Source organism: Protopterus annectens, chromosome 3.part0 (assembly GCF_019279795.1).
Source record: "Protopterus annectens isolate FY-2018-M chromosome 3.part0, PAN1.0, whole genome shotgun sequence".
Lineage (NCBI taxonomy): Eukaryota > Metazoa > Chordata > Ceratodontiformes > Protopteridae > Protopterus > Protopterus annectens.
Genome location: NC_056731.1, coordinates 652,602,111 through 652,674,199, shown reverse-complemented (window position 1 = coordinate 652,674,199; position 72,089 = coordinate 652,602,111).

Here is a 72,089-nt window from a genome sequence, read left to right as displayed (position 1 = left end):
TTGCATAACAGACTGTCTATTCTGATGCTCACACAGTGTTTCAAGCAAAGCCTATGCTCCCCTGTTTGTTGATACATGATACTACAATAACACTTTATAAATGAAGAAAAAATATATCACTTTTGGAAAAAGAGGTACAAAATGTTGAAATGTCAACAGAGCTTATCTCTAAATGATTATGGGGAAAGAGGTTTCCAGTTATGACCCGAGTTTCTGCACTGAATGGTATGAATAATGGTCACCCAAACCCAGCTGAAAGGTGTTTGTACTGACTTTCACTGCTAGTGGTGGTGTAAGGAAATGGCCATACAAAAGATTCACAGCATCCAGCAACCACTAACTGGCTTTGGGGAAGCCTTATGAAATTTGATAACTGTGGCCAGATTGTCTGGACACACTGTATTCGTGAGTCTACTGGTGTATACTCATCATGTACAGACATACCAATAGTACCATAGGAAGAACTCCAAACAGTTTTATAAGGAAACTTGCATGCAATGAATTCTACCTAAAAGTTTGTCTGGGAAGTTTGTAGAATGTCTTTGAATCTCACAAGGAGACTGAAAGCCTTTATGGAAAAGTATCTACTTGACATCTCAGGAATAGGATGGACAGGACTAGTGTTGGCTGTGACTTGATATAACTCAGCATAATTATTTGTCACTAGAACAGCTGAAGCATAACATCCCTGGCCGTGATCAAACTGTAGCTGACATTCAGGAACTAAACATGGAGATGAGGAAAGATTAGCATATTCCAGGTCTGCAGCTGTCCCATCACAACTACCATACATTATGTCAAACCCTGTGGAATGTGGGTGACAAGCTGAGCAGTAAATTCCTGAGCTGATAGCAAATGATTCCTAATCTGAAATTTAGGAATCTCCAGTCCCACCTCCTGATTGTGACATGCAGGTCCATTCTTTTAAATCTTTCTTTCTTGTTAGGCATTAGATGTCCTGAAGATCACATCAAGTCTCCTGAGCAGATGAGAGACCTGACTGACAAAGGCGTGATCATGTGGACTTTTGCCTCAACAATAATTTCATTGAGGCTGTAGGTATCCAGTAGAGGCCTCAAGTCTCTTGCTTTCTTTGTGAACCAGAAAGAAGTCAGAGTTCTGGTTCCTCCTGAATAGTCATGGCATGCAAGTATGCACTTTTATGAGAATGTTGGTAGCCTCCTACCAGGCTACTGTCATTTTAATGAGAGGGGTTGTAAGCAGTGAGGTCAGACTTCAGGGAAGACAGGTATGAAGGTGCAACCCTGGGTCACAACTTCCCCATCTTACATATTTGCAGACTTGCATTTTAATTTCATTGGGTGGAGGAAGATTTTCTCTCTCTCTAACCTCCTCCCTGATAAGGAGTCAAGTAAGGAGTCAAGTTTGCTGGAAAGTGTCTTGAAACAGAGCTTCCCTACTTTTCTGATTTCACCAGGGGTATTAATGATGAAGCCCATGGCATAAGCCATGTTGAGAATGAGACTGTTGCTCCATTAAATTCTGCTTTAGCTGCTTCTGCTGTAGCAGTCTACAGGCTCAAGGTCTCTGCAGTGCTGGCTGTGCTGGGATCTGGTAAAGATATTTTGAAGTATACATGAGAACATGCTTACATGAAGCATAGAGTCACCCTTTTCCTTTACTGCCCTGAAATATTTATCTCACGCCCAAAAAGCTGCACCTCCTTGAATGTGGTATCCATGAAAGTTGCCATGATGCTCTTAGCAAAGGGAAACAAACACAACCAGGAATTCTAGAATGTGGCAATGTATGGTCACACTGCATGGCACTCTGTATTTATGGCAACAGTTGCATCTGAATTTAAAGGATATGAAAATTAAATTTCCTTTTCCCAGCCTACAATAAGGCATGCACAAGCTGCTCAAAAAACTTATGCAAATAATAGTTTTGAAAACAGTATCTTAGAATTGTATGCAAATATCTTATTTTCAAAAAATTAGTTAAATAGCAAATATGTTAGGCTACCTGTTGTAAAAAAAAAAGATATTCTAGAAATGTAGTTTCTCCCATGATTGTAATATCCATTTATCATACATTAAGAAATTAATACATTTATATTATGTATATTTATACATTAATTTGCAATACAGGCAGACTAGCTAACTTAATAAATTAAACTGCTGGAGATTTGGGGCACCATCTATTGTTTCTCTTCAAACTGTACTACTTAAGGTTACTAGTAATCTATTCAAATTGATAGCTAAATACTGCTGATAGGTATATGTTCTGACAGCAACTATTTCAGTGGCATTGACTGAGATGTCTTATGGACTGGTTCTCCTTACAAGGTAGATACCCTAATGTATGTCCCTTCCTCTTTACTCAGGCTCCTTCTACTGAAACTGTAACCCCTATTGCTAAATGAAAAGGACACCAAAAAGGTCATATCTCAGGTGTCTCTACTGAACATAAGGAGGGAGAAGCAGGACACCCAAAAGAATACTGAGGTAGATCCCTTGAAGGATACTGGATGGAAATTTCATATGAAGCAAAAGAGTGGCCCTATATGTAAAGAGTGCACACACTTCTTTATAAAGCGACTCTTTTACTGTAGAGACAGGTATCTTCCATGTGTACTACCCTACTAGATCCCAGTAGGGAAGCGACTGTAAAAACAAACAGTGGAATAGCACAGTCTCAGAGAAGTTCCATGAATGACCTAAGACTTAGAACATTCTGTAAGAACAATCTCTCAGTTGTTTTACTTAAATGGTTGGAGCAGTCCTTTTTACCACTGTGTGGGAGGGCCTGGATGGTGGATCCCTCCTGCCAGCTAACCTCATTCCATAAGCAGGTGGCTTGTATATTTGGGCATAATGAACTGGTCTATATCACGTTGTCGAACTCTTAAAAGTTCAAATGTCATATGGTCGACACCATATGATTGAACTTTAAGTTTGAACATTTCAACGGAGACTTTGTACAGTGCGGAATGCGAAGATTTCCCTTTTTGCATTGTAGTGTGATCACAGACTTGGTATATTTAAAGACCAGGGAGTCTGGGGGGTGCAGAGGGGCTTGCCCCCCTGCTTAAACCTTCCAAGTAGGTTTTTTTCCTTTGGTTTATTTTTTTATTACAGTTTTGAACTTTTAAAAGTTCGATCATATGGTGTCAAGCATATGACTTTCAAACTTTTAGAAGTTTGATTATGTAATATAGATGCTAATGAACTGCTACTATAGCATTATCCAGGAATGTACTAATTAACTACAGTGACTAATTGGATGAATCCTCAGGCAATGAGTACAGCAATTTTTAACTCCTCTCCTTTGCTCCTGTTCTACTTAACACTAACTTTCTACAGAAATTATAACATTGAATTTTTTAAGGTTTACTACCTCAAGCAGGAACATCAGCTATGTGAGCAGATCTGTAGCTTGATTTGTGCACTTTCTTTGTGTTTTAACTGGATGAGAATGAGTCTCCTTATTTGATTATTAGTAGCTGATTGGTTGTTTCTGATTTTAAAAGCAAGTGTGTCACACTTTTGTAATTTTACTGGTCTGAAGAAGCGGTGTGCTGTGCCACAAAAGAGCTCCCCATATACATTTTATTATTTTTATTAAAGTTGTTATTTTATTATTTCAGCCTTGGTGTGTCAAGTAAGTTTTGGCATTCTTCAAGAGCATCACTTTTCTGCATCCTCTTTTTCCTATTACTGTCTTACATGTATGAAGTGCAAAAACACAAAGAATTATGGGAAATACACATTATTTAGCACTGGAAGAAAGTCAAGCATGACATAAAATTCAAATAAAAATGTGTAATTTTCTCTTTGGTTCACCTTCAAAAAAATACAACTGCAAGAATAAACTTACTATGAAATTCATTCTACTGAGCAATGATGTCTGACCCAGTACAGGTCCTTCAGTACAGACCCAGTACAGATTCAGTACAGACCCAGTACAGGCCCTTCAGTACAGATCATGACGATGATCCTCAAGACCAAATCTGGGTATCAAACTATAGTTTTAAGTTAATATATGGAAGTGCTCATAGCATGTGCAACAATTTCAACCTCATACACATTTGGATTTATATATATATATATATATATATATATGTGTGTGTGTGTGTGTGTGTGTGTGTATGTGTGTGCGTGCTCGCGTGTGTGTGTATGTGTGTGTGTGTGTGTGTGTGTGTGTGTGTGTGTGTGTGTGTGTGTGTGTGTGTGTATAGGCCCAATGTCTTTACTGTTACAGAAACCCAGCTGGAGCCCAGTATCCAGGACTCAGAAGAGTTACATATTGCATATATTCTATGCATATCATGCATGCTCACCATACACAGGGAGGACGTGAAGTGCAGTCTTTATATCAGATTGCCTGCTGCAACTGCAGGCACCTCAAAGAGAAATGTTATTTTTATTACTGTAAAGCTTATCTCTAATATGCAACACATTATTGGTTGTATGCATGCACCTCCCGGCTCTCCTAAGGAAGTGATCTTGGATTACCATAAAATGTGAAAAGGAAAAAGTCATTTTGGGGGACTTTTACATTTACTGTAAGCCTGCCACAAACGAATACCCACATTATGCTATAGGTCCCTGTGTAGCTCATGTCACTCAACAGCAAAAAATCTGAAGGGAAAGACTCTTGACCAAATATTTTTATTATTCTCTAATGACATCTTCAAAGATGGAATTATTCCAGGCAACATTCATGACCATCTGTCGATCTTCATCTGCTAGTGATAAAACAAGGCCAAAGAAACTACCACTCCAGTTTCCCTAAAACACAAACTATTTTAAGTCATATTTTATCAGTTCACTTAAGTGAAATAGTTACAATTATTCACGTTATAACTCGAAGAAGCAGTCTCTTTGAGAGCACTTTTCTACCCATGCTAAACGATCCAGTGAAGAAGTCTGAAAGCAAAGTCACTTCTCTGTATAACTCATAAAATCATATATCTAATAAAGAAGCATGATCATGTATGGAAGCAGTAGCACAGAGATCAAGCATCACAACCATATCTCTCAACCTCTTAGAGCAAAAAATCTGGACAAAGCCTAAAATGATGGGGGGACAAATGGACAGATTTTAAACACTGTTCTTACAAATTTAGAAAGTTGATAGAATAATAGGTTTTGCATTAGCATAAATTTTCTGAATGATGTGGAGTCTTAAACTCAAATGTTTGTCATTATTTAATGACTCCAATCCTCATCTATTTGCCAGAAAAGTGCAGATTTTAGGAGGAACACATCAAAAATATGAGGCAAAAATCTGGACATTCTGCGAAAATCTGTGCAGTTGAGAGGTATGATCACAACATCATAAACTCTACAAAAAAGGTGTGTAACAAGATTAAAAATGGAATCTCAACAAGCAACAAAGCCTGCTTCCTGTAACGGCAATACAAACCAAAGCAGTTTCAGCAGCTTTTCCCTACAAAATTTTATCAGCCATATCCTAACACCCCACCACCCATTTCTGGTTCATGGTGACATAAGTAGCCATACAGTCTGACTATTTCATAAATTGACCATATATACAGTTAATATCCACGTGATTAAGTCTAGTCCCTATGGCCAGATAACTATGTGGCTTCTTTCAGTCTCAAACCTGCATCTACTGACTTTGTACAGAAACTACTGAAGTTTAGGTCATGATTTGCAGCAAAAGGTCCTCTATGACATCCATACCTCTCAACCTCTTATCTCAAGAAATCTAGACAAAGCCCAACAAAATAGGGGGACAAAGCCCCAAAATAGGGAAACATTTTAAATATTCCTCATAAAGACTTAAAAAGTTGCTAGAATAACAGGATTTGTGTTGGCATGCATTTTCTGGAGGATATGACACATGTCATTATTTAATTACTTAAATCTTAGATCATCCCAATGATTTGTCAAAAAAACACAATTTTTATGAGGAACAATCCAAAAATATGAGGCAAAAATCTGGACATTCTGCGAAAATCTGTACAGTTGAGAGGTATGATGACATCCCTAATTAAAGTTTCTCATAGATGTATTGACACTCCAGCCTCCACACCAATCAGCTGATTAATCAGGGAGGCATATGTCCTCATACAAAGACTCAAGAATTGCATTACTTTTTAACAAATCCTTAATCCTAATTACTAGTAATTGCTGCTTCAGGTTGCATGCAGTTAAATGGAAGGGTAACATTTTAAGGCTCACATCACCTTCATGAATGTTATGAAGGTTCCCCGTGGACCTTCTGACAACACTGTGTGAAGTATCCTGGAAAAAGAAATCTGGCCTTCAACTCAGTGCTTTTAAGGCTGTTAATTTCAATCTAGCCACGACAATTTAGCTAACTCCTCATAGTTCCAAATCCTAAGAGAGAAAACAAAACTTTGAAATGGCGCTCTCATTTAAACTGGTTTACACTGTGATCAAAAACATAAGTTTAACTAATACACACACAAACATATATATGCAAAACAGTCACACTCAGAAGAAACCAAAAGCTCAGGCCTACTCTGCAGAGTCATCCCCCATGCTCTCATCTCCACTGCTTGGTCTTTCTTCTACCAAGTCTCAGGTATGTCTCAATTATTTTTCCTAACCTTGCTCCTTACCCAATCACTAAACAAGAGTAAGCTTTCAATATACTAACTAAATTTACATCTGATAGCTCAGCAAAATCCATCATTGCATCTGAACAGTCAATTAAAAATCTCTCACCTAAATGCTACCCTTTTCATTTTCAACTGCACACAAGAATGTCTTCCCTCAAAGGCACACTGATATGGTATATACTACCCCTCCAATCCACAACTGCATGGCTACTTTAATCCAAAAGTTTAAGAAACCACCACAGTACATCCACTTTTTCCAGCCGCTTCTGTTAAACTTTTGAAATAGCCTTTCATTTTCTCTAAGTCAGCGCTATTAAATAAATTTATTGAAAAGCTCCAAAATCCACATCTTCAGAAAAGAGGAACTGTAACTGCTCCATAACTATTTTTTTATTTCTCAATTCCTACTCATCTTATACATTGCTAACCAGTTATTTGAACATCATCTTCACCTTGTATCATGCAGTACAATTATATGTTACAGCTATATGAGTTTTCGTGCTAGTCCAATGCCTGCACTTCTTCAGACAAAATACATTCCCAAAACCCACTTCCTTAAATACAACCATAATGCCATTAATTAAGCAATTAATCACAATAGTTTAAAGACATACTCTACCAAAAAATCAAAATCATATTTAAAAATGCATTTAAATGCTGCATTTAAAATATACAGTTTTATGTCACATTGAATCTATATTATACATGTCTAAGAACATCATAAACTATCATTCTTATTTTTTAAAAAATATATTTTTCATAAACATTTCATGTTTTCATCAATAAATAAGATTAAATACATAAAAACTATAGCATTTCAACCTCACAGCAAGGATCAACTATTGATAGATTATAAACAATGTATGCGTTTATATTCACATATATATATATATGTACATATATATATATATATATATATATATATATATATATATACTTTTTTTTTAACACACATATACATGTGCAAATATATAACCATATAGTCCACTCAATATTACCTCACCTATGCAAGGCTTTAAGTTTTAAGATACATTTTATGGAGCTGACATCTTCCACAATTATTCACAACCCAGCCATTATTCATAGCTCTAGTCCTATACTTACATTCAAGTATTGATTTTAAATTAAGGCCTCTTCTGTATACCACATATGGGCTATTACCTACCTTTTTCCTAATATTTGAATCTTCTTGTAGCAAAGCCCAATTTTTGTGCAAAATCAGTTTAACTGCATTTGCTTCTATAGAAAAAGTGGTTATACAGCTAATTCTATCTTCTTGCCGGGTGGGCCTATCTACCACGTTTATCTCCAGTAAATTTCCTTGATCTAAAAATCCTTTACTTAAAATGGGTTTTAAATATCCATTATCTCTTTTTATGAATAAATGTGGAAGTTGTCAGCAGTGTCAATATATGCACGTAGGGAGTAGATTTACCATAAAAGAAAAGGAATACCATATTCATGGTAAATTTAACTGCGACACAGCATGCGTGGTGTACATTGCAATATGTCAGCTGTGTCCTAGTTACTATGTTGGAAAGACAGAGTCAGCTTTTAAGCAAAGAATATATGAACATCAATACCACATTAGTAAGGGTACTACCACAAATGCCCTAGCTAAACATATTTTAGAGTACCCATCACATAAATTTAAATATGTCATTGTTGAATGTGTAGGTAAGGACATTAGGGGTGGTCCTTGGCAGCTAATTCTTGAAGAAAGAGAGCTTATATGGCAAATCAGCACGAATGCCTATATGCACCCAGGCCTTAATGAATATAGTTCCATAAAATGTATCTTAAAACTTAAAGCCTTTGATAGGTGAGGTAATATTGAGTGGAGTTGACTATATGGTTATATATTTGCACATGTATATGTGTGTTAAACTATATATATATATATATATATATATATATATATATATATATATATATATATATATATATATATATATATATATATATATATATATATATATATATATATATATATATATATATATATATATATATATATATAATTATATATGTGTGTGTGTATATAAATGCATATATTGTTTATAATCTGTCAAAAGTTGATCCTTGCTGGGAGGTTGAAATGGTGCAGTTTTCATGTATTTAATCTTACTTATTGATGAAAAACATGAAATGTTTATGAAAAATATATTTTTTAAAAAATAAGAATTATAGTTTATGGTGTTCTTAGAAATGTATAATATAGATTCAATGTGACATAAAATTGTGTATATTTTAAATGCAGCATTTAAATGCATTTTTAAATATGATTTTGATTTTTTGGTAGAGTATGTCCTTAAGTAATTGTCTTTAAATTATTGTGATTAATTGCTTAATTATTTAAGAAAATGGGTTTTGGGAATGTATTTTGTCTGAAGAAGTGCAGGCATTGGACTTGCATGAAAGCGCTTACAATAGAGGTGTAGTGGGACTTTTTCACAAAAAGCTGTCTTTTTGCTATTACAATACATTCAGTATATATTATATAGCTACCATTTTTGATTTTACGCTTCCTATAATTCATTGTAAAATAAACTTGGCTGTTTTTGCCTCGTTCAAATGTGCATTTTAAACAAAAATATTTTGAGAAACATTTTGAAGTATTTAAACGTTTTATTTATAATGTATTTATTGTGTGGACAAGACTTGGGAAATATTTGCAAGAATTTAAGTGGCAGATCACCTCTTCTAGTGGTGCTGTGTGTGTGTGTGTGTGTGTGTGTGTGTGTGTGTGTGTGTGTGTGTGTGTGTGTGTGTGTGTGTGTGTGTGTGTGTGTAGGTACATGCACTCTGTGTGTTGATAGAGACCAGAAAATCAACAGTACATAAATGCTGGAGGAGTGGGGTGTCAGGTATGTCTATGGGCTTATATCACCTGTGGAAGCAACTGGCAACCATGCAGTATGAACATTTCATGCCCAACCCTAGAACTACTACTGGTCATGCATAAAGAAAGTAGTGCTTGGCATATAAAATCCCTTGATCTGCTGATGGCTGCCTAAATGATATCTACATTGTGATCATCTCTTGCTTGGATTCGGAATTATTTGCAAGAGTAACAACAACTGGCCAGAAGGTCACCAGGTGGGATGTCCAAAAAAAAAAAAAAATAGAACAGCTAAACATGTCTTTTTTTTTTTTTTTTTGCAATTTTTGCCTATGCTGCTTGCTGACCATCAGACCCTGTCTCAGTCTGTCAACTTATTTGTTCTCTTCACCAGGCAAGACCCAGCTAAGAAGGGCACCACTGAGGTAGCCATTGGGAGAAGTTTGAAGTTTTTCTATTTTTCTCCCAAGCCTTAACTGTATGTTCACACCTGGTGAGATGCTGAGGAAGAGCATGCAAGGGAGGTCTGCAGTCTGTGCCCCCCCACTTCTGCAAGGGTGGTTCCTCCAAGCAGCACTACACCCCCCCCAGCATGAACAGTGGTCTCTCTAGTCTTTCTTGTCTCCATCAGGGAGACCACACTGCTCTGTGTGCCTGAGTACAAGCAAACCCTGTCCTCTGGGAGAGGTAAGCAGGCCATGCCCGTTCACTATTCCCCCTTCCTGCCTGGTTCCTTATTGCCACTAATGAAGCTTTGTTTACCTGTGCTATGGTTAGGACTCCACCCCACAACAGAACCAAGCTACTGCTAAATATAGAACACTAAACTGGAGATTCAGTAAACTATGTATAGGCTTAGAGTGAAGCCTACATGGAGTTTACCTCTTTACAATGTGAGCAGCAGTGCTAATTGCATATGCATGTCACGCACCACGTTTAAATGTACACGACAGTGTTGCCAGCCAGGATATTGTGTAAAGCATCACAGACAGCAGCACACATGTAAGCCTGCTTACCTACAGGCAAACTAGGTCTGTGTGTTTGCGCAGAATGCCATAGTGATTAACAAGGTTATTAATAAACCAACGTATATAGTTCCAGCACATTATATGAAAGTGTATACAGTGCAGAGTACTGTGGAAACCTATTTCAAGCATGCTAAACAAAAGTTGAGTAAATTATCCATAAGGGAACATAGGCTGCATTATAAATAAGTATTAAGGGTAAGTGTGTGTATTGAATAGGGCACAAAGGTGAATTGTAAGAATGAATACTGGGGAGTAGGACAGGTGAAACATAGTAATGTACAGCAGATGAGAACATATCAATGAAGACAGTTGTAGCATGGAGACTAATCACATATTGACATGATACAGTATGAACTGTATAGTGAGTGTATATTATATGACTGTCATACAAGGAAACATAAAAAAGGAGATTCTTTGTGGTATATAAGCATCCTGACATGAACAATGGAGAGGACATCTATCAAGGATGGTAAATGCAATAGGGGTTAAGTGCACATTGTGAAGATGTGCAAAATGAGTTGACTGAATATAACTGTAATGTCAGCAGAGGTCTCAACCAAGTGGGGCATATAGTAACAGGCTCATGGACAACAGTAAACAGCAGCATGCACATTCATGGACAATATCAGAATAATACCACCAGAAATTTTATGTTGCTGACATAACATATGTGATTGTGAGTGATCATAGATGGTTCTGCAAAAACACACTTGAACAACTAATATGATTTATCAGCAATCTATGAGGGAAATCAAGCACACTGTCCCGAAATTTTAGCATCTACTGGAGGTGTTAGGAGGGACACTGCTATACCTGTATGTCAGATTATGATCAATCTGGGCTAGTTGACAGGTGTGTATGGCATATATATGGCACAATCTACACTGTCACAAATGTAACCCATGCCATCAATGTTGTCCGTCAGCCATGTATGTACTGTGTGCATCACAGGAACACGTATCACACATGCATGCATCATGGACAATATGCAATGGTATAACACCTTGATGGGGATTCTGCACCATCAGACACTAATGGTTTTGCAACAAAAAGAATACTTAGGTATGGCCAATAAGATGTGTGGAAGCTCACTGTGGCTAAAGTGATACACTTGAGTAACTCATCCCCGGAAGATGTGTAGGAAGGTACATGGAAAAGGGTGCATTGTACTCACTTATTGGTGTGATGAAGGCTGTGAACTATGGAACTATAATGGCCTTTGATGTGGATGTCCTGCACATGCTCAGGAGTTGTGTAATGTACAAGGAAGTAGTCACCACTGTGGGCACATGCTGGTGGATGTTCCACATACCTTATACAAGAGTACACAGGTCTCATACCCTTGGTCTGCTCATAGGGGTGTGCTAGAACCCCATGAAGACACGAGATAAAAAAAAAATCATGGGGGGATTTGTTACATTATAAAAGCATACCATTGAAAAGGGAGACACATTCTCATTAGGTTGTGCATTTGCTTTTATGATGGAACAAATCCCTCCCCATGATTATTTTTTCATCTTATGTGTCTTTATGGCTGTGGCAGCAATCTTTTGTGTGTGTTGATACTGTCTGTATTATATTAATACCACACTTGGATTCAATGATTACCTACAATCTGCAGTCCTCCAGAAAGTTGTTTGGACAAAGGCTGTTTATGTCATTCTTGATGTCTGTGACTTAAATAATGAACAGACAAGGACCTAGCACACAGGTCTGAGGTATGGGCCAGATCACTGGTCTCTAGATGTAGGTCACATCACACCCTTCAACATATTTATATGTCATGTATGTGATCCATTGGTCTAACCACTAGGTGATATAGGTGTTTATGGTCACTTGTGACAGTGTCACAGTAATATCTCACTGTAGATTTATGTCAAATTCCTTGGCCTAGTCAAGTTCTGCAGGATGACAGTGTTGTCATCATAGATGCCCTTGTTGACCTTCTTGAGGACATCTAACATATATAACAGGCATGGATGTAGTCTGAATAAATCACATATGTCTTTAGCACACAGCCACGATATTACCAGTGTCCATTTAGAAAAGGTCCACTGCTGACATGTTGGTCTACCTCACAGATGAGGAGAGTCAGGATGTGTCTATACATGCACGCATCAGTTGATGTCCTCCCCCAGTCATATGGATGCATGTTGATGTACACCCTTCTATAGGAACATATTCTGTCTGCAGGGTGCGTTGAAGTATGGATCCACTAGTGTCTGGTATATCCATGTTTGGAGTCATGCTATAGGCAATCTCTGATGTTGTTATGGCCCATTGATTCTGCATTATTAGTTCTACAGAATGCACAGATGTCCTACCTTCCTTACATAGAAACTGAGTAATGTTTTCATGCATACTTTAACTTATGGACAGTGGTGACGCGGGGGGGGGGTGACATGAGACAAACTGTCAGCTAGCAGATTGCCTAGTTCCTCCAGCTGGGTATGTCTGGTGGCATCCACATACACATCTGTGTTTAGTTGTGTATTTCACTTAATATTTCAAATGTATTGTAATAACTGATTTGGGAAAAGGCAAATACAACCATTGTCATCCATCACATTCCACATTCTGGTACTATGCACACAGTCGTATAACTGTAAAAAGTCATGTACTTACATTAATTGCACAACATATGTCTATTTGTGTTTCATGGGCAAGCTGTATTTGAGCAACCTGATGCCATATCAGAACACATTACAGATCAGTTGTTTGGGACTCATGCAGAACATTTCCTGACAAGAATGCTAAAAGTTACACAATGGTGCTGCTGATCCCCTCAATAATCCTTGATTATAGCAAAACAACTGCGCATACAGTGAATTCCACAAGGTTACAATTGCACCAAAACATGTACTACATTGTTGTGGATATCACATCATAACAACATGTGTATGAGACAAGACATATGTGACCATGTAATCAATATGAATTTATACTGTTGTGTGTCGCAGAGCATGTAATGATGGTATGTTGGCACTTGTACACCTTTGCCATACTGCAGTTGTCACTGTGATAGTGAAATGTGAACTGTGTCGACAGTTGGTTTGTTCCACTACAACAACACATGCCCTAATATGACAACAGTATACATACAAGTGTATCATACTATGTCAGTTATGTCACTCAACAGCAAGTACCATTATGACTCTGTCATAGTTCATGTTGGGGAAAATTACTTGAGACATACCTCTGTGGACTATATGAAGAGATAAATGACTGAACTCTCAGATTATGTGTCCCAGCAGGTATGATTCTAGCCCTAAGCAGCATTCTACCTTCACCCATGATGATGCCACAATATAAACAAAAAATGATTGACTTCAACAATTGGTTTAGCTTCTTATGTCAATCCAGGGAGATCCAGTATCTCTTAGCCTGGGATGATATGGTCAACAGGTCATGCTGCTTTGCCAGAAATGGTCTGCACCTGTGTCCTCTAGGCTGTCAGATACTAGCAAAGTTGCTTGCCATCACCATAGTGCCTTTTTGTAGGCAATGTCAAAGCAACAGAACTTCCAATGTAACAAAATCCACTAGAGGCAAACTCGAGTATCTGCTGCTTAATGCTAGCAGTCTAACAAAGAAGATGTACTGCAGGAAATTGCCAACCTGTTATCTGACAGATATGCGGCAAACTTCACCCTTCTGGCCCCACCAGCCATACCCTAAAGCATACCAGACATCAGTCCTCTGTTTAGTATCTCTAAACATCAGGTCATATCTGCACTCTTCAAGGCTACAAGCAGAGCCTCAGTGGTACCGAATAACATCCCAGGTTACTTACTAAGCAATCTAAAACAGGGCCTAGTGGACCCACTTAACATCCTCTTTAACCATAGCCTGAGAACTGGCTTTGTTCCAGAGGAGTGGAAAACAGCAACAGTAATCCCCTTGCACAAAGGGTGGCCATCAACCAACCCTGGGAACTATAGAACCATAAGTCTAACCAGTCTCATCTGCAAGGCCATGGAAAGAATCAACATGGATCTTATCAACAAGGACATAGGTGAGCTTCAAACTCTAGACCCAAACCAATTTGGTTTCCTTAAAGGTTGGTCATGCTTATTAAACCCAGTAGACTTCTTTGAGAAAGTCATCAAATCCCTGGATAAAGGTAAGAGAGTGCATGCCACCTATCTTGACATGGTCAAGTCTTTTGACACAAGCCACCACTCAGGTATCATTAAGAAACTCTCCCAGTTGGGGATTAACCCTTATGTCACTAGATGAGTAACCAGTTGGCTCACCGACAGAACACATGCTGTCAAAGTTGGTGACTCAACCTCTACCAGTAGAGCAGTCACCAGTGGTGTACTACAATGATATGTGCTGGGCCCTTTACTGTTCTATTTCTTGAAAGTCCAGGCTAAAGAAGATGGCCCTTGGTTTACCAAGGTTGCTGATGATAGCAAATGGATGCAATCACTGAATCCTCTAATGATGTTAACATATTACAGGAGGGGATAACACAGACAAATGATTAGGTCTAAAGCCACGGTCTAAAACTAAACACAAAAAGGGCCATTATTAATGACTTTGGCAAAGTGGAATTCTCTTCTAATTACAGTATTTACAACAACCCCCAAGCTCAAGCCCAGTGGTGCAAGACATGGGAACACAGGCAGATGGCAATCTAAACTTCAACCACCAAGTTTCCACAGTAGTAAGGAAATGCTTCTATGTTGTGCACCTCATAAGTAAGGGCATTCCATCCAGGTCTAAGGATGCTATAACACCACTGTAATTGACCCTCATCTGACCACTAATAGAGTACAATGCTTCCTCTTGCATGTATCTCACCAAATATCTGCAGCAGCTGATGAGACCACAGGTGTTTCTCTCCAAGAAAATGCAGTGCCTTCAAACCATGCCATTACATACGTGGATAGACTGAAAGCAATGTCACTGTATTCTGTATCTTACAGGCTACTGAGAGGTGGCTTGTTCCTGGCCTAAAGGGCAGTCTCTGAACCTGCCCTGATGGAAATACTGCACATCCACAAATCTAATGGCAAAAGAGTCACTCACTCAACGGATCTTAGCCTAGTGACATTAAAAGAACATGCTTGAGAGACAGATATACCTGATGACATTAGCAAAGTCTGGTGAGAGGAAGATGGTAATAGCTGTACACCATATGCTGGTGTAAAATGCTCTCTCTAATGTCAACCAAGTGAACAAGAGCACACACACACACACACACACACACACACACACACACACACACACACACACACACACACACACACAGACTACAGTGAAAACAGAACTCCTATTTTTCTAGGTATTCTGTCCAGAGACCTTCGTATTTAATGCAAGCGTCACAGTGCAAGTTTAACCTGGAGAGTAGCAGACAACACTTTATAAGTGATAATGTCAGCAGTGTCTGGTGAGGAGAAGATGGTAACAGCAATGCTCCACATGATGGTGCATAATGCTCTCTTTAATTGCAAAACACAAAACAAGAACCAGGAACAACAAATACAGACAATCCAAGAACTGAAGGTAGTGAAGACACCAGTGAGCCAGCAAGAAGTTTAAAAATGTATTAGTAATGAGCCAAGATTAAGAGCTTTCATCAGTCTATAACCAAGACTTCATCAGAATCTAAAAATTCAACAAACTTTACAATATTTAAATAGTAAAAAGATCACTTGACCACCACATCGATTAACAACAGAAGCAAATTTGTTAACTCTATGTTATCAAGTACAAAATAAGGTAATTGTTAGAACATAATATGCAGGGTTTACACTTTGTATGATTTTAAACGCAGTACACTACTGACTGAAATACATTCATGAAGGCCAGGGGGCACACAAGCATTCAACCTTAGTTGCCACATCATTTCTCTATATTCAATAAGATCTTCCCATGGCCCTCCCCTCATATTCTGGGGTATAAAATCCAATCCAAAAAATAAAAGGGAATGATCAGGGTGTGTTTCTACATGCTTGTATAAAGAGTTTTTGACATTCTTATTCCTTAAATCTAGATTGTGCACGTTAGTATGCTCTTTAAATTTCCATTTGTTTTTTCCCACATAAAAACACAAACATTGAACACACTTTGCCACATATACTAAACCCAATGAATTGCAAGTGCAGTGGAATGAAGTAGCCAACTTGTGGGTCCCTACCACTAGTGTGTTGCCCTCAAAAATAAATTTGCATTGGTTGCAGAGTCCACACTTGTAGGTTCCCCACCTCTTGGCTGAATTTGAAGCCAGTTTTTCACTGCCTTCCAATTGTTTTTTCAAGTTCTTCCCTGTCTTATATACTACACATGGTCTATCACCAAACTTCTTAAAATCTTTCCCATAACAATAAAATATTTTCCATTTGTTACATATTATGTTACCAGTTGTATCACTGTCCAAAGTGTAAGTTGTGACAAATGCATTACCATAATTTTTATTATTGTTACCTGTAGCATGTCTGTCATTAACATCCTCCATAATCTGAGTAGTAGAGTTCCTAAACAGAGGTAGGATGGTGCCTTCTAACCTTTTAGTACTAACCTCATTATGAATACTAACAATCAATTGCAACAGATACCCTCTTGCCTGGAACATGTCAAGAAGTTTGTTACTTTCTTGCTCAAACATATTGTCATCAGAAATCATTTTAGCCAGATGAATAAATTATCCCTTTACCACCCCTTTGTTAACATGCCAAGGGTGGCAACTTGTGTAATGCAAGAGGAAGTTTGAATAGTGGGGTTTCCTACAAATGTTAGTAGTAAGCCTCTCCTTAACATAATCTTTGGCTATTAGCATATCTAGGTAGCTAATACAGTAACACCAATCACATATCAATATGATACAGTATGGACTATACAGTGAAAATGTGTATTATGTGACGGTCACACAAGCTGATGTAACAATGGGAAAGATGTCTGTGTGAGATAAGCATCCTTACATGGACAATGCATAGGACATCTATCAGAGATGTTATACACAATTGTGGTACAGTGCATATTGTGAAGCTGTGCAAACTGATTTGCCTGAATATGAGGGTAATCACAGACGTCTCCAGCAAGTGGGACACAGGTAAAGGCTCATGGACAACAGTAAAAGAAGCATGCACAATCATGGACAATATACAAATAATACCACCAGTAATCCCATGTCTCTGACATAATGTGATTTAGAGTGATCAGAAATGGTTCTGCACAAACACACTTGTACAACTATTATGACATGTCTGCACTTTTTGAGGGTAATCATGCACACTGTTGTGACATTGTAACATCTACTGCAGGTGTTTGTAGGGGCACTGTTATACCTCTATGTGACATTATGATCAATACAGGCAAGTTGACTGGTGTGCATGGCATATATATGGCACAATCCACACTGTCATAAATGTTACCCATGACATTAATGTTGTCAAACAGTTATGTATGTACCGTGCGCATCACCAGCATGGGTATTACATATGCATCTGGTGTAAAAACTTGATGGGGTTCCACATCATCAGACCATAATGTTTATGCCACAAAAACAATACCTAGGCATGACCAATAAGATGTGTGACAGCTCACTGTGTTAAATGTGGCACACTTCAGTTACACATCACTGGAAGATGTGTATGGAGGTACATGAAGACAGGTGTATTGTACTCAGTTATCGGTGTGATAAAGGCTGTGAACTATGGAGGAATTATGGCCTGTGATATGGATGTCCTTCACATACTCGGTAGTTGTGCTACAGACAAGGGTGTAGACAGCACTGTAGCCACATGCTGGTGGACATTCCACATACCCCAGGACAGAGGTCACCTACCTATTGGTCTGATTATAGGGTGTGATATCTACATTATACTTGGGTTGTGTGTTTGTTTTCATGACATAATAAATCTCCCCATGTTTTTATGTCATTGAAGGTCTTGTCATGGTTGTGGCAGCAATCTTTGGTGTGTGTTACACAAATATCACAGTTGGAGTTAATGATTGCCCACAATCTGTAGTCCTTCAAGCAACTGTTTGGACACAGGATGTGTATATCATTTGTGATGTCTGTGACTTAAATAATGGACAGGAAAGGGTCTAGCAGACAGCCTTTATATATGGACCTGATCACAGGACCCAAGATATAGATCACGTCAAACATTTCAACATATTTAGATGTCACATATGTGATACAGTGGTCTCCTCACTTGGTGATATAGGTGCTGAGAGAATACCTCAGTATAGATTTGTGTCAAATCCCTTGGGCTTGTCAGTACAAAAGGATGGTAGTGTCATCATTATGCATGCCCACAATAACCTCTTTGAGGACATCTACCAGATGTAACAGACATGATGTAGCATTAACAACTCACACAGGTCTTTTGCACACAGCCAGGTTATTACTAGTTTCCATTTAGAAAAGGTCCATGATGACATGTTGGTCTACTTCACAGATGAGGAGAGCCAGGATGGGTCAATACATGTATGCATCGGGTACTGTCCCCCCAACTCAGATGGATGTATGTTGGTGTAGCCTTCTACAGAAACATAGTCTGTGTGGAGGGTGTGTTGCAGTATCTATTTAACCATGTCAGGAAGGTGTATGGGCTGAGTTATGCAATAGGCGATCTGTGATGTTGTCACAGCCCATTGATTCTGTGTGATAGTCTTGGATAAAGGTAAGAGAGTGCAGACTGCCCATCCTGATCTGGTCTAGGTTTGGACACAATCCCCTATGCAGATATCATTGAGAAACTCTCCCAGATGGGGACTAACCCTCACATCATTAGATGGGTAACCAACTGGCTCACTGACAGAACACATACTGTGAAAGTTGGTAAATCAACCTGTACCAGTAGAGCTGACACCAGTGACATACCACAGGGATCTCTGCTTGGCCCTTTACTGTTTGGAATCTATTTCTCGACAGTTCAGGCTAAAGTATATGACCTTTGGCTTACCACGTTTGCTGATTCTACTGGGTACAATCATTGGGTCCACCTATGATGATAACATACTATAGGAGGGGCTAACACAGACAAATTATTGGTGACAAAACCACACAGTCTACAAATAAATGCAAAAATTATACTTTATTTAGTCCTTCTGAAAAGTGAAATTCCCTGCTAATTACAGCATTGACAACAGTCCCACTATGATGAAACCGAGTGATCCACTGGGAACACATGCAGATAGCAATCTTAACTTTGACCACAAATGGTCCACACTGGTATTGAAATACTATGTTGTGCACATCATAAGTCATGCCATCATACTTAGGTCAGAGGATTATATTACAGCAATGTACTTGAGCCACATTAGAAGACTAATAGAGTATAATGCTCTCCTTTGCATGTACCTCACCAGATGCATGCAGCAGCTGGGGAGATCACAGGGGTTTCTCACCAAGAAATAACAGGGCCTACAAACCATGCCACAATGTATGTGGATAGACGGAAAGCCATGTCACTGCAATCTGTGTCATAAGATGAGGTAACTTCTGCCTAGACTCCAGGCCAGTCTCTGCCCTGGTGGGAATAGTGCACATCCACAAATCAGATACAGCTGATGACATCAGCAGTGTCTTGTGTGGATAATATGGTAATAACAGTATCCCGCATGCTGGTGTAAAAGGCTCTCTGTAATGTCAAGAAAGTGCACAAACACACACACATCCCAGATGACTCAAGTGAGAACAGAACTCCTATTTATCTAAGTACACAGACTACAGAAATCTGTATGTAAGGCAAACACCACAGCTCAAGTCTGACTTAGATGGTCTCAGATAACACTTTATAGCTGATGATATCAGCAGTGTCTGATAATCCAAATCACCAAAAGGAAGACTTCTCAATGCTATAAAAACTTGTATTGCAAAACCAACAGAGCTTTTAGATTAACAAATCCTCCATCAGTGTACTAAATTAGAATTCATGAAACCACATTATATAAGTTCAACCATACAGCCCAACTAATAGAAACATAGAATCAATTAAAACCAATTAAAAAGGAAGACACAAATAAATATATATTAAAAATAATTTTTCAAAATTTTCTGTCAAAAAACACTAAATAATTTTTAAGGAATAAAATTTTTTTTATCTCAATAAATACTGTTTGTGCCTAAGTAAGGGTTTTACGCTAATCATTTTAACCGCAGGTAAATAATCCACCTGCATACAAATAATCCCATCATATTTCCTTAATTCTAGTTCATTGTTAACATCACCACCTCCAGGATTCCTTGAGCCACAGGTGGATCATTTCATCCAAAAGCTCTATCTGTTTGTGTAATAAATGTTTTTATACCATTGTGGAGTCTTTCTTTTGGTGCTTTGTATTTTGTATTTTGACTCTGTTTTACCACTTTTGGCTACCTTTTGTTTCCTGGTACTTATTTTCTGGCTACACGGGGAATGCTTTCTAAGAGATAATGCAGCCCTCCACACAAGGAATCAAAAAGCTTAAATTGACCCACTCTATTAATGAAGTACTACATATGAGATTCAACCCAGTACTGACTCAAATGAATTCTGCTGTTATTGTGAAAGAATTTGTTAATGGAAGTGGCAATAACTGTTTAACTTTAATTCATGCTTTGGAGCATAAAGTACAAGTTTTTAAAAAGCTGCAATGTCAGTGACTTAGTTTTTCTGCCTGTATAGAGCTCAATGTTATATCAAGGGGGGCTTAGAATCTTGAAAATTCCCTTGTATGGAAATTGCTACCCAGAACTTCTTAAGAGATGGCAAGAACTCAATATTAAGCTTGGCTTTGATTATATGATCATATGAATGAGTTTTTTCACAAAGTAGAAACTGACTTGCAGGATGAAATTTGCAAATTGGAGAGTGATATTTCTGCCTTGCCATTGTTTCACAACTACATTCCAGTTTATAATGAGATGCTTGAAAGCCTATGTGTGTTGATCGGAAGTTGGAGGGTTATAAATGATTTTAAATCTGGCAATATTTTTCTTGGCCCAAAAATCAGATCCTGAGACACTAACATGGGCTAGTGTTATGCAAAGAGGCTGTATGTATGATTTAGATGATGTTTCATTACCATTGTCTGACACTACTGTTCCAGATGGGCTACAACAAGATAATTTGCTGTGCATTCCAATGATAATACAACTTTAAAGGCTCTATATTATGTGATTGAAGAATCTCTTCTTCAATCACATAATAATCGACATATATAGAGCGATGCTGTAAACCGCAAATGGTCAAGTCCTCAAATTTTTTCCTCAGGAAAAATTTCACGTGGCCGTAAAATAAAAAACAAACTTTAAAACATCAATTAAGTGGGGGGCTTCACCTCCCACACCACCGATGTGCGGGAGGTGTACCCCCTACACCACCCCTAACTAAATATACCAACTCCGAGATCGCTTGACATTGAAGAAAAAGGCAATTCCTGATAATGGCCAACTGAATTTTTCCCAAGGAAAAAATTTGAGGACATAGCTGTTCACAGTTTACAGCATTCTCTGTATATGTGTCAATTATTATGTGTTCAAAGAAGAGATTCTTAAGTCACATAATAGAGACCCACTTTAAATACTCTGGCCTTGTCTTCTACAACAAAAGCCACTTCCTCCAATCATAAAGGTACAATGGAGATTTTTTAAAATGCCCTGCCACCAGTTCAACTCAGTCTGCCAGAAAAAATACCCAATTACAGATGAGACCAGTCCAGGGGGTGGTCCAAAGGAAGAAAAGGAGAAAGAAGAGACTACAAAGGTACCGAAACACACAGCAAGTCAAGCCACCCACAATGTTAAATAATAGCATTGTGAACTTATTCAGCTTGGATCTCACTACAGCTGATATTGCTTTCTTGATCAGTGGACTTAAATTTATTCTTTCTTGTAAAGATAATATCGTACAGTCACTTACTGATTTAAAGACCTTTATGCATAATTTGAGTCTGAAGTTGATTTTAAATGACTCGCTGCCACTTGATACATAGGTATGCAGAAGGTCTGGCACTTTTGTTCCAGTTAGTAACCCAGTGATTACAATTTTTCATGATTTTTATGAAAAACAGATTCATGCCTTATTTGAGGAGAATGACTTTAGAAAAATGTGCAACCTTTATAGAGATGAACATGAAGCACTTCTCAAATTACAGGCTAACAATTATATTATAATTAAGAAAGCTGATAAAGGGGGAGCAGTGGTAATTATGGATTGTGATGACTATTTAGCATCTATGTATGAATTATTATCAGGTGAGATAGCTTTTAAAAGAATTAACCAGTGTGATGTTTCTAAGTTTATTCATAATGTCAATATGTGTATCTATGATTTGATTTACAGTTCATGAATGAAATCTGTATTGATACATTTAACTATCTTAGTGTCCCTTGTCCCATTGTTCTCATATTATATGGTCTGCCAAAAATTCATAAGTCCCTTTCTAATCCACCAGTAAGACCTATTATATTGGGCAGGGGCTGGATTACCAAACCTATTTCTCTATATTTACAAAACATCTTAAGTAAATATTTAATACATGTGAAAAGTTTTAAGAACTCGAGATATTTTTTGTTGCAACTTTCTGAATAGTCCAAGACTAATTCAAGTTGTGATTTTATATTTGTCACTCTTGACATTAAGTCTCTTTTTATCATAATTCCTAATCACTATGGAATACACATGATTAGGCAAATTTTATGCATTGAATGTTTACTCAAAGGAAGGGAAATTGAAACTATATATGAGTTATTGTAGGCTGTTTTTATCAATAATATTTTTATGTTTGATGGGCAATTTTATCATCAAATTGCTGGTAATCCCATTGCTAATACCTATGCCAACCTCACCTTAAGTAAATGGGAGTAAACGCATGTTTACAATGGCCCTGATAATTTTAAATGAGATGTTTTCTTTAAACAATTTGCTGATGATTTCTTTTTAATTTGGCAAGGCTAAGATAATTAATTAAATGATTTTGTTATATATCTTAATCAAACTACAGAATTTCTAAGTTTTGAAATGACATATTCCATGCCTGAAATTCATTTCTTGGACATTAATTTGAAAATTCTTGGCTCTGAAACTGAAACAATTATACATAAGAAGACTATACATGCTAATAAATACCTACATAAAGCTTGTATGCATGCACAACATGTTTTTAAAGGCATCGTCAAAAGTCAATATTTGTGAACGTGACGCTTAAATATGAACTTTAATAGGTGTATTGACAAATGGTTGAAATGACCTCAGAACTTAAGGATAGATGTTATGACTCATGTACTAGATAATGTTAGGGAGGAAGTTTTGTCAGAAAGGGGGGAACACAGCTAAGCCATATTTTTTTTACAATAATTGTAATAACAACAATTCTGTTAATAAGTCCAAGGGATTATTATGGTACTTAATTAGATAAAGTAGATGTACTGAATCAATAAGAAATATAATTGTTAATAACTGGGATGTTGTGTACATGCTACCCCAAGCTTAGAACACATAAAGGGCAATGCCCTAGTTTTGCTTACAGGAACTGTCTAAGCTTCAAAAGTCAATTATGCTACATAGATTTTCCTTCTCATGTTCACCCAAAGTGCTATAATAAACTAAGAACCTTTCCTTGTCACAATTACTCTTCTTGTGAATACATCTGTTCTGACAATATTTTCAAACATGCCGTAACTGGACAAACTTTTACATTCAAATGCATTGCCACGGGCAATACCCATTCTATTATCTACTTAGCGACATGTAAAAACTGTACTTGTTTTTATCTAGGTAAATCTGTTAGAAAGTTAAAAGAGAGAATTACAGAAAACAAGTCTGAAATGTGTAGGGGTTACAACCAATGCTTTAGCAAAACATGTAATTGAGAAAGGTATACAGTATGAATTTGTTTTTAGGGTAATCAAAATGATTTCTAGGAATCCTAGAGGTGGTGATGTTAACAATGAACTAGAACTAAGGGAATATGATTGTATTAGTTGTATTCAGGCAGATCATTTACTTGGGGTTAATAAAATGGTTAGCATAAAACCCATACTTAGACACAAACAGTCTTGATTGATATTAAAAAAACTTTTTATTCCTTAAAACTTATTGTGTGTTTTTTGACAGAACATTTTGAAAAATGTTTTTTAATGTATATATATTTAAGTGTCTTCCTTTTTAATTGGTTTTAATTGATTCTACATTTCTATTGGTTGGGCTGTATTACTGAGCTTATATAATGTGGTTTCATGAATTCTAATTTAGTACACTGATGAAGGATTTGTTAATCTGAAAACTCTGTCTGTTTGTGCAATAAAAGTTTTTGTAATGTTGTGGAGTCTTTCTTTTGGTGCTTTGGATTTTGGATTTTGACTCTGCTTTACCATTTCTTGGCAGCCTTTTGTTTCCTGGGGGAGAGGGGAGAATATGGTAATAACAGTGTCCCACATGCTGGTGTAAAGGCTGTCTGTAATATCAAGCAAGTGGACACACACACACACACACACACACACACACACACACACACACACACACACACACACAAATACACACACACACTCACACACACATACACAGTTGACTGCAGTTAGAACAGAATCCCTACCAATCTATGCACTCAGACTACAAAGCTCAGTACTTCATGCAAGCTCCATGGCACAAGTCTTACTTTTACAAGCCTGCTGGACAACTTATATTGGATGACATCAACAGTGCATGTTGAAGAGATGTTGGGAGGACTGCATGGTTCATAGCTTCATAGGTTCATAGGAGGTTACTTGGCTAATGACCCTAATGCTTGTACAAGCATAGCTGTGTAAAAACCCAAGTACCCTTATTGAGCATAGTTAGATGGTCATTGTTAGCAGAGCGATTTTGTGATCAGCACTGACTGCCCCTGTCCATGAGGGACATAGGTGAATTTACTATCACCCATCCAGTTATCAAGGTTACACTTGAATAGGGTCATTGAGGAGCTCTGCTTCACATGTAGTGGGAGCCTATTCCAGAGGACTGGCAATTGCTGGGAGATATATCTGTCTGCCCAGTATATTCTGCTTATACTACAAACTAGGTTGAGATCCCTGGAGAAAGTCATTCTTATCCCATTTGACTTGCGGATGTCCAGCATTTTCAGTAGGGCAGGGTCTGAAACTGCTCTGTAAACCAGGCACAAGTTGTCTCCCAGAAGCCTGTATGATACTGAGTACAGTGACTGGACTTTCAGTCTTTCCATGTATGTCATGTTTTAGAGGGTCTGGATTATCCTGGCAGAAACATCTGTGGTCTCTCCAGTTGCTGCAGGTGGCTGGTGAAGCACATTCAGAATGGAGAATTGTACTCAATTAGTGGTCTGAAAAGGGTCGAGTACAGCAGAACTATGACCTCCCTGGTCTTAGAAGCAGTGCCTTTATTTATGAGCTGTGCAATGTAGAATGCTTTTCTTACCACTATAGACACATGGTGATCAAAGTTTAGATTGCTATCAACCTGTATTCCCAAGTCTCACACCACTGAGTTTGAGCTTAGAGGGGTGCTATATATATCATAATTAGGGGTACTTCTTTGCGAAAGGGGACAATGAGGCATTTTTTTGCAGTAAGTTTCAGTCCATTAGTTTGGCAGCAATCATTTCTCTGTGTCAGCTCCTTCTGTCATATGTTAATATCTTTGGGGGACTCTATATGATTGTGTCCAGTTGACAGTCATCTGCAAACAGGGTAAGCCAAAGGTCATCTACCTTCACCTGGACTTCAGATAAATAGTTTCTAAATGGTAGAGGGCCCAGCACAGATCTTTATGGTACTTCACTGTTAACTGGTCTACTGGTGGAAGTGGATTCCCCAAGTTTGACAGTGTGCATTCTGTTGGTGAGCCAGTTGGCTACCCATCTAGTAATGTATGGGTTAATCCCCCAGATGGGAGATTTTCTCTATGATACCAGTATGGGTAATTGTGTCAAAGGCCTTGGCTAAATCAACATAGGTGGTATATCCTGTTTTCCCTCATCCAGGGCTTTGGGGACATTCTCTAAGAATTCCACTAGGTTTAATAAGCAAGATCTACCCTTGACAAAACCAAACTGGGTCAGTCAAGAGTACTGAAGGTCAACTATGTCCCTGTAGATAAGGTCCTTGATGATTATTTTCATAGCCTTGCAGATAAGGCTGGTTAGGCTTATGGGTTGATAGTTCCCAGGGTCAATTGATGGATGTGTAGACATGTTCATCTGTGAATATAGTTCTAGTTCTGCATTTTACCAGACTGATGGACATTGCATATCACACAACATTTGATATTAATTTATGTAGTTTAGTTGATATATTTGTGAACAAGTAAGAAGACACCAGGGTTGCAGTGCATGGGTGGGAGGCAACACATGACTGAATTGTAAATATGTGGCACATTGTTAGATTGGGCCTTCATTTTGTTATGTTTCCACATGTAGTTTCATGGCATAAAGAGTAAATGGACAGTAAATAGCACTAATACATGCTAACATTTACTTTGCATAACACAGAGGTGAGCAGTGGATTTGCGCAATGGATGGCAAAGTGTTTGTCCATGCGAAATACACATTTTCATTACTTTCCCTGTTTGCGTGTAGTTAAGCAGTGAGCAAATGCGGGGCTCATTGCTAAAATACTGAGAGTTAGTATTGAGTGCCTAAAACACTCCTGGCACTTAGTTGTGACAGCAGGTGTAAATGCATTGACACATTTCTTTTTGAACCCAGATAATACTGACTTCAAATCCAGGTATATTTAATACATTTAAATAAACTGTGATAATGTAATGACATTAATTCTTTACAGTATATGTGTTGCTGTGTATTGGCATAGCACAGTGTGTTTAAGCAGTATTGCACAGAGGTAACAGCAGTATTGTAGGGCTGCTCACCATCGCTTGACATAGGTGCCTGATGCTAAACTCCATGCAAACATGGAGGCCAAACAAGTGAAGGGATCCATTGCTTTTACTGGTACTTATATGTGTTGTGTGTGATTCTAATTTTGACAAGATTATAGGTGTTAAATTGGGGTAGGTATGAAAGTGGTGAAAAGGGGAGCAAGCAGAGAGAAGTGCAAAGGGAAAGCAATACAGGAATGTGCAGGAGGGAGATAGGAAAGAATCATAGCTATTCATTTCTTTAACAGTGTAAACTGATAATATGTGCAGAATATTAGTTGAATTTGAACTGTCATCTCTAGAAAGAAGGGTGACAACAAATTAATCATGTTGTATAGACAATTGAACCAAATAAAATGTGTCAGGAAGACATGTGTGAGAAATGGAGAGCTACTTATGAGATGATTTTTTTTGTGGGACAGGTGCCCATATTTTTAATTCAGTAAGAGAGGAATGCTGAGTAAGGCACATAGGTATTTCTGGGTCAGGTATATTGGGTAGGAGAGGAAGCGAATTCAAGCAAACAAGACAAACAAGACAAGACACAGGGATGGTGAGGGACACAAAAGTTTGGGACACCATGATTGGAGTGAGGGAGGGGACAACACAGGCTCATGCCCGTCAAACATGGAGACAGTTAAATTGAGTCCTCAACTACTGGACTGTCATCATTGTCCCCTTACTCCACTGGTAGATGGAGTGCTTGATGTCTTCTCCTCCCACATACCATGAGGGAGAGCAGCCTCTCCATCTGGTGTAGGTGTACACCAATGGTGCAGTACACAACCCTGTGCAACTACCCTGGAATTTCCTGGCAGGTGATGAAATCCCCATGTCTGCTACTGCTCCCAGAGGGTACCACAGCACTAGCTGTCAGGGCAGTACTATCTGAGGGTGCAGGTAGTGCAGGGGCAGCAGAGGGAGTGCTGCCAGGTTGGGTCTCAGATGTGCTGGGCATCGGTGCTGGAGCCAGTAGACTGGGGGCAGGCTGATCCATTGGGGTCGGCCTACCTTACTGTGCTGTGTAGCATTAAGTGATTTGCTATACATTAATGACATGAAAACATTTTGATGACACGTACTAGAAAATAAAAAAAGAGAGGCAAGGGTTGGAGTGAGAGAAAAAAAAAAGATAGAATTAGTACCGTCATATGTGACATACTATGCACTAACACAACTATACAACTATTTTATCTGAAGTATTGCATTTAAGTATACATCCTAACAACTGCACACTATAACTAGAGATTGCTGAAAGTCTTCTTCTTTTTCTTTCAGCTTTTTCCAGTTAGGGGACACCACAGCGGATCACCTGTCTGCTCATGATTTGCAGTAGAGTTTTACAGTGTCGAGTTGCCAGCCTGGCACCCAACCTTCCATGAAAGGTACACACACACTCACGCCTAGGGCCAATTTAGAGTGTCCAATCCACCTACAGCATGTCTTTGGGATGTGGGAGGAAACTGGAGCACCTGGAGGAAACCCACGTGACCACAGGGAGGGCATGCAGACTCCACACAAAAGGCACCCCAGCCGAGGATCGAACCAGAGAATTTCTTGCTGTGAGGCGATAACGCTAACCACTGCACTACCATGGCAGCCCTTCCACCGTGGCTGCCCTTCAATCCTTGAAATGTGCATATATTGAACATATGCCTGGTCCAGTTATACAGATTATAGTTAACAGCAGGGCATTTATGCCACTTGTATAGAGTTTAATTTAATGTAAATATTTTTAAAGAAATGCAGTATTGTATAGTTGTTACTCATGGTATTTGAATGCACAACCTCTGACTACAGTCTTATATTTGACTCCTAAAGCTGGTTTGTGCTACACCAATGCATTCATACTTGCTTTTACAGTTAGGATGTGCATGCTCAATTTGCTACAACTGTGTAAAAAAAAACAAAAATCCATCTTTAACTTTTGAATAATACTTCTCTTCCGCTGAATACATACCACTTGCTTCCCGCAGTCTCTCCATTCAAGCAGCATGAGCCCATCTACTGAACTCTATTTTGGTATTAGCTAGGGAAAGAACAGAAAAGAATAGAATAGCATTATGCTTAGCAGTCTTGCCTATGTTTAGTTTTCTAAGTATTATAAATACTCTCTTATTGTCATACTTACACAGCTGTGGGATGTCCGTAGTTTGAAATTCAGTCAACCACTGGTTGAGGGTATCCCTTTGCATCTGTACATCATTAAAATGATGCCTACACTGCTCTCCAGTGTGTGGGATGTCAGTAGTACTGGATACAGCCTGAACCAAACTATTCCAAGCCTCAAACTTGTACTGAAAGCCAGAATAGTCCCCCTGCACAAACCTTTGGCTGTGGCAATTTACCAGTAGTCCAATAAATATCCTGGATTCCTCAACACCACACAATTGTGCCCTAAACTGGGCAGCTTCCCCACTAATTTCAGACATACCTAAGACTCTAACTAGAGCAGTGACAACTGATGCTTTCCTGCCAGTCATCTTATCATGTTTACTGGCAGTGCACAAACTTGAGCAATGGTGCCAACCTTGTTTGCATGATGTTACATGGATAGCAGCAGTGTCAAGCAGGGAATAAATAAATGCTTGAAACTGGAAGGTTAATATGACATTTTGTCTTAGTTTGAAGAGTTCCTACTGATGTAGCTTGGAAATATATATTGAAAATTGGAAGGTAACTATTAGGTAAGATAAGTTTGGAGACATGCGCTGGGAGCAAAAATGTCATAACCTGGCACATTTGTTTTTGGCTTAATACACTGATAAAATTGATTGTTAAAATGTGTGATTCAATCCTAGGCATAAGGAACAAAGCATTTTCTTCCAAAGTGTTGATTTTCCATCTTTGCCACAGAAGTACTGCTCAGACATAGTCAGGAATCATTCATAAATACAGCTGAAAGTGTTACACATGTATGTGTGTGACTTGACAAATTCTTGTATAAAGATCTAGTTGTGTATGTATCTTTATTTGCGAAGGCTATGCAGGTCCAGATAGCAGAATTACACTTACATAAATATAGTAGACAGTATACCCTCAGGCATACATCTGAAAACACAATAAGAGTGTGTTATCCATCATACATATAATTCATATCAGCTCCACTATCTAAAGTGTTGTAAGTAAGAGTGAATATAACGGAAAATGGAACAACACTAAAAATCTCTGAAATGTAATATATTAGAACCTAAGACCATGTGTATGGCAGTCTTCCATTTACACTTGTTACCATAAAAATGTTGAAATCACACTTGTCTATTTTCAGTTCATTGTTGTCAACTGCACTGTCACAAATGTAAAGATAGAATGCACACCCTGTACTAGAACCCAAGACCATTTGTATTCCAGCCTTACACTTACACCTGCTGCCACATGACTAGTTATATGACATTCCCGTAATTTCCTACTCATTCTTACGTTTTCTGTGTTAACAGCCATGCAATGCTGCTTGGCATTTTTGCATGGTGCCCAACAGAATTAATTGAATGTATTCACTTTCACTAATTGATTGTCTCTGTCCTGTCTGTAGATTTTTGATGGCTGCAGGTGTTGGGTAACCTTACTAACTGCGTTGCATGATGGAAAGCAAAAACTGCAATGCTGTATCCTATTTTGACCTTTGCACTTTTAGAGATGCCCTGTCTGCAGATGTTCTGCAGGTGTTCTGTCCGCTTCCTGTGTAGGCCACTAGTCTGGGTTTGCACACCACTAAACATTGCACAAATGAGATAAGCACAGCCAAATCTGACATTCATTTTAAGACACACACCACACAAACACTGGCCAAAAAAAACTATAAGGGAAAAGTAGCTGAAATGAAGAACAGCAATCTATGAATTAAACACTACAAAAGGTTTTAGTACACATGCAGTATTTGTTCATAAGTCTGGATTTGAATTCTCAATCCACTGAACCTTCAGAACACTGCAAGGATGTCTTATCCTTCTTTGCCACAGAAACAGCTTTGCAGCAGGGAACTGAAATCATTTTGAATACAACCAACTGCAACATCATCTACAGTACTAAGAAACCAAATCACTATTTGTACATGTATTAATTTTGGATTTAGTACACTGAGTGATCACACAACAATTTTTGACTGCTGCTTGCAAAAATGCAGCTCTGTCTTACCTTTCTGTGTTTGTTGCTTATGCGTCTCTTATCTGACTAGTAATCTGAGACATGCAGTCTGTAAGACATTCTATATCATTGTCCTTAAAATGTGTGAGGATATTAAATGGCAATCTGCTGTGGCGACCCCTCACCAGGAAAAAGCTGAAAGAAGAAGAATATACAGTTGTCAACATGAAGGGAAGGTTGGATGTTAATGAACAAAACCTGTAAATTGAGTACTACTTACTTATATTTATAACCCTGAAAAATTACTTCTATACACTTTATAAGTCTAACCTGGCACACACCCTGTAATCATTCACAGTTGCAATCCATTAGCAACAAACATTGAGAGAGTGTGCCTGCACTATGCTTACATTTGATACACAGAGTCAAGTATTTGGGATTCAGAAATTCAGTGGTTCACATCTCATTTGCATCTTCACCATGCTAACAGCCCTGAATCTACACCATAAAAAGACAGCTGTGTAGCTAGGGAACCTGAAGGTGAGGAGACTTGTTTATATTGAGAACAGAGAAGAGGCGATTAATTTGGGATATATCTGCACAAAAGACAACTGAACTTGAGAAGTTATGCTTGCATTTTTCAGCTATATACTGCAGATGCTAAAATGTCAGTACAAAAAATCAGTTTCATATTAATAGATATATATTAATTAGCAAATGATACTCTTATGTGTATGGATCACTTAGAAATGTACTGATGACATGGGCATGTTTGTCAGAGCATTTCACAGGTATAAATAATTGCCAATAGCTTAAAAATTACATTAAACCTGGACACGTTTCAGGGATAGTTCATTTGATAGCAGTTTTAACATTTCACTAATGCTTTGTAGGAAAATGTGTAATTTCCTGTTCTTTTGGGGGTGGGGGAGCAAAGCTGCATTTCTGTTTTGGAATAAACAAGGATATGTGGTTATTGTTACTACCCCTTGATTTGCATCCAGCTTTGCTTTGTGTATGAATGTAATATGTTACAATCACACAATTCCTGTTGTCCATATTTCAGATATGTAGACTGTTTTACATTTCTCCAGTGGGTAATACTGAAATGCCACCTTTTCTGTTTTATCTGGGAACAAGAATATTTTACTTATGTCATACCTACGTATATTATTCTTCTATTGTGTTTTAGGACACCTAGGACTATGGCACCCAGGCATCTCAATCACTGAAAGCCACCCTTTGTTGACCCTACGAATCAGGTCATTGTGGAAGTTTTTAGACCACATGGTACTTTTTTGCTTGAAAGGTGATGTGGAGATATGTCAGGCAAAATGCAAATTTAGCAGCAGATAGTTGCAGATGTGAATGCAGTAGGCAGCCACAGCAGGACATATGATGAGGTGTGCCATAGGGCCACTCACATGATCCTATCTGCACAGAAGAGAGCAGCTGCAATGGCCGATGATCAGATGGGTACTGAAAAGGCCTGCTACAGAGCCACCACTAACAGAAAATGAAGAGTTCTTGTCCACTCTCAGGGATCCAGACAGCTCCCAGGAAAGTGCACTACAGCATATCCTTAACATTGGTGCAAATGTTTCAGGGACAGCAGGTATGCCCCAGAAAGAGCTCCCAGGTAGGCTGATGTATCGCAACTGTTAAATAGTCTTGTACAGTAAAATATTTACATCAATATGTTAGCTCTGTTTTACAAGAAATTGGTTGGGGGAGATTGTAGATTGCTACAGTTAACAACACATTCTGACTGATTACACATGGGCTTAGGTTGAACTTGTCTTCCAAGTTCTTGTTGAAAGTATAGCTAATGGACATATAAAGGAAAAAAAGTTTTACCCCCTGTGTTACTGTTAATTGTTATGATGTTATCCTTACATTTTCCTTAACTTCTTCCAGAAACATCCAGTATAAGGAGCCTGCAGGCATCTGCACATGGTAAGCCAAACATTTTTATGTCAGCACTGATGAGCATTTCAAAGAAATATTTAGTTTGTGATGTTGGTCTTAGGACTTTTGAGTGTATTGCTGTGCTGTCTGTAATAGTGGCACCACTGTTAGTTTGTTAGCATATATTGGACTATAGTAGTGTAGGTATTCATTTTTTCCAATGTCTGTTGCTTGCTATCACAGGTGATCCTGACACTGGAAATATGGGACTTCTACTATCTGATGGCAGGGTATCAACAGGCGCTGATGATGATGGAGGCCAAACTGAGACACAGTCAGTGGGTGCAGAGGTTGAATATGACAGTGAGGTTGACATACAGCCATCCCCTGTAATTCCATCAGACACAGCCAGTAGGCCTATGCCTAAACATTCCAGTGAGCTCTTAGATAATGTACAGGTTCAGAGTAAGGCAATCAATCATGGAAGTTTGGTTACTGTGGCTACAGTGCCAGTTGACTCTAGCCATAGCCAGTGTGGGTGAGGTGCCATGCAGGAGGGTTGTTAGGGGGTACTCAGAGGAGGTCTGCTGTCCATCCTCCACCTGATCCAGGTGTCTCTTCCCATTCTACTCAATGTATGATTAGGGCCATCATGGATGCACAAACACATTCCCATAGGTCCTCCAGAGAAATGCTTAGGGTTGTAAATGTGGCAAAGGCTGACATGCGTGACTACCTCCATCATGTTGCCGATTTAATGGATCCGAGGAATGACACATTGGAAAGAGTAGTGTCTGTGATGGAAGATCTGCTGGGAGGGGAACGGCATCCTTGTGGGCATAGGTCAGCCACATCATCTGTTGTTAGCTGACATGGCTGTGCCCAATCATGATCCCATAGTGGCAGTACTTCCACTGCTCCATCAGTGGTTGAGCTGTCCACACCCACACATGGCAGGCCATGTGGTTGTGGTCCTGGGAATTCTCATGAGGAGAGTTCATCCAGCAGACATCAGTCACATTCACATAGCAGCAGTGCATCTAACCATGGGTGTGGATGTGCCAGTGCAACTCCAGGAGAGCTAGTTCTCTTGGTCAGGTATGACAATGATAAACTGCCACCTCTACCATGAACAGCACACTCCTGTCCAACATACTAAAATGTGGAGCTAGCATAGAGCTTGGCTGTGTTCATGCAGACACTCACTCACCAATTTCACCTGGAGGATCCATACAAACAGATACACAACAGTTACATGATTCAGCCATGAAGGTTAAAATTCATTTTGTCTCACTGGCCATTTGTTACTTTACCCAAATGTCTCCCTACTTCTTTTTCTTACTCACACACACTCGCCGAGCTTTTGTTTCAGCCTAGGCTTCCTGCCCTCCTATGCAACACCCTGTGCACATATTGATAACTGCGCCATATATCTGTTTTTTATCTTTTGGATTCAAGGATACATAAGCTTTGTGTCTGATGCTCAGCATACATAGCTGGCTTTGTGCTTAGTATATCCGCATTTGTTTACATAAAAACAAATTCTTAACCAATTTAAATAAAAAATAAAAATTCATGTGACCAATAATCAGCTGAGCTATTTTGTGGTTACAAGTCATGAATATTAAGTAGTTAAATCATTCAAAACGCAAATTGCAGCGGTCTAGATCCACACATTCTCCCACTCACCAGCGTAAAAATAACTTCATACAAACCCTCAAGATAAACATAAATATAAAAAATAAAAAATAACTTATAATAATTATCTTGCGGCAAAGACAGTAGGAAGATACACTTGTCATATTGTGGTTTTATATGCCGCTGTTTGATTACATTCCCTTCCATGGGCTATGTGGCATAAAAGTGAATCATTCACTATCAAGTTCTCTCTAATATTTAAGTCAGTCCAGTTATAAATCTACAACCAACAATACTCCAAGTGCTTAACTTATAACTTTTTAACTATTAAACTTGTCATTGCACTGTAAAGTACTGGCCCTACCAAAATTACCCTGTAACCGGCTGTCTAAGCCGATGTTTTCAAGCATTTACACATAACTGATTGTCTTAAGGCTTTTAGTACTACACATGTCAATTGTCTTGTAAATTATTCAACCCCTCAAAAACAATAAACAATCACCAAATTCTATCTAGCTAAACTTTTAAGTTTTTAAAGGCAGGCGATGTTACATGACCCATTCAAGCCTGGAGTTGAAAAGGCATTGAGTCTAATCTGCCAAGCTAACTCACATTCTTCCAGCAGCCAATTCACTGGACCTCCCCTAGTATTTATCATAACTCGGTCTATTGCTTTAAAACCAAATATGATTCTCATTAGCCATGATATGCCTTGCTAAAGGACTTTCTACCTTCTGTCTCTGAATGGCATGTGTGTTCGTAGACTCTATCACGTAGTCTACGTTCAGTTTTTCCAACATAAAATGCTGGGCACAGTTTACACTTAGCCAAGTAAACTACAAATTTAGAATTTCAGTGAAATTTTTCTCTCAATCTGTATTTCCTTAGCAATTTGCGTAGTGATAGAAGTTTGTTTTGAATGATTTAACTACTTAATATTCATGACTTGTAACCACGAAATAGCTCAGCTGATTTTTTATTTTTTATTTAAATTGGTTAAGAATTTATTTTTATGTAATCTGAAGAAGTTGCCGTATTAGCGGCAACAAAAAGCGCTTCATTAAACAGTATTTCATACTCTGCAAGTTCTGTTGGGACCCTTGTTTTTATTGGTTTATTGTTGAGTTTCATTATCCCTAGTTTGTTTTGCTTAGTATATCTGCATTTGTGATGTTGAATTGGTAATTCTACCTTTGATTTATATTAGTCTTAGAAAGTTAGACAGTTGATAGCATCAGTTTTTTTTGCATCAGTATTGTTAATGATTTTGTGAGGGATGTGAAGTCTGAAACTGAAATATGTCTTATTACTTTCTAACTTCTCTCCTTAATGATTTTCCAGTACAAATGTATAGTGCTAAACTGAGGCCATGCAGTGATCATCAGTACTTTTGAGAGGTATGACTGTGTGACTCTTTGATGCTTGAGACATACTACTTAATAATGGGCACATAGAAGTCTCTGCTGTCACATGTTAAGGTCATTTCTATACAAATCACCCACATCTTACTTGCTTATTCTACCAAGTAACAACATGCAAGGATATGCCATTCATTTGTATTATTACACAATACACTCCAGGTTCAACACTTACCATGTAAATCCAGAAGTTGCTACAGTTTTAGTTCAGGATTGACTCTGTCTGATGCTAGCAGTACACAGCCATTACATGGATAGGTAAAGGTTGGGAGTGTTGCCCGGCATCAATGTTACTATACGTATGTGCATAAGAGAAAGGTTTTAGCCCCTTAGGTGGTGAGTGAGTGTGCTATGTGTTGCCTCTTAGCCATTGTGAGGGCATATTGAGCATGCCTTCATCTGCCTACATCCACATAAGCTGCTGGTTCCCCCTTTGACTCCTAGGTTCATAGTTTCATAGGAGGTTACTAGGCTATTGGCCCTAGGGTGTTTATAAGCCTAGCCAATAGCCTTGTTCCCTTATTGAACAAGTTGTATGATCTATATTTGCAGCATGAGTCTTGGGACACTGGTGACACCCCAGGGGTAAATGTATGATTTCCCATCCAGTTGTCTAAGCTACGCTTAAATAGGGTAATTGAGGAGCTCTGTTTTACATGAACTGGAAGTTTGTTATAGAGCAGTGGCAATCTCTGGGAACCATATCTGTCTCTTCAGCATATCCCATTAATGTCGCAGGCTAGGTTAAGATCCCTAGAGCAAATGAATCTTGTCCCATTTGACTTGTGGATGTGCACCATTTCCATTAGGGCAGGGTCCAAGACTGGTCTGTAGGCCAGGCACAAGTCACCTCTCAGCAGCCTATATGATACAGAATGTGATAGGGTCTTCAGTCTGTCCATGTAGGTCATGTGTTGAAAGCCCTGAATTTTCTTTGTGAGTAACCTCTGAGGTCTCTCCAGCTGCTGCAGGTGTCTGATGAGGTACATACAGAAGGGAACATTGTACTCTATTAGTTGTCTGATGAGGGAAGAGTACAGGGAAGTTATAACATCCTTAGCTCTGATATGCAACATAGAAGGCCTCCTTTACCACTGTGGACACATGGTGATCGAAGTTAAGGTTGCTATCAACCTGTGTTATCAAGTCTCTCACCACTGGGTTTGAGCTAATGGGGGTACTGTTAATATTGTAATTTGCAGGGACTCCACTTTGCCGAAAGGGATGATAACATATTTTTTGTGTTTAGTTTAAGTCCGTGGCTTTGGCACCAATCATTTGTCTGTGTAAGTCCTTTTTGTAGTATGTCAACATCATTGTGGGACTCAAATGGTTGCACCCAGTTTGTAGTCACTGGTGAACTTGGTAAGCCACAGGCAATCTATTTTTGCCTGGACTTCTGAGAAATAGATTCCAAATAGTAGGGGGTGATCCAACACAGATCCTTGTGGTACACCACTGGCAACTGGTCTGCTGGTAGAGGTGGAATCCCCAACTTTGATTGCATGCATTTTGTCGGTGAGCCAGTTGGCTGCAATAACATATGGGTTAATTCCCAGCTGGATGAGTTTCTCAATGATGCCTAAGTGGGGGATTGTGTCAAAAGCCTTGGCTAAGTCAATATAGGCTGTATGTACTGTTTTGCCTTCATCCAGGACTTTGGTAACATTCTCAAAGAAGTCCACCAGGTTTAAAATCATGATCTACCTTAACAAAGCTAAATCGGGTCGGTTCAAGAGTTTGAAAGCCACCTATGTCTTTGTTGGTAAGGTCAATAATGATTCTCTCCATGGCCTTGCAGATAATGCTGGTTAGGCTTATGGATCAATAGTTCCCAGGGTCGGTTGATGGACACCCTTTGTGCAAAGGAATTACTGTTGCTGTTTTTCACTCTGCTGGGACAAAGCTAGTACTTAGACTGTGGTTAAAGAGAGTGCCAAGTGGTTCCTCACCTGCGTATGACTGTGGTGACCTTGCCATTGGTAGTGACATGTGTGACTCTTCCCCTTGTTGATCCTGCTGAAACTGTTTTCTCAGGATGATCTTGTGTAGCATGGCACATACAGTGAATATTTCTATACATGTATGTGGATTGTACAGCAGGGCTCCCCAGATGCAACTAGGCACTAGACTGCATCTTCAGCAGCCCAAACACACACTTTATGATATTTCTGGTTTGAGCATGTGCCTTATTATGGCATTCTTCAGCAGATGTGTGTGCATTTCTGATTGGTGTCATCAGCAATGGTTCCAGTGCATAACCTACATCCTCCAGTAAATGACCCTGTGGGATTACCCCACCTAATGAACATCTGATACAGTTGGGAGGTGTGCCAGATATGTGAGTAGTGGTAACTGCCTGGGTTATCAGCCAGATATGCGAGTAGTGGTAACTGCCTGGGTTGCCAGCACTCAGGTTCAAGATGATTCCCTTGGCATTACACATGACTTGGCAGTTAATAAAGTGGAAGCCTTTTCAATTTATGTAGAGCCTTCCCTGTTCCCCGGGTGGTGGCTAAATTTCTATATGTGCGCAATCTATGGCACCCAGTACTTCAGGGTAGTGTGCTACAGGGTAGAGTTCCTGCATATTTGTCGCCCTGTCATCAGGAGTATGGGGAGAATATATGTGGTCACTGGCAGGTTGGAGTATAGCATTCAGGAATTGATGGAGGATTCTGGATGCTGATGCCTGTGACACCCCTAGGATGTCCCCTGCTGGGCTCTGAAAGGTACCGGTAGCTAAAATTCTAAGTGCTACACATACATACCTTTGCCCCCACTGGGATGGGTTCCACTCAGTTTACCCTGGCTCTGAGTTGAAAAAAGCAAAGGTTGCAGAGTTCATGTAGTGTGTCTCTATCCACTCTGTAGCACTCTACAATTTACATGTCATGTAGATTGTGATAAGTTAAATGGGATCTGAAAACTCTTGTCCTTCTTAGCCTAGGTCTATTAGCAGCAGCAGCACAGACTTCAGCCTGTTGCACATGCACATGAATTAAAGCAACAGCAGTTCCTAATCTTGTTTCTGTGTAGACTCCTTTCCATGGCTGTATTCCAATAAGTTTTAGAATTTGCAGGGAAAACCAGCACTGAGTCTACACAGTTGCTTTATAATTTGTTGAATAACTCTTCCACCTCAAATTGGTTGATTAACATACAATAGCTGCTTATGCTGTAATTAGCATGCCACAGTGTTTACCTTGTTTGTCTGGCTGTACATACTGTGTAGAGCCGCTTACTGAATCAAAAACAGTGTAGTGTCATGTGCACGTTACAGTGCAGTACACACACAAAGTAGAAATGGACTGTGTAGGCTTCATTGAATCTGAACAATTATTTATAATTATGTTTACATTGTTTTCTATTTTTAAAATTGAATGAACAAGCATTAGCAAAATTGGGAGGATGTTAGATTAGAACCTTGGCTCATCTCTATTGTGAGCATTAACTTATACCAGTTGCCACAGGGAAGGCTGCAGCCCAAGTGAATTTTTACAGTCATTAGTGTGCAGAATGCTCATTGCAAATGAGTCCTTGTTTGTCAGCCCTGCTCATTAGTTCTACATATACATTAAAGAGTTGCGTGTTTAACCATGTATGTGTGTGATATGAAAATTCAGAAAATAAATGTGTAATTGTAGAACCATAATTGTACTGATATCCACAGTTACACATGTAATATATCTCTAATATCCTATATAGGTTCATAGGTTGGTACTAGGCTATTGGCACTGGGGCCTATACAAGCCTAGCCATAACAATTCCCTGGCTATTTCTTCCCACAATATTTACTTACCTATAAATAGTTATTTATATGTGCAAGTATTTTTCTACTGTTTACAAAATGAAAAGTGAAACATCACTAAGAAAATATTGGCCTTTGCTGGATTAGCACCCAAGCTAATCTCTGCTATAACCTGTAACTTACAACTGCTGCCAAAGGAACAACTAGACTACAGGTGTATATTTTCACATTCATTGCTACATGTGTGTGCTGAACGTTGTGCAGTGCTGCTAAGCATGTTTGTGTGGTGGCAAACCATACATAATAGAATGTATCTGTTTTGAAATTGTCAACTGTCTGCTTGTTGTTGATTCTGGACCTGCAGGTGTTGTGGATCTTCTAGCAATGCCACTTAGTGGGTTTTTGCAATGGAAAGCAAAAGAGGTAACACTGTATCCTGTTTGCAATTGTCTATGCCTGCTTGATGTCTGGGGCATTAGACCATGTTTGGATGAAGGTAAGAGACGCACAAACATGTCAAGCAAACCTAACATGCATTATTCTGGTAACAAGTGTTTATTAGGTTTCAACATTAAAAGATCAATGTGGGAATTGAACCATGATCTACAGAGAGTTTATACTTTGTGGTTTATCATGTTTACCAGGTGTGCCATACATATAGCTGATCACAGCTGTAATTTATGCAGTCTTTATCATACAAGTAACTTAACATTAAATTTAATATATTTATCCATTTCAATGTGTTTGTGCTAAGCCTCACAACGTGCAAATATTAATATTATATTAAAAATTGCAAAATACATTTTAACATACAAATTTCTGCACCGCTCTAGATTTGAAGTGTCAGACTACTGATCCTACAAACCACAGTAAGGGTATCTTATCTCTCTTTGCCAAAGAAACAGCTTTACAGCAGAAATGAAAGCCATTTACCTACTTCTGATGACGCTCCTGCACTCGCAGCACCAATTCGATCAGGGGCAGTGCAGTTTGACTTGCCTGTAACATCTAATGGCAACTCGACAGTTACTAATGACAACAATGTCGAACCTGTTTCTTCAAGAGCTTCTTTTACAACTACAAAACTTCCCTTCAACAATATTAATAATACTGAAAGTTTTCCCGACATTAAACAATGGATTACTGGTAATTTTACTTTCACTTCAAGTTTGAATGCCGAAAAGCGGTCCGACACTAACAGTTAGTACATAGATATAACGTACAACTTGAATTTATTGGACAAACTCTTGGTTAAATTAAAAAAAACTCAATTGGAAATTTCATATTTCCAGGAGTGCCTCAAACGCAATATTATTCCTAAAGGTCTGAGGCATTACCAATATCCCACAGGCTTAATAACGAACTCAGCTTTTCATAAAGACTTGTTAGCACTATTTCAACAACAAGGTGTTGACTTACTGACATTAATGATTAGGCATTATACCTTGTCAGTGGAGTCTTTGAGTCAACAAGTTGCTGATTTGGATCTTAAAATTAAATCGGACCATCAATTCTTTCGGTACAAATATGAATACAGTAGATTGTTTGTCAGTATTGATCAATATCTTGACAAACTTAAGAATAATAAAACTAAAAAGATCGACAGGGATGTAAAGGCATATAGTGAAGGAACTGCCTATCCTCCTCCGCCACAAGCGCAAGTTTGGAAACGCCCAGGAGGTTTTTCTCAACCCAGCATTTATAACAACACACAGGCATTACCCACAAGGAACAACTATGAGAATAACCAAGCTCCTATGGTCAACAATGTACTCGACCAAGATGCAAGTTTGGAGGGGTCTCCAGAGAATGAGCATAGTGAAAATGAAAGTGGTTTTGTTAATCAAGCTCCTTGTCACTACAATTTAAGATCTAACACATCTAATTTTTTAGGAGCGAGACCAAAACAATTCACAAACAGACCGAACCAAGTGAAGAAAAAGAATACCAAACAATACAGGAACTAGATTCACCATTGGTCGCCTTTGTTGCAAATTCTTTTGATACCCCCACTTGGTTATCGGTTCCACCTGAATGTGACTACAACCACTTTGACGGTCATGTACCAAACTTAACTGTAAGCAGCGTCATTTGCCAAGACGGCCCTAGCTTTTTGGTACCACCAGAGTTACCGGTCATTTTGACCAATGTGGAAAGTGACTTTAAAGTATATAATTACTCAACAGTCAACATAACTCAAGAACAAGTGGAACTTTTTGCAAAAGGTCACACGTATGTTCCTAACCAAAAGTTGGATTTAGCTCGAACTATCCTAGATATTAAACTGTTTACTAGGAAATTAAACTTGAATTTATTGTTTTTTGGCAATTCTACCTCTGACGTAAATCCTTACAGAATTCCAAGTGTCTTTAACCCACCACTGCATCCATTATTAAATATTTTTAAACAACTATGCGAACTTGATATTCGTCAAAAGTTCAAGTTCGGTCATAATTTTCCTTCATTTGCTAACAATATTAAAGCCGAGAAGGACTGTATAGACAGCATTAGATTCAATAATGTTAGAATATGTAAACCTGATAAGGGTGGGGGTTTAGCTATTTTTGACAATGACAATTATGAGGCAAGAATGCTCCAACTTCTGGATTGCCCCTCTTACTCACTTAGTTCGAGATCCGAAATCAATGGCGCTTTTAAAATCATAAAGGACAGTATTGAAGAGATGTTTATTGAAGGCCGGATTGACCAGAACATCTTCAACTTCATGAGTACATCCTACCCGAGATTTCCCTACTTGTTTGGAATACCTAAACTGCACAAAGACGTTGTTAACCCTCCAATGCGTCCACTTCTGGACGGTAGAGGATCTCCTAAGTACCCTTGTGCAAAAGTGGTAGACGTCATTTTACAGAAATACTTGGTGAAAATCAACCACATATGTAAAGACTCTTGGTCTTTTCTTGACAATATTAAAGACCTTGTCTTTAGCAGTAATTACAACTTCCTCACGGTCAATGTTAAAGACCTGTATACATGTATACCACATGACGTAGCTCTGGAATGGGTTAGTCAATTCATGAGAAAGAATGGAGGTAAAAATGTTGAGATATCTTTAGTCAATGAATTATTGGTTTTGATACTTGAGAACAACTATTTCATGTTTGCTGACAACTTTTATCTACAACAAGTTGGAGTCGCCATGGGTTCACCTTGTGGGGCAAGTGTAGCTAATTCAGTAATGGCCAATTGGGAAGACCTTTTTATCTTTAACAATTGTAGCTTTAGTGATAGGTTTATTTACTACACCCGCTACCTTGATGACATTTTTATTGTAGTAGACGGTGACGCCACAATTAGTGAACAAATTGTAGATTACTTGAATGCGACTACTAACTTTCTCCAGTTCACATTTACTTTTAACACCACGTCCATTGCCTATTTGGACATTCAGCTGAAGAAAAATATTGAACTTCAGAGACTTACTGCTAGTATTCATAGAAAGAGTACCTACTCAAACTCTTTCTTGCATTACACAAGCTGTCACCCGTACCATCAAAAGCGAGCTGTGGTTAAAGGCCAGCTAGTTAGAGCAGCCCGTATTGGCATGCTTAACCAGGACTTCCTTGACGAATATACTTTTCTTAAAAACATGTTCCTTCATCGAGGATACCCTGACAGCTTGGTCTGCAACATTGTAGAAGAAGTGGTCCAAAAACATGATACACGTATTTACAAACCTATTCTAGACGAGGTCCACTTCGATCAACATATTATTCTTGACTTAAATCCACATTCTCCTCAAAGGCCTAAACCCACTTCTGACCCACTCAATGAAACCTCTATGTTTATAACAACTTACAGTACAAACAGTAGGGATTGTCTTGAGATTTTATACAAAAATGGGGCGGTACTTATGACTGACCAGGGTTTGTGTCAGAAACTAGGGATCAAACCTAAAGTGATTTTTAGGAGAGCAAAAAACTTAAAAGACTCGTTTGAGAGTCAAAAGAGACCTACAAGCAGAGTAAGTGGGCATGTACAAATGTCAAAGTTGCAATTTCTGCAAGTATATTATAGAATCTAACAGGTTCAAACTCGCAGACTATACTTATAACTTGAAACATAGGGTCAACTGCAACTCGAAAATGGTGGTCTACCTGGCCCAGTGCAAAAGTTGTCTTGCATTTTATATAGGCAAGATGGAGCGCGGTCTCCGAGATCGCATTTACGAACATTTTTATTCAATCAGAAAAAATAAACATGACAACGCTCTAGCAAAACATATCTCTCTTTTTCCCAACCATTCCTTTAAATTTATGGTCATTGACCAGGTTACAGCAAGTGTAAGAGGAGGTCCAACAGGTTTTAAACTAGAGGAATTAGAACTGCTCTGGCAGATTAGACTTAACGCCTTTAACTCCCCTGGCCTCAATGAAAACTGCTCAATAAGCAGCATTTTGAAAATTAAGAGTTTATGTCGATAACAAGCCTGTCTGTACAGGTTTATTGTTAGTAGACTTTTCACTCCGGTTAAATGCTTGTGTGCTTACTAACTTTTTAGTCTCTTAGTTTTTATTTATTTAAGTTTTTTACAATGTTATTATTTTCAAATACGTTTAAATATTTGTAATTTTTTCTATTGTTTTTTACAGTCAACATTGTATAATCATATTTTTATATTTTTGCTTTTAGCTTTTCTGTAGTTAAAGTTATACTAATTTAATAGGTGTGGCTTTGATCAAACTGTTTTAGTAACAAATGCTAACGCATTACTTCTTGTTGCTGTTAGAAGTTTCTGCCTGCCTTTTTAAAAAATAACACAAAAAATAACACGTAGTAGTTCACTGCTTAATTGTTTAATTGCTTTTTGCTTGTTGATTGGGTTCTCCTTGTAACTGTGTGTATATATAGTAAGCCTTTTTTTAGTAGTAATTGTGTGAAGAAGTCTGTGTTATCAAACCAGACGAAAAGCGCTTTATTTTAACAAATCCCAATAAACTTCTTTATACTTTTGGTCATTTGAAGTACCGTTTTTCCTGCTCCGTTTCAGCTGAGTTGGTTTACTAGTTTGTGTTTGGATTATTTGTCTTCTCATTTCCTCCTATTATATTTTCAATATATGTACAATTTCACTGAAACAAATCTTGAACCAGTGCATCATGTGTTGTTTCTGAAAGGGTACAATTTCATTCCATCAAGCAGAGCTAATCTGAAGCAAACTTTATTAGGTTTGAAGCTTTTTACCCGCAAAATGAACTTTCAAACTTTGTTGGGTGGCAACACAGGTTTTCAGTTTGATTCCAACAAGCTGAAGAAGAAAAGTATGGCCAACCCCCATTTACAACCTGTTATTCATTTATTTGAAAAAAATTGTGAAAGGGAGATTCGGGTTTTATTGAATAGTAAATGTAAGCATAGGTATTATAATCTCAAGGCTGAGGACAGGTACATTTTATCATCTCTCGCCATGGATAAAGAGATTAGATGTCTGAAACCAGACAAGGGGGGTGGCCTTGATTATTATGTACAATGTTGACTAAATGGGTGGTATGTACAACCTTTTGGGTAGCATATAAGGGTATTAGAATTCCCCTGGATAAGCTACTTTTATTTGATCACGTTAATCAGGAACTCAATCACTTTTTGAGAGTTATGGATCCTGTTATACTGAGGATTTTTGGGATTCCAAAACTTCATTTTAATGTTTCTGATCCACCACTGTGCCCAATTGTGGTTTTGGCTGGTTCAGTTATGGAACAATTAGTAAAATTTGTTGACTTGAAACTTAAAAATTTATGTGGTGGTTTCAAGCATATTGTCCATGACTCATGGGATTTGTTAGACAAGCTACGCTCGATTAACATGAATCAGGATTGCGTGTTTGCCACTTGTGACATTCAGAGTCTTTTCTCTGTTATACCTCATGAAGATGGTTTATTGTGGTTCAGTGAGGTGGTTGACAAGTTTGGCAAATTAACCAAACAAGATGAGTCGCTTGTTCAATATTTATGGACATGGTGCTTACCAAGAATTTTATTTCACTTTATTTCATTTTGTGGTGAATTTTTTAAACAACTTTCAGGTGTTGCTATGGGGGCCTCTTGTGCCCCCATATTTGCTAATTGTGTGCTACTTAAATGGGAGTTAGATACTCTTTTTCAGTTTCTATTATTTAAACAAATGTGTGGATTACTATTGTTACCCTTATGATTTATTATTTATTTGTCAAAGAACCATAACATATTTTGGTGAGCTTTTTCTTTTGATGGAGAAGAGCACCAATTTTTTAAAGTTTACACATCATATTGGTATTCACAAGATTAACTATTTGGACATCAGTCTGCAAAGGTTTTTGAATGGAGGTATTGCAACTAGGATTTATATAAAACCTACTTTTTGTAACAGCTTTCTTTATTTTTCCAGTTGCCACCCCCTCCACCAAAAGAAGGGAATTGTTAAGAGTCAATACATTAGGGTGTCAAGGCTTACCTCTGATAACGTGATTTGCAGGGAAAATTTGTTTTGCTAAAAAACATGTTTACAGATTGGGGATACCCTGTATCTGTGTTGGATACTACTGAATATGAAGTATGGGCTAGAAGAGAGGGTAGATATGGTGCCATTATTAAGCAAGGCTTGGTGATTAATCAAGATCTTGAATTGGGAGACAGAGCCATAGTCAATAATGGGAACAATATGGTAATACATTATTCCTTGGATGTTAAGGATATCGAATATATTATACGGAAGAATGGGGATTTGTTTCATTGTGATTATTCTACTAAATCCTTGGCTATGGTTAGCCCGGTCTTTATGTATAAGTGAAAACACAACATCAAGGATTTTTTTAGAAAGACCTTTATCAGGAATTCAAGGTAATTTCCCTGTTACGCTGAAGTGTGGTAGATGCCATCAGTGTGGCTACATTGAAAGCCATTACTCGGGGTGGCTTTATGAAAAGATTATCAGGAAGGTGAGAGGTGTCAAGTTTTATTGCTACTCAGAGAGGGTGGTTTTCCTTGCTTTCTGCACTCAGTGTCATGCCTTTTATATAGAGAAAACAGTTAATGCCTTTAATCATAGGATTTACCAGCACCTGTACAGTATACAAATAGCTGACAACAAAAGTGCTGTCGCCAGGCACTTCTTGGTCTGTGAGGGTTTTGTTAAGTTTATGTTTTTGGATCTTGAGCAGGTGCCAGTCACACCTTATTCATGTGACTGGAAAAACACTTTATTACAACATGAAATGTTTTGGCAGTTGAGCCTTGTTGCTTCCACTGCCCCGGGCATCAATTAACAGAAAACTGAAAAAGAGAGCCGACATCTTGTAAAAAGGAATACTGTAGGTATATTTTATTTTTCACATTGTTATGTGATCATTTTATAACATGCTTGTATGTATTTGGCATTGATATTCAAGAACTCAGTTTTATTTAATGTGTTATTTAAATGTTTTATTCAGTTTTTTTCTAGTACCTGATTTCGAGAGGTATACAATTTGCTTTATTTTGATTGGTTTACTCTGGAGCTGTGTATTTGATGTTATTGACATTTGAATGGAATACTCGTTTTTTTTATGGTTCTGATGATGACTTTTGTATAATAAGACAAAAGTGCTTAACCATTTTATACTTTTGAATAAAATTAGTGAGTTCCACAAGTACGGCCTTGGTTTTTATTCATACACCTTATACTTAGTTATATTAGCAAGGAACAGTATGCAAGGATCAGTCATGTATTTGTGTTCTTAGACATTTATTGTCATAGTCCATGTTTAACACTTACCTTGATAGTCTAGCAGTTATGAGTGTTTTACTTTGGCGCTGAGACTGTGTGATGCTAGCAGTACATTGTCACTACATATTTCCATGTAGAGTATTTTGGAATTTGCAGGAAAAACCTACACTGAGTCTATTCAATTGCTTTACTGCTTGTTGAATAGCTCCTCCATCTTGAATTGGTTGATTAGCATACATCTCAGCTGCTTACTGACTACAAAATGACATGCTACTGTGTGAGCATCATGCCATGACACACAAATGGTCTTAGTGGACTGTGTAGCCTTTCTTGAATCTGCAACCTTCCTGGAGATTCAATAAACTCATTGTAGGCTTAGTGCAAAGCCTATGTGGAGTTTACATGTTTGTTCTGTAAGTAGCACTGCTAATTATATATATATGCCATGCACCAGGTTTAAATATAAACAAATGTAGTTTCATGGCCAGCAACAGTGTTGCCAGCCAGGAATCCATGTAAAGCAACATGGGCACTACCAGACATGTAAACCTGTTTACTGATGTGTCAGCTAGGTCTGCCAGATTGCACAGAATGCCGCAGTAATTACCAGGGTTAATAATAAAGCAATGTATATAGTTCCAACAAATTGCATGAAAGTATATACAGTACAGAGTATTGTGGAAACCTATTTCAGGCATACTGGATAAAAGTTGTGTAAATGATCAGTAAGGATACATAGACTGCATTATAAATAAATAGTCAGGGGAAGTGTGTGCGTATTGAAAAGGGACACACAGATGAATTGTAGGAATGAACAAAGGGGAAAAGGACAGATGAAACATGGTAATGTACAGCAGATGAGGACATGCCAATGAAGACTGTTGCAGCATGAACACAAATCACATATTGACATGATACAGTACAGACTGCACAGTTATTGTATATTATGTGACTGTCACACAAGGTGACTTATCAGTGGAGAAGATTCTTTGGCATAAAAGCATCCTGGCTTGAACAATGGACAGGACATATATCAGGGGTGGTATATCCAATAGAGGTTAGGCACATTTGTGAAGCTGTGCAATATATGTTGCCTGAATATGAAGAATAAGAATGTAATATCAGCCTAGGTCTCAACCAAACACTACACAAAGTAACAGGCTCATGGACAACATTAGACAGAAGAATGCACAATCATGGACAATATCAGAATAATACCACCAGTAATTCCATGTCTGTGACATAACATATGTGATTGTGAGTGATCATAGATGGTTCTGCAAGAACACACTTGTACAATGATTCGTCAGCAATCTCTGAGGGGAATCACTCACACCTTCCTCAAAATGTAATATCTGCTGGAGGTGTTAGGAGGGGCACTGTTACATCTGCATTTGAAATTATGAGCAATCCTGGCTAGTTGACAGATATGCATGACATATATATGGCACAATCCACACTTTCACAAATTTAATTCATGCCATCATTGTTGTATACCAGCTATGTATTGACTGTGTGCATCACATGAACATGTATCACACATGCTTTTGGTATAACACCTTTAAGGAGGTTCTGAACTGTCAAACTTAAATGTTTATGCACCAAAAAGAAGAGCTAATTATGACCAATAAGATGCGTGGAAACTCAATGTGCCAGAAGTGGTACCTTTCAGTAACTCATTCCTGAAAGATGTGTTGGGAGATGCATGCAAAAGGCTGCATTTCACTCAATAATTGGTGTGATGAGAGCTGAGGACAATGGAATTATAATGCCCTTTGATGTAGATGTCCTGCACATACTCGGGCACATGTTAGCGGACGTTATGCATACCATCTACCTGAGTACAAAGGTCACATACCAGTTGGTCTGCTCATAGGGATGTGATGTCTACTTTGTAATTATCTTGTGTATTTGCTTTCTAATCCCCCAAGAGTTTTCTTCATCTACTGTGTCCCCATGGCTGTGGCAGCAATCCTTTGTGTGTGTTGATACTAGATGCATCATACTCATACCACACTTGGATTCAATGGTTGTTCACAATTTGCAGTCCTCCACAAAGCTGGTTGGAGAGAGGATGTAGAACTCAGTTTTGATGTCTGAGAGTTAAATAATGGACAGGAAAGGGCCTGGCACAGAGCCCTGAGGACTGGACTCTAGAAAGAGGTGACTTCACCCAGTGCAATGTAATTATCTGTCAAGTATGTGATCCAGTTGTCTACCCTCTTGGTGATGTAGGTGTTTATGGCCATTTGAGACATTTCCTCTGCAATAACTGACTGTAGATTTGTGTTAAATGCCTTGGCCACATCAAGTTATGCAGGATGATAGCGTTATCATCATGCATGCTCTTGGAAACCTACTTGAAGACAGTAAACAGATGTAACAGACCTGAAGTTGCTTTAACAAATTAAGCATGGATTTGGTACACAGTTTATATTACTAGAGATTATATTACTATTAGAGAAAGTCCATGATGACTCATTGGCTTACCTCCCAGGTGAGGTGAGTCAGGATGGGTCTATAACTCCATGCATCAGGTGAACCCCCCCCCCCCCCAGTCAGAAGGATGCATGTTGCTGTACACCCTTCTATGAGAACATAGACTGTCTGGAGGCTGTGTTGATGTACATATCCAACTGTGTCTGGTAAGTCAGATTTTAAGTCACACTACCTGCAACCTGTGATATTGTCATGGCCCAGTGATTCTCTGTTATTAGCTGTAGAAGGTGCACAAATGAGCTGCCTTTCTGGAAATAAAAACTGAGTAAAGTTTGCATGTATACTTTGGCTGATGGCCACTGGTGATGGTGGGGTGACATGTGAGACAAACTGTCAGTTAACGGATTGTCTATTACCTCTGGTTGGGTATGCCTGGTGGCATCCATGCATAGATCTGTGCTTGGTTGTGTATTCTACTTAACATTTTTAAATGTATTGGAATAAATGATTTGTGAAAAGACCTCCAAATACAACCCTGGTCATTCCTCACATTCCACACACTGTCGCTATGCAAACAGTCATACAACTGTACCAATGTCATGTACTTACATCACTTGCACAACATATGCCTATATGTGTTTCATGGGTAAACTGTGTTTGAGCAGACTGATATCATATCAAGACACACTACAGATCAGTTGTTTGTAGCTGATGCAAAACATTTCCTTACACAGATGCTTATAGTCACACAATGGAGCTGCTGACCACCTTAATCATTGGGTACAGCAACATAAATGTACATACAATGAATTCAGCAAGGTTGTAATTGCATCAAAACATGTGATACATTGGTTGTGTATATCACAGCATATCAACATGTGTATCAGACAAGACTTATATGACCATGCAATCAATATGAATTTATACTGATGTCCACCACAGAACGTTTAATGATGGCATATAGACAGATGCACACCTGTGCCATACTGCAGATATCAATGTGATGGTGGAATGTGAACTGTGTATAACATTTCTCTGCTCCACTACAATAACACATATCCTTATATGCCAAAAATATACATAAAAGTGTATCATACCATGTCAACAGTTCTCAGCGGACACATTGCTGCAGCTATTATATAAGGAGCTTATACTGCAAATGCAACAATGGCCATCAATATATTAGCTCACATCACAGGTTCTAAGAACATCTTGTAGCCATACTGTACATCCACACCTCAATATTGTACACATGAATGACAGCAACATTGACATGTCAACTGTTCATAGGGTCATAGGACATTATTAGCCTATCTACCAAATCACATAAAATCCTAGCCATTATAATATCATTGAAAAGAAACTCCTTATATCTACATTGTGAAAGATAGTAAGACTATTGTGTATGTGTATATTCCTTTGATTGCATTACATACTGCCACTGTCTATATGCGAAATATGCACCATAGCATGACTGAACTAGCAATCATACATGTAGTCATCTGGAGATGGCTTGCAGAGGCTCATGGAAGGGCTTGGCTACATGATGTATGTATGCATATCTGACATGAGTACATCTTCCACCCCTCTGCAGGAAGGATGTCATGTGGCCAGAGGAAAAATGAGGATGGTGGATGTAAGGGGATATGTGAAAGATTCCCCCTAAGTGGTACTGAAATGAAGGCAGATTCCAAAGTTCATACAGTCACCATAATGTACCACCAAACACACACACACACACACACACACACACACACACACACACACACACACACACACACACACACACAGCAGTAGACTGGGTCTGATTTGAATACACCTGTGTAGGTATAGAATATAAATGCCATGCAATGTAACAGTAGCAACATCACATATATCTGACTGTAATACTGTCCCGTTGCACTTTATAGAGTATGTTATCATCATTGTATGCTGAGGAGAAGATGTTGGGAAGAGTGTAGGACATGGATGTGAAGTCACATCCCTGTGGAAATTTGTCTCAAAAGTGATATTTATATGTATAGATACTCAGGTTTCCTGTTATCAGATTGGAACCCATATATGTGTAGGTAAAGTAGCTTACAAACACAGTAGCTAATGATACTGCCACAGCACAGGTTTGTCTTGAATACTGTCAGAGTACATGTTATACAGATTGACATAATTGGTGTATGCTACAACAAATGTTCAGAGGAGGACTCACATATTGTTCTAAAATTGTCAACATAATGATTGTTGAATGCACACACATTTGACTGCAGTGAGAATAGCACCCCTATCTACCTATTTAGAAAACACAGTGCTTAATGCAAGTGTCACAGCACAAGTCTGGCTTTTATAGTGTCCAACAACACTTTATAGCTGATGCCATCAGTAGAGTCTGGTGAGAAGGAGATGGTAATAGCAGTGTTTTGCATGGTCTATCATATGTCAACCAACTGAACAAACAGAGACACTGATACAACAGTTGACTGTAGTGAGATTAGAACCCCAACCTAACTAGGTGCACCAGCTAGAGAATTCAGTACTTAATGCAAACACCATGGCAGAAATCTGACTTTTACACTGCTGCAGGACAATTTACAATAGATGACATTGTCATTGGATATTTGAGAGAAGATGTTGGGAGGCCTGCATTGAATGGATGTGTAGGCATGTACAACTGTCAAAATGATGGTACTCCATGAGATTGCACTGATGACTGAAGGATACACAGTTATGCTCTTCTGACTAAAAAGACACACACATACATCAGTTGACTGCAGTGAGATTAGAAACCCTACCTAAAAAGGTACACCAGCTAGAAAACTCAGTACTTAATGCACGTGCCAGAGCACAAGCTTGCCTTTAGTAATGCTGCAGTACAATTTATAGTGGATGGCATCATCAATGGATGTTTGAGAAAAGATGTTGGGATGCTTGCATGGAATGGCTGTGTAGGCACTTACAATTGTCAAAATATTGGTACTCCATGAGATTGTACTGATGACTGAAGAATACACAGTTATAGGTTCATAGGTTCATAGGTTCATAGTAGGCTATCTGCCCTAGGGCATTTATAAGCCTAGCCAGAATGTGTTTGGCTTTCGCCACCCATTTTAAATTTATTTTGCTATGCCCTTTTTCGAGGTTAGTATACTGTGCCTCTGTCTAACAGTGACACAGAAGTGATACCCGGGGTAAACCTACGATCTCCCATCCACTCATCAAGATTCCTCTTGAAGAGAGTCAATGAGGGACTCTGCCTAACCTGGACTGGGATTTTATTCCAGAGTGAAGGGAACCTCTGGGTTATGAATCTGTCCCTCCAGCATGTCCTATTTATTTCAGTGCTGAGGTTCAAGTCTCTCGAGCACGTAGTTCGATGGGATTTGGATTTTCTGAGGTGCAGCATGTCCATTAATTCCGGGTTGGACATGGCTTTATACATCAGGCACAGATCGCCTCTGAATAGGCGGTATGCCACTGAGTAGAGCTGGAGTTTCTTTAACTGGGCAGCATATGGCATCTGTTTGAGCCCTTTGATCCTCTTGGTGAGGTACTTTTGGGGTCTTTCCAGTTGCTGCAGGTGTCTGGTAAGGTACATCCCAAAAGGGGCATTGTACTCAATTATAGGCCTGATGAGGAATGAGTAAAGAGGCACGATGACCTCCCCTGATCTAGATGTGAATCCCTTCATGATTAGGTGAGCTATATACAATGTTTTTCTAACCACTTTGGCCATGTGGTTGTCAAATGAGGGATTGCTATCAACTTGGGTCCCCAGGTCCCTAATTACTTCTTCTGTACTGATCTTCAGACTAGACACACACACACACACACACACACACACACACACACACACACACACACACACACACACACACACACACACACACACACACACACCAGTTGACTGCAGTGAGATTAGAATACCTACCTAACTATATATACCAGATAGAGAACTCAGTACTTAACACAATCACCATGACACAACTTTGACTTACAATGCTGTAGGACAATTTATTGTGGGTGAAATCATCATTTGATGTTTGACATGATATGTTGGGAGGTCTGTATAGGATCATAGGTGATTACTAGGCTAATGGACCTAGGGTCCTTATAAGCCTAGCCAAGTTCATCCCAAGTTCCCTAGAGTGTCTATTTTCAGGAGAATGCGCGCACTGATCCCACTACCTCTCACAAGCTGAGTGATCCACCATTTGAGCTGATTCCCCTCAAGGAGGATGAAATGGATGTCTAGCTATGTCCATCTGTCAAGATATTAAAGTTCTGCATCTTAGCAGATTGTTGAGTGTGCAAAGTGTAGTATTTACTGCTGTGTTTCCAATGTGCAGGCATGCTTTAAGTGACAGTTTTACAAACTATATGTAAGCAGCTGTCCACATTACTAAGAGTACTGGAAAATTTGAATGCATATTGTCAGTATAAAAATGTACATAGTATATAGGAAGACATTGTTTTGTATTTCTGTAGTTTAGTTGTTATATTTGGGAAGAAGTACTGAGAGACCAAGTTTCAAATGCATCAGTACAGATAACACATGGTTACAGTTAATATGTTTTCTTTCTTTAAAAAGTGTCTTCCCTTTGGTTGTGTTTTTACATGTACTTTCATGGGATGATGACTACATGGGCAGTAAACATAAGGAATACATGCTAATGTGCACTTTCCATAGTGCACCACCGAGCAGCTGGTTTGCACAATCAATAGCAAAGTGTCCTTGTATGCAAAATACACAATTATACTACTTTCCCAGTTTGCGAGTAATTAAGAGATTAACAAACACTGGCTTCAGCTTCATTGATAAACTCATGAGAGTTCTATTGGTTTGCTTTCCTCTGAGCAAACATGTTAAGCAGATAGGTGTGGCAGTCAGCACTCTGGATAGTACTGAGTGTAAGATACACACATGCTGCTTAGCTGAGTTTGTGGCAGCAGGTGTAAGCATATTGAGATATTTCTTTCTGAGCCCAGATGATACAGGGTTTGAATCCAAGTGTTGTGAACAGTTTTAAATACATATTTATAATGCAATTAAATAATTCTTAAAGCTAGTGTAACTATGTGCTTCCTAGGAACATTCTAAGAAACATTGTGCAGAGGTAACCACACCAGTGAAGAGCCATTCACTGTCGCTTGACATTGGTGCATGATGCCAAACTCTGCACAAATGCAGAGGTCAAAAAGTGAAGGGCTTCATTTGATTGTTTTCATTAATGTGTATGGTGTGTGATTCTATTTTTGACCAGATTAAAGGTGTTAAAATGGGGTAGATAGGAAACTGGTGAAATGGGGGGGCAAGCAGGGGGAAGAACAAAGTGAAAGCATATAGGAATGTGCAGGATTGAGGTAGGAAAGAACTATAGCTATCTACTTCTTCAACAGTGTCAAGTGAAAATATGTATAGAATATTAGATGAATTTGGACTGTCACCTCAACAAAGAGGGGTGACAACAACACAATCATATTGTATGGCCGAGTGAACCAAATCAAATGTGTTGAGAAGACACTTGTGCAAAGTCGAGAGCTATGTGTGGGACAATATTTTTTTTTTGTGGGACAGGTGCCCATCTTTTTTTTTACTTCAGTAAAAGAGGAATTTTGGGTAAGGGATGTAAGTATTTCTGAGTCAGGTGAGTTGGCTAGGTGAGGAAGTGGATGCTGACAAACAGGACAAACAAGATAATACATAGGGATGGTGAAGGACACAACAGGTTGGGGGACACCATGGTTGGGAATAGGGAGGGGAACATCAGATGCTCATGCCCGTCAAATATGGGGACGGTGAGAATCTAGTCCTCACCCACAGAACTATCATCACTGTTACCTTACACCACTGGCTGTTAGAGTGCTTGACATCTTTTCTATGGACCATAATAGAGAGCATCCTCTCCAAACACCATAGGCATGCACCAGTGGTGCTGTGCACAATCCTATGCACCAAGCCTGGCAACTCCTGGCTGGTGACAAAATACCCACCTCCCCCACTACTCCTAGAGGGTACAACAGCACCAACTGCCAGAGTGAGGCTACCTGATGGGAAGGTCCCAGGTCATGCAAGGGCGGCAGAGGCAGTACTATCAGGTTGAGTACCAGATATGCTGGGCATTGGTGCAGGAGCCGGATAAGTGGGGGCAGGCAGATCTACAGTGGTTGGCCTACTTGCCTGTGCTGTAAAGTATTTTGTGAGTTGTCAGAAATGGGTGACATGAAAATGTGAACACACAAATAAAAATAAAAAAGAAATAAGGGTTGGGGTAAGAGAAAAAAAGAGATAATTAGTACCATGAAATGTGACATACAATAAATTATTACAATATAAAGAATTTTATTTTTACTTTTACATTTAAGTGTACTTCTTAACAACTACAAATTACAACTGATGATTCCTCAAAATAATCATTAGAATGTACATATATTGCACATATGCTTGGCTAAATTGTACAGATTAAGTTAACAGTAGGGCATTTATTACACTTCTGTTGAAATTCTTATGTAATATTTTTCAGTGATTTTACTACATTTTTGTTACTTGTGATATCTGAACCCACAATGTCTGAGTACAGTATTAGAATTGACTCCTACAACTGACTTGAGGTTTTGAGATAAAATAATAGTTATGTTGTGCTACCTACATAGATACACATTGCTTCCCTCAGTCTTTCTAAACACCAAGCATGGGCTTCCTTGTTCATCTTGTATCTCTTGCTTGGCTGTGGAATAAAAAGAAAAGAGCAAGAGAAAAGCATTATTCATACCAGTCTTGTCTACATGTAGCTATTTAGTTTAAATTATCTTTATCTGTATACTTACATAATTGCAGGATGTCAGCAGTCCTAAATTCAGCCAGCCATCGGTTGATTGTATCCTACCTGCACCTTTTGATTAAAATAGTGCTTGCACTGTTCTCCAGTACATGGAATGCCAGTCGCTCTGGAGCCAGCCTTGGCCAGACTATTCCATGCCCCAAGACTTGTACTGAGAACTGGTGTAGTTCCCCTGCAAGATCCTTCAGCTGTGGCACTTTACATGGAGTCCAGTAAGGATTCTGGACTCCTCAACACCCCACCTTTGAACCCTAAATTGAGCACCTTCCCATATACTTCTAGACATGTCCAATCAGAGCAAACATCAACAGATAATAGTGTTTTCCCTCCAATTTGTGTTATTGCATTTATTGCTAGTTTGCAACCCTGAACAATGATGCCACCCACATTTACAAGATGTTAAGCAGAGAGCAACAGCGTCGAACATGAGAAAGCAGTTTTTGAAATGGGAAGTTTAATGTGACAGTTGATTTCAGTTTATGGGCTGGTTGTTGCTGTAACTGTTAGTTGATTCAACTTTGCAGACATGTATTGGGAGCATACATTTTATGACCTGACACTGTTTTGTGTGGCTTTACAGAATGATAGCATTTATTTGTACAACATGTGATTCAAACCTATGATTAGGGACAAAACATATTTTTTCACATAAATGATTTTTCATTCTTGCCACAGAAGAAGAGCTTATTGTATGTGCTCATTAATTATATATCAATACACATGACAGAAATAGGGGTTAACCATGTATGTGTGTGACCTGACAAGGTCCTGGTTTATACATTCATGTGTGTTTGACTACCATTTAGGTCTGAATGCTATCCAAGGCCAGAGAAGACAATTATAATTATAGAATCAGTGTTCAGCATACCCTCTGTCACACATATAATTCATATGAACGCCACTGCTATGCATGTTTATTGTTATTTATAATTATGTTTAAAATGTTTTATTTGTTTGTTTTTTTTAAAGTGAGTGGACAAGAATTAATAAAATTGAAGATGTGCTAGATTAGAACCCTAGCTCACTGGTATTGTGAGCATTAATGTTTGCTAGTTGCGACAGGGAAGGTACTACAAGTATATTTGTTACAGTTAATACTGTACACAGTGCCTATTGCAACTGAGACCTTGTTTGTCAGATCTGTCAGAGGTGCCCATTACTTATCCATATACATTAAAGAGTTGTGTGTTTAAACATGTATGTGTGTGATGTAGAATCATAGGAGGTTACTAGGCTAATGGCCCCAGAGCCCTTACAAGCCTAGCCACGTTCACCCAGTCTTCCCAAGGGTGTCTAGTTCAAGCAGACACTAAAAATCAGCACCTATTGCCCCTATCCAAGAGGGACCCAGGTGGAACCCCCCTGGGTAAATTTCAGGTTACCCATCCAATCATACAAAGTATGCTTAAATAGGGCCAACAATAGCTTTTGTTTAACATGAATAGGTTGTTCCAAAGGTGGGGCAACCTCTGTAAGACAAATCTGTCTCTCCAGCAAGGCCCAACAAGTTCTGTTGATGTCACATACCAGGTTAAGGTCCTGTGAGCAAGTGACTTGTGTGCCATTTGACTTGCAAATGTGTAGCATTTCCATTAAAGCTGGGTCAGAGATTTCTCTATATGCAGGGCACACATCGCCTCTGAGCAGTCTGTATGACACAGAGTAAAGTGACAGTGATTAAAGTCTGCCCACATAAGACAGATCTTGAAGACCCTGAATTTTCTTTGTAAGAAACCTTTGTGGTCTCTCCAGTTGCTGCAGGTGTTTGAAAAGGAACATGCCAAAGGGAGCATTTTATTCTATTACTGGCCTGACGAGGAAAGAGGACAGGGGAGTTATAACCTCTTTTTTCTGGAGGCAATGCCCTTACTTATGAGATGGGCAATATACAATGCCCTTCCTACCACTGTGGAGACATGGTACTTGAAGTTAAGGTTGCTGTCAACCTGCGTGCCCAGATCTTTCACCACTGACTGTGTGCTTAGTATATTGCTATTGATATGGTAGTTTGCAGGAATATCACCCTTGCCAAAAGGGATGGTAATGCAGTTTTTTGCATTAAGTTTAAGACCATGACTTTGGCACCAATCATTAGGGGTTTCAACGATCGCTCCCAGTTTGAGGTCATCAGCAAACTTTGTCAACTACTGTCCTTTAGTTTTAGCCTGCACTTCAGAGAACTAGATTCTGAACAGTAGGGGTCCCAGAACCGACCCCTGTGGAACATTCCTGGCTGGAGAAGGTGGAGTCCCCTATTTTGACCATATGAGTTCTATCAATGAGGCAGTTTCCAACCCACCTGACAATATATGGGTTGATACCCAGCTGGGTGAGTTTGCAATGATGCCTGAGTGGGGGATTGTGTCAAACACTTTGGCTAAGTCTAGGTAGGCCATATGCACAGATTTGCCCAAGTCTAGGGCATTGGTGACTGTCTCAAAGAAGTCCACAAGTTTAACAGGCATGATCTCCCCTTGACAAAGCCAAACTGAGTGGGGTCAAGCATTTGGAGATTTCCTATATCTTTGAGACTTCATTAAATAAATGTGTAACTGTAGAACTATAATTCTACAAATACCCACAGTAACACATTTAATTCATATCTGATATCCTGTTCAATGTACTCAATGTACCTGCTGTAGATAGTTATTACTGTTGTTTTCATATTAATTTTAATATAAAGTAAACTGGAACAACAGGAATAAAACTTTGGACTTGACTGGAATAGAACCCAGACTCAAATGTATTGCAGCCCTACACTTACACCTGCTGCCACAGGACCAGGTAAGAAACAGCTGTATATTTTTATATACATTACGTAAGTGTGCTGACTGTGGCAGAATTCCGCTTACCATGTTTGCGCAGCAGCAAACCATACAGGAAAAAACATATCCATTTTGAAATTGTCTACTGTCTGCTCCCTGTCTGCTATTCTTCTATGCCTGCAGGTGTTGCAGTAGGTTGCTAACCGTTGTGCAGTGCCACTACCTAATTTAACCTGGAGTGTTAATACAAACACACATAACAGTTACATGGATCAGTCATGAGGCTTACAGCTCACTCTATCTCAGTGGCCATTTGATACTTTATCCAAACATCTGGCTGTTTCTCTTTTGCACTCACTACCTTTGGTATCCTGCCCCCCACACACACACACACACAGATCACTCTGCAATTGATGATAACTGTACCATATCCTTGTTTTCTATCTTTTGGAGTCAGGGCTATATAAGTCTTTTGCCTAATGCTCAGAGTGCATAGCTGACTTAGTGCTTTGCGTATGTGTGTTTGTGATGCTGTTTTGCAAATTGTGCTGCTTTCTTAAAGTTTTCTGTAATGTATGCATCCCTTCCAACCTCTTAGACCGACAAAGCTGGACAAAGCCATAAATAAAATAAAAGTGGAACAAAGGCCCAACAATAGGTAGATTTTTTAAAAATCTTTTGGTCTTACAAACCTAGACAGTTGACAGAATAACAGGTTTTGCATTACTATTTTATGATTTTTCTGAGGGATAGGAAGTCTAAAACTGAAATGTGTGTCATTATTTTCTAACTTCACTCTTTAATGATTTGCCAGTAGAAAAGTTAATACATTAGTTACAGGACAAATAATATTTTCCCTATTTACTGAACCACCATGTAGGTGTAGATGCAATAAAAGAGAATACAGCAATATTTGTCTCAGAAACACATATGACATAACATATCTCTATTGACCAATGAAATAAAATCATGTGTGGACAGAATTATCACCATCCTTTTCTAAACTGCTTGTCCTGGTGTGGATCATGGTAGCACCCAAGGAGTATTCCGATGAGATGCCCAAACTTCCTCAACTGACTCCGCTGAACATGGAGTTGCAGTGTCTGGTCACCAAGGTGCTTCCAGATTACTCATTTCCTCACTCTGCCATGAAGGGCTAGTCAAACTTCCCTGTGAAGGGGCCTCTTTTCTCCTGAATGTATCAAGTGGAATTAGACACATAGACTGGAAAATTGACAATGTTGCCCTATAACTCAGCAGTTATTTCTTTACTACAGTCTGGTACAATGCTACCACCACTGAACCATCCTCTAATTAATCTCCTGATTCCTTCTACTTTCGCTAATAAATATAACCACAAGATATAAACGTATCCACCTGTGAGAGTTGCTCCCCATTTATTTGGACTGAGTTAACCAGTCTTGGGCCAGAGGTTAAGCTACAGAATCCCTATATTGAGTCCAGAAGAGGGTGTGTCAGAAAGTCTAAATTAGTAGTCAAACTATTCCCATAACAACTAATAAGAAGCAGCTATCTCTAGAGCTTTATAAGGACAATTGCATTTGACACTGAACAAAAGCCACTGTGTTTTGGAAAGAGTCTTTGTGTGGACACTTACACTTTACAAACCCATGTGCCCACATAGGGATTTACATTGCAAAAAAAAAAAATCATTGTGACAGTGAAAGGAGTTGCCTTGAAGGAATTATATCTTTTTGCTTCTGTTGGGGAACTTTGTTTTATCAAACTAATATTTGTGTGCTGAAATATAGCTACAGAATTTTGTGTAAAATTCAATAAAATCATTGAAGCCTTAATAATTTTAATAATGCTTTACTGAGGGATCTGCAGCCACTGACCAACACCTGCTTAGCCTGCAACAATGGACACCCACAACAGTGAACAATCCTCTCACCTCACAAATAATCCCAATCTCTACTAAGCTGCTGAAAAAACTGAGAAAGAAGATAGCATGGAGGCTAATCTGCACCTTCCCTTTACTATTAATACCTATATCTTTATCCTTCTCTGTCTTTCATTTTTCTTTTCTCATCTTTGATGTCTTTTTTTTGGTTCCCCTTGTGACATCATTTTACCAGCCTGGTTCACTCAGTGTTCCACATCCAGGATGGGTGTACCAGCTTGTCTTTTACCCTCAGAACTTGCTTTGATATTTCTGGGGCCAGTTATGGATCCTAAGGGTATCCTAGGGGCTCGGCCATCTCTGCGACCATCCTGAGAGAGTTTCTTTACATGTCCAACCCACTTACCTGCCCTGCCTCTGACACTCATTACATACAACTATCAGAGATAGAATGAATACATTTTTTCTAGGGCTGGAACTACACCACAGACATACTACCTTAAGTTTCACAACTAGATATTTAGTATGGTAATACTGGTAAGGTCACAGATGGCTGATAATGAATATTTTCAAATTGTGGCTTGAGCATGATGTAAATAATATAAGTAAAATGCTAGAAATCATGGTGTTAGAGAAATTCAAAAGTGGCACTCAACAGCACCATAATAACCTACAAAAGAGGCATAACAGAGTGAACCACTCTCCTGAATAGCTAGTTGTTTTAGTAGTATGTTTATATTTATCAGAAAATGCAAAACTTAAGTCAGACTTGCAGGCAGTAAGGACTAATAAAAAGTCTTCACCTGCCTATATTGCTTTGAGCACAAAAATGATCAAACGGCGCAGAAAACCGAACCAAGAAACCTGGAACGTTAGCGTAATAAACTTTTAATTGCCACTTTCATAACAACTTCTTTAGAAATACAAACAGATAAAAACACACAGCATTTATACACACTATTAACCAATAAAAATTCATTGACCAATAAAACTATTTATTAAATAATTAAAAGCAATTCATTCTTAAAGAGCTAACTTTACGTACCTTCAAAAAGCATTTCATATTAATGGTTTCATTTAAACCTGGATGCACATCAGCTCTTAGCCTGAGCTGACATTCTACCTCCCTCTTTTCAATTTGATTTTTGTAGTCACCCCCTCTACGATCTTCTGGGACATGTTCAATACCCCAAAACAAAATTTTTTAACGTTGTTGCATATAATAGAATGACTATAAAGTGCATTATTTGTATCTTTATTTTTCAAAGCATATAAATGTTCCCTAATCCTTTTAAAAAAATGCCTAGTGGTTATGCCAACATAACAACAAGTACACCCTGAACACAAAGCAATGTATATTACCCCCAGAGTATTGCATCAATATCTCCCATGAACCTTAATGGTATATGGTAAATGCTGCAAATTAATATATGGACCTTCATAAATTAATCTACAAACATTGCATCCATAACATTTGTAGGTCCCCAAGGCTTTATTATAGTGGAAGGTAAAATTTTATTCCCATCATTGTTTTCTAACATAGACTTAAAACATTTTCCTTTTTTATAAACAAGTTTTGGTCTAGTACCCAAAACTGGTCCTGGTTCTTGACTGCCTGAAACAATTCCCCAATTGTTCTGTACAATATTTCTTATGCTGAAACTATCTAATGATATCTCTAAACAGTAAAAAAGAACATTACAACATTTTCCAACATTGGTGATAGAAGAATCTTTTTGAATCTTAAAACCTGCCTTAAGAATAGGCATAAAATTAACACTTCTTTTACTAATGATTTCCTTTGCCGAAGCTTTTATGAGGGTCCGTATATTAATTTGCAGTACTTACCATATACCATTAAGGTTCATGGGAGATATTGTTTTTATATTGGGATGGCCACTAGGCATTTTTTAAAAGGATTAAGGAACATTTATATGCTTTGAAAAATAAAGATACAAATAATGCACTTTATAGGCATTCTATTATATGCAACAATGTTAAGAAATTTAGTTTTGGAGTACTTGAACATGTCCCAGAAGATCGTAGAGGGGGTGACTACAAAAATTAAATTGAAATGAGGGAGGTAGAATGGCAGTTCAGGCTAAGAGCTGATGTGCATCCAGGTTTAAATGAAACCATTAATATTAAATGCTTTTTGAAGGAACGTAAACTTAGCCCTTTAAGAATTAATTGCTTTTAATTATTTAATAAATTGTTTTATTGGTCAATTAATTTTTATTGGTTAATAGTGTGTATAAATGCTGTGTGGTTTTTTTATCTGTTTGTATTTCTGAAGAAGTTGTTACGAAAACGGCAATTAAAATTTTATTATCCTAAGGTTCCTGGTTTCTTGGTTCGGTTTTCTGCACTGTTTGACAATTTTTGTTTTCTTGGTTTTGGTTTTTATCAAGCTTTCAGGTTTTGCCAGTTTTTGTTATTTGGTTGAATATATTGTTTTGCTAACAGAAAAAAAAAATGCTACCATCTGAATTGCTTTTTTGTATATGTTTTAGAAAAAGGCTGCTAGTAAGACACAGCAAAATTACTTACCAATATACTATGCGTGTAAAAACTATTAAAATAAATCGCAAGTTGTACATTAAAGCATGCCTATGGAATGGGAACATGTATAATTTGATAATGCTGAACTTTTAAATACTAGAAGGGTCGATTCTGCTTTCTGACACAGTAATATTACTAAGCTTGTTAAATGTTATATTGTGAGTTATTGGACTCAATGAGCATGGTTTCATTAGTTGCAGCAGAATATATTTGTCAACATAAAACAATTAATTAGGAGAAAATTGAACTAATATTTGTACATGGGGATAAAAGAGAATCAACCAAATTCAATAAAGCCAACATGGCCTGTTTCTATTGTGTGTATGTCGTGGCAGAGTTTTAGATTCAGTAAGCACCATGTAAAGGTGCACACTACCACCCAAACAAGGTTAACATCATGGCCTGCTAATTATAGCATAAGCAGCTGAATTGTAAACTAATCAACCAATCCAACATGGTGGAGCTATTCAACAAGGCATAAAGTAACCATGTAGAGTCAGTGATGGTTTCCCTGTGAATTCCAAAACTTAAATACAGCCACAGAAAGGACTCTACATGCAAAGAATGTTGGGGGCTGCTGTTGCTTTAATTCATTGTATGTGCAACAGGCTGACGTCTATGCTGCTGCTACTGCCAATAGACCCAGGCCAAGAAGGAGAAGGCTTTTCAGGCCTTATTTAACTGTTTACAACCCACAAGATGTGGAAATTGTAGAGTGCTACAGGGTGGATAGAGACACACTACTACAGGAACACTGCAACCTCTGTTGTCCTCATCTCAGTCCCAGGACAAACCAAGGGAACCCATCTCAATGGAGACAAAAGTATGTGTAGCACTTAGAAACTTAGCTACAGGCACCTTTCATAGACCAACAGGGGACATGCTAGCGGTGTCACAGGTATCAGCATCCAGAAACCTCCATCAATTCCTGAAGGATCTACTTAAACAGAAATGACTTTCATTCTGTTAACTGCCAGGTTGTGTGTAATGCCAAGGGAATCATCTTGAATATGTGTGTTGGCCACCCTGGCAGTTACCACAACTCACATATCTGGCATCCCTCCCAACTGTATTAGTGTTCACTGGGGGAATATCCCATAGGGTCATTCACTGTGGGATACAGGTTATGCACTGACACCATGGCTGTTGACACCCATCAGAAATGCACAGACACACACACACACACACACACACACACACACACACACACACACACACACACACACACACGCTGAAGAACATCACAGTGAGATACACACTCAAACCAGAAATATCATAGAGGGTGGGTTTGGGCTGCTAAAGTTGCAGTTCTGGTGCATAGATACTTCTGGGGGAGCCCATGCAGTACAGTACATGGACATGTACTGAAATATTCACAATATGTGTCATGCTACACAACATCAGCTTGAAAAAATTGTTTCAGCAGGATGAGCAAGGGGAAGGAGCACACATCCCGCCACCAATGCCAAGGTCACCAGAGCCTCACACATACTGTACATATACTAACATTTATGCCAGGCAATCTCACAACCTGTACATCCCCATGTACTGGCTGTGTACTGCTTGCATCAGATAGAGTCAGTCCTGATCTAAAACTGTGCCAACTGCCTCATTTACAAGGTAAGTCCTGAACCTGGAGTGTATTGCATAATAATATGAATGAGTGGCATATCCTTGCATGTTGTTACATGGTAGTGAAAGCAAATAAAATGTAGGAGAGCTGTACAGAAATTACATTATCATGTGACAGCAGAGAGTTATTAGACTTATATGTGCAGGCTGAATGTAAAAAAGGGGAGTAACAATAGCAACATATCCTTGTCTGTGCCATAACAGAAATGCAGCTTTGCTCCCCCCAGAAAGAGCAGGAAAATGACACATTTTGCTACAAACCATCTCTGAAGTACTAAAAGTGCTATCAAATGAACTCTCCCTGAATCATGTCTACAGATTTAACACAGAATATTCCATGTTAGAGTATTCCCAATCATGTGTACTTGTGAAATGCCCTGATACACTTCTAACTAATGCATACAGACAAAAGTGTAAAATGTGTGAAAGCCTTTGCTAGTCAGAATATATATATATATATATATATATATATATATATATATATATATATATATATATATATATTCACTTTAGAAGCTCGACATACAGAAATCTCGAATTTTAGTATCTCGGGACCAAACTTCAAAAACACAACACTCATAACATTGAAAATAACACTCCAAAAGCAAAACCCAACCCTCCCCCAACATAAATACATTAAAACAACAAAAAACAACACACATACCACTATCATAGGTATAAGCAGGGGGGCAAGCCCCCCTGCACCCCCACACCTCCGCTACTTATATATACCAACTCCGAGGTCACACTAAAAAAAAAGACAGACCTAAAGGAACACGCAGTACTCTCCCATTCTACACTATTATACCTATCTCACGATAAACACACATACTACACAGATAAAAAATACACCACTTTTGACACTTATACACATGCATACACTCAGATTTACCTACCCTAACTTCTAAAAGTTCTCAAAACTTTACACCAAACCACATACCTACACAAAACATTAAAAACTGTACACCTACCTAACCCTCTAAACATAGCCACATGTCGGCCACCATCTTTCCTACCCAGAAACTACTTACCGTAATGTTACAGCATACTGGCTGTGATTCGACTAACTAACATTCGGCAATATGCAGTTTCAAGCAACTGCACTTTTGTGCTTCTGGTCTTGAGATACTGAAATTTGAGATTTCAGTATCTCGAGCTTGTAAAGTGAAACTATATATATATATATATATATATATATATATATATATATATATATATATATATACACAAATATATATAGATAGATAGATAAAGCTTTGCTATTGAAATTTTTCAGTCCAAATGCTGAATTTGAAATTCTGAAAAGTAAACTACAGTGAAAGTAAATACGTTGACCACTGGGGTTCGGATGTATTCGACATAGCAGGAGGTGAACGTCACTCACCTCCTGCTATGCACATTAACATAGCATTGAATTCTACAGTCAATGGTACATTAATTCTACTAGCTTGCAGGGGGGGCTATGCCCCCTGCAGCCTCCATGAGAGGGGCTGCACCCCCACACCCCTGTACATTAAATATACCAACTCCGTGATCTCACTACAGTAAGAAAATGGGCTAATTTCCTGTTCCTCACTGAAGCGAGAACTCCCTGCACAATATTGAACCCAAATTATTGACCTACACTACCCATTCACTGTAGTGCAGATGATCAATTTTGCGTTGACATTCGGCCAACTTGGAAATTTCAAGTCGACCACATGCAGGTCGACTAATGCAGTTTCCATGTTTTGATAGTAAACCATATACATATATATATATATATATATATATATATATATATATATATATATATATATATATATATATATATACAAAAAAGGGGAAACACCACCAGGATAAGGTACCTCCAAGCAGAAAAGCAGTCCAAATAGAAAAAAAGAGAATGGCAGGTACTCCACAACAATCGAAGCAAACCTCTGTATGTATGACAAATCAAACTCTTTATTTCACAAAGTGAAATAAACAGTTTGATTTGTCATCATGCATACAGAGGTTTGTTTCAATTGTTGTGGAGTACCTGCCATTCTCTTTATATATATAAAAATAACTGTTAAACAGATTATTCTTAATTACATGTCAGCATATGCAGTACGTAGCTGACAAAATGCAAGTATACGTTCTCAAAATCAGTAATCCTCTGTGCAGATATATACCAAAGCAATAAACTCTTCTGTGTTCTCCACATAAACAAGTCTGCTCACCTTCAGTTTCCCTAGATACTTGGTTGCCTTTTTATGGTGCAGATTTAGGGCTGTCAGCATGGTGAATATGCAAATGAGATGTGAACTCGTTAGAATTGCTGAATCTCAAATACTTGGCTTCATGTATCAGATGCAAATATGGTGCAAGCACTCACTCAGTGTTTGCTTTTAATGGTTTGCAACTGTGAATAATTGCTGGTAAGGACAAGGTAAACACAATGGCAATGCAGACTGTCCTACATCCAGTGAGCGTGTCATGTTAGACTTACAAAGTGTTAGATGTAATTCTGTCAAGGTTGGAAATGTAAGTAATCAGCACAAAATTCACAGGTTCTGTTCATTAACATCCAACCTCCCCTTCATATGTTGGCAACTGAATATGATATTATTTCCATTTAATATCTTCCCACATTTTAAGGCCAATGATATAGAATGGCTTACAGACTGCATGTCTAAGATTACTGGTCGGATAAGAGAAGCATTACCAACAAACACAGAGAAGTAAGACAGACATGTATATTTGCAAACAATAATCATAACTGGTTGTGTGATCATTTAGTGCACTACATGCAAACATAATAAATGTACAAATAGCTGTATCGTTTCACATTCCTGTAGATGATGTTGCAGCTGGTTGTATGTAGAATGATTACAGTTCTTTGCTACAAAGCTGTTTGTGTGGCCTAGAGGGATAAAGCATCCTTACTGTGCTCTGAAGGTTCAGTGGAGTGAGAAATCAAATCCATACCTCTGTAGAAATGCCTCATGTGTCCTAATATTTTGTAGTGTGCATGTCATACATTGATTTTCCTCATTTCAGCTACTTTCCCCTTTTTTATCTTTTTTTCTTTAATTTTTTTGTGGGGTAGTGTTTGTGTGATGCAGCACTTAGAGCAATCATGGCAACAGAGGAAATGAATGGCAGATTTGGCTGTGCTTATTTCATTTGTGTCAAGCATGGCAGTGCACAAAATGGACAATTGGACCACCCAGGAAGCAGAAGGACCTAGGCAGCCAAAAACAGAAACCAGTTACATTCAATTAATTCTATGGGGTACCTTGCAAATCTGCTAAGCAGTGTTGTGTGGCAGCTAACAGAGAGAGACATTAACAATGATTAGTAAATTAGGGAATGTCATGTAACTAGTCCTGTGGCATCATGTGTATGAGTAGGGATGCAGTTTAGATGGTCTTGGGCCCTAGTATAGGGTGAGCAACCTTTTTTATTGTTGCATTGCAGTTTATAGCAATGAACTGAAACATATACAACTGTTATTTCAACGTTCTTGAGGCAACAGGTATAAATGTAGGAATGCCATACACATGTTCCTTAATTCTAATGCAAGATGTTCCATACACTTTTACTGTTGCTCTGCTTCCCATTATATTCACTGTCACTTATAACACTTTAGATAGTGGAGCTGATATTAATTATATGTAGGAGGGATGAGACACTATTACTGTGATATCAGATATATGAATGAGGGTATACTGTATACTATAGTTCTGTAAGCATAATTCTGTTATCTGGACTTGAATGACCTTCACATTTGCCTAAGACACATACACAACTGCCTCTATATCCAATAACCTTGTCAGGTTTCACACATACATGTGTAACAGCTCATAATGTTGCCTGTATTTATGTATGATTCCTGAGTATATCTGAGTAGCACTTCTTCTTTGGCAAAGATGGAAAATCAATACTGTGAAAGCAAGTATGCATGCATTAGTCTGTACCACAAACCAATTGTAAGAGTCTAATATTAGACTTTAGTTGGAGGATGTGGGTTCAAATATCACAATCCACAACTCTATAATACTGTTATTTCTTGAATAATATTTACATTAAATTAAAATCGCGATGCCAGTAGCACAAATGCCCTGCTGTAAACTGTAAAGTGTATAATTGAAACATGCATATGTACAATATATGTACATTTCAAGGATTACTTTCAATCTGTATTATAGTATGTATCAGTTAAGAGGTATACTTAAATGTGAAACATAAGACAATAGAGCTGTATAATTGTATTAATGCACTGTATGTCACATATGATGGTACTAATTTTATATCTTTTTTTCTCACCCCAGCCCTTATCTATTTTTTTTATTTTCTTTATTTTTATTTTATTTTATGTTTAAAAATATATTTTTACTTTATTTTTATTTTATGTTTAAAAATAATTTATTTTATTTTATTTTTATTATGTGTTGGCAAAATGTGTCCATATCATCCATGTGTACCACATCACTAAATCCTCCACAGTACAGTGATCAGCCTGCCCCCACTCCACTGGCTCCCGCACTAATGCCCAGCACATCTGGGAACCAATCTTGCAGCACTGCCTCTGCTGCCCCCTGCACTACCTACACCCTCAGGTAGTCTTACCCTGGAAGCTGGTTTATTGGTACTCTCTAGGAGCAGTGACAGAGGTGATGATTTCATTACCCACAACAAGTTGCTATTGATGATGAGTAGGGTAGTGCACTGCACCACTGGTGTACACCTACAGCAGATGGAGAGGTTGCTCTCCCTCATTTCCAGAAGAGGAGGATATGTAGAGCACTCAAGCCACCTGTAGAATAAGATGACATTGATGACAGTCCAATGGGTGAGGGCTTGATTCTCACTATCTCCAAGCGTGACGGCCATGGACCTGGTTGTCTCCACCCTCACCCCAATCATGGTGTCCTCCAACCTTTTGGATCCATCACCGTCCCTGTCTTTTGCCTTCTTTGTCTTGTCTGTCTGTAATTGCTTCCTCACCTACCCAACATACCTGACTCAAACATACCTACATTCATTCCCCAACATTCTCTCTCTCTCAAATAAAAAATAACTGAACACCTGTCCCAGAAAAAAAATCACCCCATACATAGCTCACCATTTTGCACATATGTCATCTTGACGCACTTGATTTGGTCCAATTGATTATACAACAGGATTGCATTGTGGTCACCCCTCTTTTTTGGAGGTGACAATCAAAATTCAGTTAATATTGTGCACATATTTTCAGTTTACACTGTTAAAGAAATGGATAGCTATGGCTCTTTTCTACCTCCCTCCTGCACATTCCTGCACCACTTTCCCTTTGTTCTTCCCCTGATTGCTTCCTTTTTCACTACTTTCCTATTTACACCATTTTCACCATTTTATTCTGGTCAAAAAATAGAATCACACACAACACACATAAATAGCAGATAAAGCAAGGGATCCCTTTCACTTTTTGGGCTCCATGTTTGCATGTAGGTGTGTATCACACACCAACAACACACAGCAATGGTGAGCAGCAGCTTAACTCTGCTGCACTATGCCAATGCACAGCTACACATGTACTATAAATAATTAATATCATTGCATTATCAATGTTTTTTAAAGTATTTAAAAGTATTAGATACACCTGGATTCTAACTCAGTATCATCTGGGTTCAAAAAACACGTATTAATGCATTAACATGTGCTGCTACAGAGTCAGTTAAGAAGCCGGTGTATTTCAAAAGTCAATACTAACCATTAGACTTTAGCAGTGCAGCTCACATTTATGCACTGCTTAGCTATGTGCAAACATGAATAGTAATGGAAATGTGCATCTCACATGTGCATATACTTTGCCAACTGTTGCACAAACTGGCTGCTCACCTTGCTATGGAAAAGTAAATATTAGTATATATTACTGCTGTTTATTGTCCATTTCCTGTCTATGATATGAAATGACATGTGGAAACATAGCAAACTGAAGGCCCTATCTAACAATATGTAACATATTTACAATACAGCCATGTGCTGCCTCCCCCCACCAAGCACTGCAACCCTGGTGTCTCAGTACTTTTTCCAAACATATATCACCTGCACTACAGAAAGTAATATCCAGTGTTGTGTGATATGCAATGCACATCAATCTGGTAATATGAAGAACTACAACTATTGAGCCATAAGCCTAAAAAGCCTTATCTGCAAGGTTAGGGAAGGACTAAGCATGGATCTTATACACAGGGACATAAGTGA